This window comes from Scyliorhinus canicula, chromosome 18 (genome assembly GCF_902713615.1).
Source record: "Scyliorhinus canicula chromosome 18, sScyCan1.1, whole genome shotgun sequence".
In the NCBI taxonomy this organism is placed as follows: Eukaryota; Metazoa; Chordata; class Chondrichthyes; order Carcharhiniformes; family Scyliorhinidae; genus Scyliorhinus; species Scyliorhinus canicula.
The window spans coordinates 54,424,934-54,497,022 of record NC_052163.1 but is presented as its reverse complement, the minus strand read 5'-3'; the positions used below and the strand labels follow the sequence as shown (position 1 = coordinate 54,497,022).

Genomic DNA, 72,089 nt, shown 5'->3' with positions numbered 1-72,089 from the left:
GCTTAGTCTGGGATGCCAAAGGAAGTGCCAATCGTACTTGGCCAGAATTAAGGAAGCCGGCCCCTGGCAGTGGGACACAGGCTGCCGTAATAGAGGCCGGGACTGCCACCCGATGTTCTCCCGACTATGAGGAACAGGAATACAACCACCGACCAGAGGAGGCTGCAACAGGCTGCAGAGACTAGGGGAACAGGAGGCTCTGTGAGGATCTACCCACCCCCCCGACCAACCAAGCGTGACCCCCACCCTATGTGACAGTGCTTATTATGTGGAAGAAGACAACAGCACCTACCAGCAGTTACACTGCGTGGCTGCATCAAGAGTGGCACCCATCCGCATCTCTCTGCAAATTAATGGGCACCTAATCTACATGGAGCTCAACACCCTGATGTCTGTTGCCCATACGTTCAACTGCATTTGGCCTTCGATCACTGATCCTGTTGGACTCCAATGCAACGCTGGCCATTTATACAGGGAGAACTACTGGCGATAGGGTGGAGAAAGCCATGGCAGGATCAGTCAGAGTCAGCATGGATTTATGAAGGGGAAATCATGTTTGACAAATCTTTTGGAATTCTTTGAAGGTGTAACGAGTACAGTTGACGGGGCGGGGGGGGGGGGGGGAGCCAGTCGAAGTGGTATATTTGGACTTTCAGAAGGCATTTAACAAAGTTCTGCATATTGTGCAAGATTAAAGTGCATGGGATTGGGGAAGTGTATTGAGGTGGATTGAAAATTGGTTGGCAGAGAGGAAACAAAGAGTAGGAATTAATGGGTCCTTTTCAATTTGGCAGGCAGTAACTAGTGGGGTGCCGCAGGGATCGGTGCTGGGACCCCAGCTATTCACAATATATATTAATGATTTGGATGAGGGAACAAAATGCAACATATCAAAGTTTGCACTTGATACCAAATTAGGTGGGAGAGTGAACTGTGACGAGGATGCCGAGATCGAGAGCATGATCTGAACAGGTTGGGTAAATCAATGGCAGATACAGTATAATTTGGATGAGTGAGGTTATTCACTTAGGAAGCAAAAACAGGAAGGTTGTAAATTGGGAGAGGGGAGTGTGCAGCAGGACCTGGGTGTCCTTGTGCACCAGTCGCTGAAGGTAAAATGCAGGTGCAGCAGGTGGGAAAGAAGGCTAATGGTATGTTGGCCTTCATTGCAAGAGGTTTCGAGTACAGGAGCAGGGATGTGTTGCTGCAATTATACAGGGCCTTGGTGAGGCCTCACTTGGAATATTCTGTGCAGTTTTGGTCTCCTTTTCTGAGGAAGGATGTTCTTGCTCTCGAGGGAGTGCAGCGAAGGTTTACCAGACTAATTCCAGGGATGGCGGGACAGTCATTTGAGGTGAGATTGACTAGGTTAGGATTGTTCTCACTGGAGTTCAGAAGAATGAGGGGGGATCTCATAGAGACTTATAAAATTCTAACAGGACTAGACAGGGTAGATGCAGGGAAGATGTTTCCAATGGTGGGTGTGTCCAGAACCAGGGGTCACAGTCTGAGGATTCAGGATAAACCATTTCGGGCAGAGATGAGGAGACATTTCTTCACCCAAAGAGTGGTGAGCCTGTGGAATTCATTAGCACAGTAAGTCGTTGATGTTAAAACATTGAATATATTCAAGAGCATGCTGGATATACTTCTTGGGATAAATGGGTTCAAAGGTTATGGGGAGAAAGCAGGATTAGGCTATTGAGTTGGATGATCAGCCATGATCATGATAAATGGCGGAGCAAGCTCGAAGTGTCAAAAGGCCTCTTCCTGCTCCTATCTTCTGTGTATCTATGTAAAAGCAGGTACTTCAACTGTTCTGATCGGGTATGGTCAATATTTGCAAATCTTCCTCTGGTGATGATCCACAGGAGTGGTCGGAGCTTTCTGGGCATGACTGGTTACCCCACCTGCGGTTAGATTGGCAGCAGGTCTGCCGCATTCACCCACATGGCCTTGAAGGGGTTCTGTCAAGACTTCCATCAGTATTCCAGATTGTTTGGACATCATCAAAAGGGCTGTGGCCTGAATAAGCACAGACCCGATGGCTATGGCTCAACCGCACTACTTCCGCGCGGATGTGTTCTGTACACCTTAGGACCCATGGTAGATGCTGAATTGGACCAAGTGGAGAATTTGGGCATTATACGCCCGGTGAATTTCTCCGTTGCGCGGCATTGGATATCTCAGTCATGAAACATAGAACATAGAGAAATACAGCACAGAACAGGCCCTTCGGCCCATGATGTTGTGCCGAACTTTTGTCCTAGTTTAATCATAGTGTCCAAAATTCTATGATAATCTAAGGGCAATTTATCATGGCCAATCCACCCAACCTGACGGATTTGTGCACTTACGTGGTGAACTGCAAGATGACCGACAACCGTGTGTCTCGACTGGACCGTTATTCGGTCCCTAGGATTGAGGACCTGTACGCGAAACTCAGCAGCGGTCACATGCTCATGAAACTCGACATGAGTTACGCTCACCTCCATTTGGTCTTGGCCATCGAGTCCAGATACTTCGTAACCGTGAACATGCACCTGGGGCTATATGAACACACGCCTGCCTTTTGGAGTTTTCTCCGCGTGCGCAATATTCCAGTGCACAATGGACAATATCCTGCAAAGCCTATCTCGCATGTCGGTCTCGCTAGACAGGATCCTGATCACGGGCTCATCCAACCAGGAGCACCTGCAAAACCTAGCCGGGTTACTGAGGCATTTTGAGGAAGCCTGCGTCTATCTCCAGCAGGAAAAATGTGTCTTCAATACTGCCAAAGTAATGTACCTTGGCTGCGCGTTATTCATGGTGGAAGAAAAGGTGCAGGCAATTTGGCAGGCTCCCATATCAAGTGGCCCAATAGAACTCCGATCGTTCCTGGGCCTGGTAAATTATTATGGCAAGGGGTGACACTGGGAATGGGTCCGGGAACAGCAGACGGTTTTTGCCAAGGTGAAACAACAGCTCTCCTTATCAAGACTGCTAATCCACGTCAACCCATCATCACCACTCATATTGACCTGCAACACATCTCCATATGGCTCTGTAGTATTCTTTGATTCTGTGTGGGATTAGGTAGGCAAATCAGCACGGGGCAGCACGGTAGCACAAGTGGATAGCACTGTGGCTTCACAGCGCCAGGGTCCCAGATTCCCTGCTGGGTCACTGTCTGTACGGAGTCTGCACGTTCTCCATGTGTCTGCATGAGTTTCTTCCTGGTGCTCCGGTTTCCTTCCACAGTCCAAAGATGTCCAGGTTAGGTGGATTGGCCATGATAAATTGCCCTTAGTGACCAAAAAGGTTAGGAAGAGTTATTGGGTTACGGGGATGGGGTGGAAGTAAGGGCTTTAGTTGGTCGGTGCAGACTCGATTGGCCAAATGGCTTTCTTCTGCACTGTATGTTCTATGTTCTATGTCAGGGTTTTTCATGTGTCAATGTAGACTTGATGGGCCGAAGGGCTTCTTTGGCACTGCAATATTCTGTGATTCTGTGATTCTATGGCATCAGGGCCATGCTAGTCCACACCATGGATGATGGATCTGATCGCCCCATCACCTTTGCCTCATGATTGTTGGTCAACGCAGAGAAGTGATATGCACACATCGGGAAGGAGGGTTTGGCCGTCATGTCTACAGGTATCACTTCACTGTTCTCATGGACACAAATCCCTCCTCAGGCTCTTCAAGGAAGATCAAGAGAATCCCCCCCATTGCTTCTACCCGCATCCAGCGATGGGAACTACTGCTCACAGCATTTAACTATGTTTTGGAACACTGCACCTGGCCCAATATTCCCCACTTTGTCATATTAAGCTGTCTGCCCCTGCCAATCAGGCCACCTACACCAGTGGTGGCCATTGAGGTTAATGCCACCCTCCATTTTATGGACTCATTACCAGTCATGGCATCCCGCATCCGTGGGTGGACCCAGCTACCCCTGAGCTATCCCATGTCCGCCTTATGGTGCAGTATGGGGCTCAGCATCAGGCATTACCGTAGGACTTGAAGGCCTGCATCATAAATATGCAGGAGCTTAGCATAGAAGGTGGGGGTCCTGTGTGATAGTCCGCTGAACGTGGACGTGGCCCGCTCATGATGGACCTCCTCAATGTACACCCTGCATGTCCAAGATGAAAATGTTAGTTCACAGCTATATTCAATGGCCTGGCATTGACATAGACATCGAGCGGGTGGCCCAGTACTGCGTCCAGTGTCAGGCACATTCAAAGTTGCCTTCTGCAGCCCCGCGCCATCTTGGGAATGACCGAGTCATCCATGGTCTTGCCTCCATATAGACTATGCAGGCCCCTTTCAGGGCACAATGTTCCTCATCCTCGTTGATGCCCACTCCAAGGGGATGGAGGTCATCAAGATGCAGGCAAAGAACATAAGAACATAGGAACATAAGAACTAGGAGCAGGAGTAGACCATCTGGCCCCTCGAGCCTGCTCCGCCATTCAATGAGATCGTGGCTGATCTTTTGTGGACTCAGCTCCACATTCCGGCCCGAACACCATAACCTTTAATGCCTTTATTCTTCAAAAAACTATCTATCTTTATCTTAAAAAACATTTAATGAAGGAGCCTCAACTGCTTCACTGGGCAAGGGATTCCATAGATTCACAACCCTTTGGGTGAAGAAGTTCCTCCTAAACTCAGTCCTAAATCTACTTCCCCTTATTTTGAGGCTATGCTCCCTAGTTCTGCTTTCACCCGCCAGTGGAAACAACCTGCCTGCATCTATCCTATCTAATCCCTTCATCATTTTATATATTTCTATAAGATCACCCCCACACCCTTCTAAATTCCAACGAGTACAGCCCCAGTCTACTCAACCTCTCCTCGTAATCCAACCCCTTCAGCCCTGGGATTAACCAAGTGAATCTCCTCTGCACACCCTTCAGCACCAGTACATCTTTTCTCAGGTAAGGAGACCAAAACTGAACACAATACTCCAGGTGTGGCCTCACTAACACCTTATACAGTTGCAGCATAACTTCCTAGTCTTAAACTCCATTCCTCCAGCAATGAAGAACAAAACTCCATTTGCCTTCTTAATCACCTGTTGCACCTGTACACCAACGTTTTGCGACTCATGCACCAGCACACCCAGATCTCCCTGCACAGCAACATGTTTCAATATTTTATCATTTAAATAATAATCCCTTTTGCTGTTATTCCAACCAAAGTGGATATCCTCACATTTGTCAATATTGTATTCCATCTGCCAGACCCGAGCCCATTCACTTAACCTATCCAAATCCCTCTGAAGACTTTCGGTATCCTCTGCACTTTTTGCTTTACCACTCATCTTAGTGTCGTCTGCAAACTTGGACACATTGCACTTGATCCCCAACTCCAAATCATCTATGTAAATTGTGAACAATTGTGGGTCCAACACTGATTCCTGAGGGACACCACTAGCTACTGATTGCCAACCAGACAAACACCCATTAATCCCCACTCTTTGCTTTCTATTAATTAACCAATCCTTTATTCATGCTACTACTTTACCCTTAATGCCATCCATCTTTATCTGATGCAGCAACCTTTTGTGTGGCACCTTGTCAAAAGCTTTCTGGAAATCCAGATATATCACATCCATTGGCTCCCCGTTTTTACCGCACTGGTAATATCCCCCAAAAATTCCACTAAATTAGTTAGGCATGACCTGCCCTTTATGAACCCATGCTGCGCCTGCCCAATGGGACAATTTCCATCCAGCTCCAAAAGGCAGCATGGTGGCCCAGTGGTTAGCACTGCTGCCTCACGGCACCGAGGTCCCAGGTTCCATCTCAGCTCTGGGTCACTGTCCGTGTGGAGTTTGCACATTCTCCCTGTGTTTGCTTGGTTTTCGCACCCACAACCCAAAGATATGCAGGGTAGATGGATTGGCAATGCTAAATTGACCCTTAATTGGGAAAAATTAATTGGGTACTGTAAATTGTAAAAAAAGATGCAGGCAACAACAGCCCAAACCATCATAGAGAAACTTTGGCATATTTTGAGCACGCACAGCATACCCGAGATGCTCGTATCAGTCAATGGTAAGGCGTTTACGAGTGCGGAATGTGTGGTGTTCATGTCTGCCAATGGGATCTGTCACATGAGGACTGCCCCATAACACCCGGCTTCAAATGGATTGGTCGCGCGGGCAGTGATGAAGAAGCAGTGGTGGGAGTCTGTGATCCCGAGGGTAAGCGTTGACGCAGTTGGAAACGCCGTCGCGTTTCTCAACTGCATCAACACGGCCTCAGGATCAGCAATTCTGGCCCCTACAGGGGGCAAGCACGGCACTGGAGCGGTTCACGTCGCTCCAACTGCTGATCCCGGTGTCAAATGGGTGCCGCGGGATCCGCCCATGCGCAGTGGCACGGGTGCCAACTCGTACGTACGCAGTGGCTTCCTTCATCATGCTGGCCCCGTGCAACATGGCGTAGGACTACAGGGGCCGACGCGGAAGAAAGGAGGCCGCCAACCAGAGAGGCCGGCCCGCCGATCGGTGGGCCCCGATCGCGGGCCAGGACACATCGGAGGCCACCATCCAGGGTCGGACTCCCCCCCCACCCACAGGCTACCCGTGACCCTTCTAAGCCAAGTTCCTGCCGGCTGAGAGCAGGTGTGGATGCGCCGGTGGGACTTGGCTTTTTTACAAAGGCCACTCGGCCCACCCCGGGCCGAGAATCGGCGGGCCAGCCGCGTAGAGTGGCCCCGACCGGCGCCGCGCCAAACATCCGGCGTCAATTCCCCGTTCTGCAGAGAATCGCGTGTCGGCATGGCGTGATTCACGCCAGTCTAGGGGATTCTCCGGCCCGGCCCCGGGCTGAGAATCCCGCCCCAGACATCGAGTTCCTGGGAGACGCGGTTAGCCAGGCTCTCATTCAGCTACAGAACAATCCCGCATGCCGCAACAGAAATCGTACCAGCCGAGATGTTGATGGGTCGCTGCCTCTGGATATTGGTGGGAAAGTCCACTGCGCTTAGGACTGAACTGAGGCAGCACAGGCTGCCATAGGACACTGAATAATTTTGCCCAGGAGACACGGTGCACGACTAGCATTTTGGTGATGGAGCCGCTTGTTGACAAAAACGGGACCAGTTTCCTACCAAAATGGACACAGGGCCATGTGTCTAATCGCCACGTGGACCACCTCTGAAGCCGCTTGTCGGATACTGCAGCCGTACCGGTTATTGATTCAGACATCTCAGCTCTGCCCTCTTTGCCACTGCCCCTGCCGCTCATGATTACTGCCTCTGCCGCCCCTAGCTCCGCCGGCTGTTGAGGACCCAGAGTTCATTTTTAAGGACACTGAGATGCCGGATGAGAAACCACCTAGCTCAAACTCAGAAACTGAGATGGATGTTCTGCTGCCGCCACAGGCACCTATGCCGGCCGTCATGGCAACAGCATCAACACCGCCACCACCCAGACTCTCGTCATGTAAACACTGCTCCCCTGTCCGATATACGCCTCCCGCCACTGCCAGGTCTACGCCTGAATGCCTTCTACCAACGAAACGATCAAAAGGCCCTGTGCGCTTACCCAATGATTTGAACGTTGCTACAGACTTACCGGGGAGGGGTGTTATAACCCCAATGGAAATCCTGGGGTCAGGACCATACGGTTTCCCGTGACCTCCCCGGAATATGAACTGCCTTGTTATGCTCTTGGCATAGCATAAGCTGCTTCCTTGATGTTCACTCTGACAAAGGAAGGTTCAGACGTGGAGATAACTTCGACCCGTTTATTGAACCATTTACATTTCTCCTACTCGGATTCACCTCTACTGTTAATCCTTCTATAGCTACTCAGACTGACGAATCAGTCTGCTGCAATCCACATGGTGGGTGTGATGTTGAATCAACCTTATGTCTGTACTCACTGAGTGTCTCCACTGGAAAGAGAAAGATAGTGGGCGGAATTTTCCGCTCCTGGGAAAAATCAGGAGGGCCGTGGTGAACTCGGTCGAGTTTCACGACGTTCTCGGAGGCCGTTCCTGGCCCCCTATTCTCCCCTCCCGGTGGGGCTAGGAGCAGCGCTCTGTAAATCTCGGCCGCGGGGACGTCGCGCCGAGAATGGCGCGGCCGGCGCGCCTAATGACGTCAGCCGCGCATGCGCAGGTTGGCCGGCTACAACCCGCGCATTCGCGGCTGACGTCATCACGCTAACGGCACAAACCCTTGCATGCGCGGTGGCCATCTTTCCCCTCATCCGCCCCGCAAGACCTGGCGGCTTGATCTTGCAGGGCGGCGGAGGGGAAATAGTGCGTTCGATTTGGACGCTGGCCCGACGATCGGTGGCACCGATCGCGGGCCTGTCCCCTCCCGAGCACAGTCCTGGTGCTCTTTCCTTTCTAGGCCACCTACAAGCCCCAAACGGGCTTCTCACTCCCGTTTCACGACGGCAGCGACCAGGTGTGTTTGCCATCGTCGTGAAATGGCCGCGAACGGCTGGCCGCTCGGCCCATCCGGGTCGGAGAATCGCCGTTGCGGTGAGCGGCAATTCTTCCGAGTGGGGGGGGGAGAATCGCGGGGGGGCGAGGGGGACGTGAATTTTGTCGGCGGGGCCCTTCCGCGATTCTCCCGCGATTCTCCCACGCCACGCCCCATGTGTGTTGTGTCCTTTATATATGGGTTGGTGTAATGCCCTCCTGTGGTAGTGTCACCTCTCTGTCTATCGTGAATGCCCATTGGTCGCGTCCTGTCTTACTGACCTATTGGTTGAATGTCTGTGTGTCACTCTCTGGTGCTTCCTCTAGTGTCTAGCTAGTCTACGTGTATTTACATTAACCCCTTGTGTATTTACAGTGATGCATATCACCACATGAAGTTCCCTTTTTTTCGTGTTACAGATTTTCTCTACAGTGTTAAAGAAAATCGAACAAAACCAGGTAGATAAGTGACGCTATGTACAAGTCATGATAACAGTGATCATTAAACAATAAGTCCGAATCAGATGAATGAGTCCAAAACCCATCAATTATCATGGTCGAATGTCTTTCTTGTTGGGTTGGTGAGTTGGTGATTTTGATGGCGGCATGTCCTTGTGAACGCCATCAGTGTCCCTGTGCATAAGGAACCAAGAAGTGGTCAAATCACTTAGTTGTCTGATTTGGAGTCTTTTTGTCTTCCGAAGCTTGTGATAACGATGTTGGATAGCATCTGTCCAGAAAGCCAGGTTGCCTGTTGGTAGTGCAGCACATGTGAATTGGGAAGATGCATCGTCCTACCATGGTATGTCATTGTACTGAGCTGAGCAGTAACAGTGTCCCTCATGGGCAGAGCTGTACCATGTTGTACCAGTCGTAGCTCCATTGGTGTAGGCTTTGTCGCGCTTGCTGTCGATGATGTTGCCTTTGGTACGCGTCGTGTCGTTGTCTTTGATATGGTTTTCATAGGTTGTGATGTTGTGTTAGATGGTTCTGTTGTTGTGTTCGCTGCGCTCAAGGACCACACTCTGTGGATAATACGAGTCCTTCACACAGTTACTCGTGTCAGCATGCTTTGTGGCATCTGCTGTTTTCTTGAGCGTGCCGTCACTGAGTCATGTCCAGCTTACTTAAATCAGCTTTGGCATGTGGTTGCTCCCCATCTGGAGTCTGGTCTGTTTCACCTGAATCAGTTTTGCTTTGTCGATGCTCCCCGTCTGGAGTCATAGCAGGTTCACTGGAGTCAGCTGAGATTTCTTGATGCTCCATGTCTGGAGTCAAAACTTTCAGGAATGCATTTGCTTGTGGAGACGCTCGAGCGAATGAGGTTTGAGGTAACGTGGTGTCACCGGAGTCACCAGTGGTCTCACTGTGATTGTCGAGTGTCTCTGTACACATGAGTTGAGGTCTGTCACATTGCACATCTTGTATGGGAAGTGGGATGCTGTCGTCACTTGTCTCACATACAGTGGATAGGCCTCAGTAGCTTCTTGGTGTTCACTTGGGCTGGATAGACTGTCAAAGTCTTCTTCTTGTGGCTCAAACAATGTGGGTGGACTGTCATATTCACTTTGTTGTTCACTGGAGCGTGGTAGACTGTCATAGTCGTCTTGGTGTTCACTGGAGCATGGTAGACTGTCATAATCTTTCTGCTGTTCACTTGAGCGTGGCAGACTTGCATCATCTGCTGCTGGTTGCTCAGAGGAGATTGCTAGACCCTCATGGTCTTGTTCATGCAAAGACTGCGCTTTGGAGTCTTGCATTGCTTCTATCGTGGAAGCTGTCCATGAGATCGCTGTGGAGGCTTGTGTCACTCGAGTCACTTCTTGTTCATGCAAGGACTGCGCTCTGGAGTCTTGCGTTTCTTCTATCGTGGAGTCTGTCCACAAGCTCACTATGGGGGCTTGTGTCACTGGAGTCACTTCTTGTGTGGAGACGTGCAGTTGTACCGCTGTTGAGTCTTTCATCGCTTCCTGTGTACAGGCTGGAACCGTTCATGGTGCGTGGACCACTCTCTGTGTGGCAGCAGGCCGCTCTCTGTGGGCTTGTACCGCTCTCTGTCTCTTGGTGCCAGGCCACAGCATAATCCTGCACTCACGAGTCGGGATGTCATATATGCTGGGCTGCAGATCCTCAAATCCGAAGAACACATCAGCGTCTGTGTCGGAGTTTTCACTGTAGAACACATCTCGTTGCGGTTCGGATTTGATACTGGGGTCGCCATCTCAAATGATGAAACCTTCGTCTGAGTCGTCGTCTTCTAGGACCATATCATCACTTTTTGTGTCGGAGCTGGCATTGGGCTCGTGATGTCCAAAGAAGAAATCAAGGTCGGAGTCGTAGTATTCAAGGACTGTATCATCTCTTTGGGCGGTGCTAACTGCTTGTTGCAGGGTTCAGCGGAGGTTACTTTCAGCTACTGGTCGAATTTCAGGCATTGTGCTGTCGTTCCAGGTGAAAGAATCAGGTTTTACAGCTTAAATTCTTTTTTTCGTGGTTTGGGACATTTCCCCTTTAAGTGGGCGTGGTCCTGGGCCTCTGACGTCACGAAGCGTGTGACGTAGGTCGTAGGAAGAGATTGGGCATGCTCAGATCGCAGTTCCCTTACTTGGGGCTTTTTCTCAACTGCGCATGTGCAGGACCTTAACAAAGATGGCCTCCGATCAAAATTGTCGTTCTCTGCTCCGGGATTTCGACCTTGTGGTGAGTACTGGCAGCTCTCTTACCGTTTTCTGCTGGTTTGTTTGTGTTTTCCTCACAGTATTCGAATTTGTCCAGGACTGCCTGGAAGTCGCTCCTGTTTTGCCCTTTGGATTTCTTCTGCTCTGGCACCAGCAATGGTGAGCAGAAGCTCTGTGTTTTCAGCATCGGCCATGTCTTGTAGGTTGGCTGCTACCATAAAGATTTCAAACCTTTGCCTGAATGCACGCCAGTTTTCGCGAAGATTGCCGTGGCACTTGAGCCGCTGTGGAACCGGAATCTCGATCATCTTGCCTGGGTGTTGTTGCTGGTTGTCACTGTTTGCTGAGTTGTAACTATATGGATTGAAACAGTCACTCGCTGGTACCATGTCTTGTTATGCTCTTGAAAATGAAATGAAAATCGCTTATTGTACGAGTAGGCTTCAATGAAGTTACTGTGAAAAGCCCCTAGTCACCACATTCTGGCGCCTGTTCGGGGAGGCTGTTACGGGAATCGAACCGTGCTGCTGGCCTGCCTTGGTCTGCTTTCAAAGCCAGCGATTTAGCCCAGTGTGCTAAACAGCCCCTACGCTCTTGGCGTGGCATAAGCTGCTTCCTTGATGTTCACTCTGACAAAGGAAGGTTGAGAGGTGGAGATAACTTCAACACATTTATTGAACTATTTACAATTCTCCTACTCGGATTCACCTCTACTGTTAATCCTTCTATAGCTACTCAGACTGACGAACCAGTCTGCTGCAATCCACGTGGTGGGTGTGATGTTGAATCAACCCTGTGTCTGTGCTCACTGAGTGTCTCCACTGGAAATTGAAAGATCATGTGTGCTGTGTCCTTTATATATGGGTTGGTGTAATGCGTTCCTGTGGTAGTGTCACCTCTGTGTGTATCGTGAATGCCCATTGGTCGTGTCCTATCTTACTGACCTATTGGTTGAATGTCTGTGTGTCATGTCTCTGGTGCTCCCTCTAGTGTCTAGCTAGTCTACGTGTATTGACATTAACCCCTTGTGTATTTACAGTGATGCATATCACCACATGAACTTCCCCTTTAAGAGTGCGGGCTTCTTCTTTACAGGGAGAGACGCAACTGTATAAAAACCCTGACCTGGGTGCAGGTCAGGGTAGGAGACCCTTAGTGGAGTGGAGGAGTTTTAGATTTGCATTGCAATAAAGCTTGTTCATTAATTACTTGTTATCTTCCATGCGTTCTGCTTACCACGGATTCAAAACTTCAATTTTACTGGGACTACTTGATGCTACATTTGGTCAAATCTGCCTTCAGTCACTCACCTCACCTGTAGAATTCACCTCTTTGGTCCATGTTGCACCATGGCAGTAGTGAGATCTGAAGCCATGTTCCCCTGATGGAACCTAAAGTGAGCTTAAATGAGCAGCTTATTGGTGAGTAAACACTACTTGATAGCATTGTCGACAACACCTTTGCTGATCAACAAGACTAGAATGAGGTGAATGTGGTGATATGACTAGGAGGTTTACGGTACCTATCTGCCATTGGTGCAGAACACCTGCTGCCCATTGGCTCAGGCCGGTCATGTGCCTCTTGGCTGGTTGGTTGAGACTAGTCATGTGACTGCTCACTGATTGGTCGGGAGGATAGTAGTCCCGCCTACGAGGCAGGATATAAAAACCCGTAGGACCCGGCAGTCGGCCTTTCTCTGTAAGTCAACTGCCGGGCACACAACTAGTCAATTAAAGCCTAATGTTTGGATCTTCAGCTCGACTCGTGTCCAATTGATGGTACATCAGCCCTCATCAGTAAAAGATCTCAAAATCAATCAATCTCCGCCCGCTGCCACCTCCAGAACCCCTCCATCCAGCTCCCCAAAGCGAACCTATGGTTCCCACATATCGGTGCCCACACCCACGCCCCCTCCAGCCCTTGTGCTGCCACTATTGTCCCCACGACCCTCAGGGCTGCCACTACTACTGGGATTGTGGAGTACCTCGTTGGTGAGAACGGCAGAGGTGCCGTTAACAGTGCCCCCAAACTCGTGTCTTTACATGAGGACACCTCCACCCGTTCCCAAACCGACCCCTCCCCCACTACCCACTTCCTGACCATTGCTATATTCACTGCCCAATAATAATGTATAAAATTTTGAAGAGCCAGAACCAACAACCACCCCCCCCTCCCCCCATGCCCCCGCTCCAGTAACACCTTTTTCACCCACGGGATTTTATCCGCCCAAACAAATCGTGAGATGACTGCATTTACTTTTTTAAAGAACGCCTTTTTCACTGACCTGTACCCACCTCACTAATGACAGCGGGAACGCATCCCACCTCCGAAAAAACCCCTCATCTGTTCTACCAGCCGACTCAAATTCAGCTTGTGCAACTTCTCCCATTCTCATGCCACCTGGATACCTAAATACCAAAAGCTCCCTCCTCCCACCTTGAACGGTATCTCCCCCAATCTCTTCTCCTGCCCCCTCGTGTGAATTGCAAAGACCTCACTCTTGCCCCTATTCAGTTTATACCCTGAAAACCGACCGAATTCCTCTAATATTCCCATAATCCCTCAAATCCTCCCCCAGCAGATCTGAAATGTATAGAAGTAAATCATCCGTGTTCTCCACCCCCAACTCCCCCGTACTATCCCCTGCCAGACTCCCAACGTTCTCAGTGTCATTGCCAACGGCTCTATAGCCAGGGTAAGCAGCAGTAGGGAAAGTGAGCACTCCTGCCTCGTCCCCCGGTGCAGCCTAAAATAATCTGAACTCACCCGATTCGTCCGCACACTTGCCACCAGTGTCTGATACAGCAACTGGACCCAGTCCACAAATCCCTGCCCAAACCCAAACCTCCCCAGGACCTCCCATAGGTATTCCCACTCCACTCGATCAAAGGCCTTCTCTGCATCCATGTCAACCACCACCTCTACCTCTCTAGAGGTATAATAATCACATGAAGTAACCTCCGAATGTTGGCCGCCAGATCCTTCCCTTCACGAACCACGTCTGGTCCTCCCCTATTACCCCAGGCACATAATCCTCGATGCTCATGGCCAAAATCTTAGCCTACTGTTTGGCATCTACAGGGAAATCGGTCTATATGACCCACATTGTTCCAGCCCGTCTACTACTTCCACCAGCCCAATTGGGGCCCCCAGGCCCTCACCAACTCCTCAACCACCTTCAGGAACTCCAACTTCTCTAGAAACTGCTTCATCCTCTTCACCCTGACGGGGGGTTTCGACTCGTACTGCTTGCTATTGAAGTCCCTAAACACCCTATTCACCCCCGCCGGGTCCAAGACCGTATTCCTGCCTGTGTCCTTCACTTTCCCAATCTTCCTCGCTGCCTCCTGCGTCCTCAACTGGTGTGCTAGCATCCTGCTCACCTTCTCCCCATATTTATACACTGCTCCTCTTACCCTTCTCAACTGCCCCACTGCCTTTCCCATAGGTAATAGCCCAAACTCCATCTGCAGCCTCTGCAGCTCCTATATCAGCCCGCCTCTGGGGCCTCCGCATATCTCCTGTCCACCTGCAGGATTTCCTCCACTAGCCTTTCTATCTCCACCCTCTCCGCCTTCTCCCTGTGTGCCTGAATTGAAATAAATCCTCCCTGACCACTGCCTTCAGTGCCTCCCATATCGTACCTGCCAAAACCTCCCCTTATCATTATTCTCCACATATCCCTGGATGGCCTTCCTCACCCGCTCACACACCTCTTTCTCTGTCAATAGTCCCACATCCAGCCTCCATTGTGGGTGCTGGGCCCCCCTTTTGCTCACTCGTAGGTCCACCCAGTGCGGGGCATGGTACACCACTATTGCTGAATACTCAACATCAACCACCCCTGCCAACAACGTCTTATCGAACACAAGAAAGTCTATTTGTGAGTACACCTTGTGCACATGGGAGAAGAATGAAAATTCTTTCGCCCTTGGTCTCCCAAATCTCCATGGCCCCCACCTCCATATGCTTCTTGAACTCCCGGAACTCCTTAGCTGTTGCCAACACCCTCCCTGACCTCGAGCTCGACTGGTCCAGTCTCAGATCCGGAACCGTATTGAAGTCCCCCCCCATAATTAACCGATGAGAGTCTAGGTCAGGGATCCTCCCCAGCATCTGCCTCATAAATTCGACCTCGTCTCAGTTCGGGGCATAAATGTTCACTAACACCACCGACATCCCCTCCAGTTTCCCGCTCACCATAACATACCTCCCCCCAGAGCCGACCACTATATTTCCCACTTCAAACACCACACGCTTATTGATCAAAATCGCTATGTCCTTCGCTTTAGAGTCCAATCCTGAGTGAAATACTTGCCCTATTCATCCCTTCCTCAGTCTAGTCTGGTCCCCCATCTTCAGGTGGGTCTCCGGTAACATGGCCACATCCGCCTTCAACCTTTTTAAATATGCGAACACACGGGCCCTCTTGGTTGGCCCATTCAACCTTTGCACGTTCCATGTGATCAGTCCCTCTTGGGCCAGCCTCCAGCCTGCATCCCACGTCTCCCTAGGCCCACCCTCGGGTGCCCACCATCATCAATCCTCCTCCCATTACCTTTAAGAAGCCCTTCCCCTGTCAGCACGTTTCCCCCCCCCCCCCCCACCAAGTCCCCCAAACAACAACCCCTAGCCCCATCTCCCCACTAACCTCCTGCTCACCCCTACTGCGCTTTCATGAACTAGCCCGCCCAGCTAGGCTGGCAGCCCCCCCCCCATGACGGCTAGCATCCTACCCCCCACTGATCCCTCTCCACCCCGCCCCACGCTAAACCATCCTGCTAGTGCAAACAAAAACAACCCCTCTCCAAGCCCAAGTGAAGAGATCAACCCCCCATCATCCAACAAAGAACAAAAACAAATCTGAAGCCAAACAATGACCCCAAACACAAATTTAACAGAGTGCCAAAACATCTCCTCCAAAGTTCAATGTCCTCCTTCTCCTGCCTGTCCATTGTCTCTGATAAATTCCATCGCCTCCTCCGAAGTCCCGAAATATAGTTCCCAGCCTTCATAAGTCACCTACAAACGTGCCGGGTACAGCATCCCAAACTTCACCCCCTTCTTAAAGAGGGCCGCCTTGACATTATTGAAGCTCACTCTCCTGTTGGCCAGCTCCGCACCAGGTCCTGATATATTCGAAGTGCACTGCCCTGCCAGTTGCAGCGTCTAATCTGCCTGGCCACTTCAAGATCCGCTCCTTGTCCTGGAAACAGTGCAATCGCACCACCATCGCCCTCGGTGGCTCATTCCCCTGGGGCTTCTTCATTTGCGCCCTATGCGCTCGATCCACTTCCAAAGGCCGTGTGAATGTCCCTCTCCCATCAGTTTCTCCAACATCTTCCCCACATACGCGCCGGCGTCAGCTCCCTCACTTCCCTCCTGTAGGCCCACAATCCTAATATTCTGCCTGCGTGACCGGTTCTCCAGGTCTTCGACTTTCTCATGGAGCCGCCTCTTTGATCCCGCATCAGCCCCATCTCCGCTGCTATCAAGCGAGCTGCTCCTCGTGTTCCCCCACCACCTCCTCCATCTTCTGGATCACCTGACCCTGGAACTCCAGCCTCGTCTCCACACAGTAGATCACTTGCTTAATCGAATCCACCACCCTGGCCAGGTCCTCCAGATTCTCCTTACGTTGCTGGGTGAACGTCCTGTTCAGGAAGCCCACCAGCTGCTCTGTTGACCACTGAGCCAGCAGGGCCACAACCTGATCCTCTGCCATCTCTACGTGTGTCGCAGACATCGCACCAGCTTTTGCATTCTGTTCTCATGTTTTGCAACAGCTTCTGTTCCTCAGGTCCATGCACCAGTGGGTCACTCTCTTCTGCTAGCTCTCCTGCACCTTTTTACCTCCTCACATCCACCTGTTAACCGGGGAAACGGTCTGAAAAAACTGTCACGAGCGGGAGCCACCAAATGTGCGACTCACACCATGGTCGACACCGGAAGTCCTGCAATTATCCTTTTGATTACGGAGTAGCGTATGGTGAAAGGAGATTGAAGAATGAAGCCATGTTTTAATTTAAAAAGTGTAAGTTAAAAGGTATTAATAGTTACATTTAAAATATCTTTAACACAGATTTAAATCACATCATTTTAAACAGACCTGCAGCTTTAGGAAAGGATGAACATATTTGCTTTGCAAATATACAGTGGTTCAAAATCTACAAATACTCCTTCGAGGATTATGTTACATTACCCTCCGGAATGTCGATGGTGAAAATATTTGGTCTCGCATTAACATCAGCAGCTAGTGTTTACATTTCCAACTGAAATATAACGCTCCCATAAGCTGAAGTGTCTGGTAACTATGTAACATAATATTTGAATTTAAATAACCCGTGCAGCATATTTATTTATCTTCCCCTGGTTATGCTTCAAAATTATAGATTGAATTATATGATTCATTAATTGGATGCATTTCTGATACGGTTAGATCATCGTGCCATCTTTGACCCAATCAGATTTGATGGATCTCATAGCTGTAGCATCAAAAATAATGTTGCATTGGGGATAATCAGGATGAAAAAATGCAATTGGGATAAAATAAATTACAAAGGGGAATTGATAAGCGCAGCTATCTGAAGGGTTTTCGATATGCAGATTAAAATACCAGTGGGGAAAGCAAGTGTTTACCTTTGTGATTGGGGAAGAGCAATGGGGTATAGAAGAGGTGACTTAAAAGTAGAGAGATAAGAGAATTGGCACTTGTATGCTAAAAGCTGGGTCCACAGGGTGGGTAATATCAAAGGAAAATAATTATATAGCCATAGCACAATAATTGGAGGAAGGGACACAGCAGCAGCTGCCATCACAACTACATCCAGCTGTAGAAAATAGTCTCTCCTGAAAACAAGTTATCGTTAACAGGGTGGCTGGTTAAAATCCAAAACACTAACCGAGAAGACTCCACCTTCGCTAAAATAACCTGCGTATGGTAATTATCTGCTGGAATTAGCTCATGGAGTCATATAATATTGGATGTTGTTTGGGAAAAAGTGGTGTCTCAGAGTTCAGGAAATGTAGGTAGTTGAGAACAAAAAGGTAAGGTCATGTAATACTGACTGTGAATCGCCATAAGCATAGTTAAGTGTACTGTTGTAGTTTATTATCATCCTTGTGTGTTTTTCTTTTAAGTTCATAAATATTCTTTATTAATTGATCACAAAACAACTGGACTATTCTTCCCTGGTTTACATATCTTGTCTAACAGGATATAAATTGAAAATATACAGCACTAAGAATCAGAGTTCCAACTATCCTTCTGAATTTGGGGATACCCTTGCATTTAACATCAGCAGGGTTCTTAATACTGTAAACAGGTTTGTTATGGACCAGGGTTTAGAGAACCCGAAAGTGTATCATGGAGTTCACCTGACCCACAACTTTTAATAGATTATGGTATGGCGAGCACAGGGCCCACTCGATGAGTGTGGTACTTCAGAAATGGACAAGTATTTTTGAAAACAGCAAAACAATATTTGTTCTATGAACTCAAGTTAACCTTTCTGAAACAAACCGTGAACATCTTATCAACCAGTAAATCAAATACACCTCCCAAAGAATACAACACTAAGTAATCTGTAAGCTGTCCTTGTAACACCCAGATGACTTAACAAACCTTCAAACAGAAGCACATCAGGGTTTACATTCATGACTGAGAACATTTATAATTCTGAATTCACCAAATGATCCAGAGATAGTCTTTCATGGCAGATTGCTCAACAATACAGCTGCTTTGACTGACTTCAGCTGCAACACATTGAAAAACGAAACCAAAAAGACACAGAAATACCCAAGCTTTTCTCAAAGTGAAACTAAAAAGCAGAACAAGAGCTCAGCTCCACCCACACTCTGACATCACTGCAGTAACATGAGAAGCCAAACATTTCTTAAAGTGACAATTCTCATTGCGAGTTTTATACATGATATACTTACAAATGTACACACGGAAAGGCAAAAAAACAAAAAAGCAGAGGACGGAAAAAAAAATCCTAATATATAGCAGAAAATGGGTCATTCTCCCCCCCCCCCCCCCCCCCCCATCTTCTCTCCTTTTACATGCAAAACAAAACCGGGTGGAAGTGGTACCTGTGTGGTACCCTTGATGTCACTTGCATCTATTAGTCATTTTTTTGTTATTTTTGCCCATTTGCCTCAGCTTCGACCATCTGTTGTTTCTCCTTCCTATTCTTTCTTTCTTTCATTCACCTTTCTGTAGTTGTTGTGGTTGTTTTTGTCTCCTGCGTTCTACCCCCAGTTTGTATTCCCTCGTCTTTCCTCCCTTCTGGCTCCCCACTGTTGCTCTCCTTCCCTCGTCCTCCCTCCCTCCCCTCCCCAACCCATCTCCCCAACACCCCTTCTCCCCCCACTCCCCTTTCTTCCCAGCTGGGTTTGGCTATTCCCTCTTGCTCTCCACCCCCCTCCCCTCCTGGTCCTCCATACCGTTTGTCTCTTCTATCATGTCTAGGCAACTTTTCCCTGGCTCCTGGCTACTTTTTTATTTGTTTATTTGTTTGTTTGTTGGACACAAACAGGTCCCGGAACAGTCCGGTGAATGACTTCCAGCATCTGAGGAAGCCATCTTTTGACCTTCAGATGGCGCATTTGATTTTCTGCATTTGGAGAAATTCCGATAGGTCAGACAGCCAATCTGCAGCTTTGGGTGGTGCTACTGACCATCAGACAAGCAGGAGTCTATGGTGGGCAAACAGGGAGGAAAAGGCAAGGGCATCCGCCCTCCTCCCCATGAAGCGATCTGGCTGAACTGATACCCCGAAGACCGCCACTTTCACGCATGTCTCCACCCTCATCCCCATCACTTAGGACATTGCCTTGAGGATGGCTGTCCAGTACCCAGCAAGTCTGGGGCAAGACCAGAACATGTGGGCGTGGTTGGCCGGACCTCCTTGGCACCATTCACATCTGTCCTCCACCACCAGGAAGAACGTACTCATTTGAGTTCTTGTCAAGTGGGCTCTATGTACCACTTTTATTTGCGTTAGGTTGAGTCTTGCACACATTGGAGGTGGAGTTGCCCCATGCAGTGCTTCACTCCAGAGTCCCCACCCTATTTCGAGCCCCAGGTCTTCCTCCCATTTCTTCCTTGTTGCATCTAGTAGTGCCGACCCTATCTACCAGTTATTTGTACATGTCGCTACAGTTTCCTTTACCCAGAATGTTTATGTCCAGTAACTTGTCTAGTGGTGTCTGTCGTGGTGGTCATGGGTATGTCCTTGTCTCCTTCTATCAGAAGTTTTTAAGCTCTAGGTATCTGAGTTTATTGCCCTTAGTGAGCTGAAATCTCTCCGTCAGTTCATCCAGTGTTGTGACCCTGTCGTCAGTGTATAGGTCCCTGACTGTCAGTGCCCCCCCACCCCCGGCCTGCATCTACGTTTTAAAGGTGGCGTCAGTGAGTGCTGGCGCAAACTTATAGTTATTACAGACGGGGGTTTGTCGGACATTTCGGTCAGGATGCCCAAGGTCCAGGTGGCAATCGAAGGCATGAATGTCACGCTGCATGCACGGGGGCATCAGGGCACGCACTTCATTAACAAGAAGGGATTCCACTCCCTGAATGATCCGATCATGTGTGACCACCAGCTCCATATCATGCACTTATGTGCCCCTTACCCAGGGAGTGTGCATGACAAGTACATCCTGAGCCACTCAGTGATCCCAGTTGACTTTGAGGACCATCCCAGATTGAAGGGTTTGCTAGTGGGGGACAAGGGATACCTGCTGAGGTCATGGCTGATGACACTGAGACCGAGCCAACCGTGCTGTCAGAGAAGGGGACATCGGCCTGCTAAAAACGTGGTTCTGATGCCTGCACCGCTCTGCCGGTGCCCTGCAGTGTACCCCCAGAGGGTCTACCACTTTGTGGTCGTCTGCTGTGCCCTGCACAATCTGGCACAGATGCTGGGGGGGAATACTGGAGGAGGAGCAGGAGGAGGAGGAGGGAGATGTGGCCTTTTTTGCAGAGGAGGCGACCCAGGAGAACATGTCAGAGGATGGGTCGGTAAATGCAGGGTAGGCAGCAAGGCTCTGAGTTGCAAGAAAGACTAGGGAGGGCCTCATTTATTCCATATTCCTAGGATGAGGCTGTGTCCATCGGTTCAACCCACCCACCTCCAATTTCCCTCCCACCCCCCCCAATCCCACCCCCACCATTTCCTGCTGTTCCCCCCACCATTTCCTTTATTCCCCCCTCATCCACCACCCTCTCCCCTATTTCCCATGCCCTCCCCCACCAAATCATACCCTCCCGACCATCCTGCTCATCACTCCAAGGGTCTGTGTAACATCACTCGAGAATATACGGCACTGTGAGTGGGTCACGATACAAGGCAGGAGAATAATAACTCGCTGCGAGGAAAGCTCTCGTGCTGCTCAGTTTCTGCAAAAGTTTGACTCTTGTCTTTCTGCTGACAGTATGCTGACACATGGGCAGCATGGTAGCACAAGTGGATAGCACTGTGGCTTCACAGCGCCAGGGTCCCAGGTTCAAAACCTCGCTGGGTACCTGTCTGTGCGGAGTCTGCACATTCTCCCCGTGTCTACGCGGGTTTCCTCCGGGTGCTCCTGTTTCTTCCCTAAGAAATAGGACTTGGTTATTTTTACAAACAAAATTTTACTAAAACAAAAGAAAAATAATATTTAAACTTTTAAACTTCAAACTTTACAACATCAGCTTACATCCATATTTTAACCGTAACGCACAATTTCCCATTAAACAGCACAATTTCCCATTAACCAGCATATAAAGTGGACATACAGTTCTCAACTCAACTTAGGCAGGCAGGCACCAATGATACCTGCATTTATGACCTCTCCTAGTAACTTTCCAAATCCTTCTATCCCCATCAGTTCAAACAGGATTTCTTTCTCTCTCTGAGCTCCACCCAACCCCTTAAACAATGGTTCTGTCCTGGGATGTCCAGACGTGAACTCACCATTTCTATTTCAGCTTTTGACTCCCTACTCCCATTTGCACAAAACAAACAGGGCCATACTATGAATGTACAATTAACCTCCAATTTTCAGACAAAAGAGGTCATCAGTGAATCATCCCGGCTGAACAGGAGTTTCCTGTTTATTCCCATTAACAAGTTTAAGTCAGAAAGGGGAAATGTAACTCAGGCCAGGTGCGGGTACATACCTATGATTCAGTGCTAGCAGTTTTACCCTCAGTCTGTTCATTCCTAAATCGCCCACCACATCTTCGATCCCATTTCTGCATCCAATTTCCCAATATCTCGGCACAGTGACACAGTGGGGTGGCACGGTGGTTAGCACTTTTGCCTCACAGCACCATGGGCCTGAGTTCTATTCCGGCCTTGCGTGACTGTGTGAAGTTTGCATTTTCTCCCCGTGTCTGCATGGATTTCCTCCCACAGTCCAAAATGTGCAGGTTAGGCAGATTGGCTCTGCTAAATTTCCCCTTAGTGTCCAAAGATGTGCAGGTTAGGTGGGGTTATGGGGGAGTAAGCCTAGGTGGGATACTCTTTTATTGGGTTGTTGAGGACTCGATGGGCTGAATGGCCTTCTGCTGCACTGTAGGAATTCTATGATTCTATGATTGCCTTATCATAACAGACACATCCCTCAGCCACTGAGACACGATGTTGAGTCCCTCAGCCATGGTCATCTCAGACTGCGCTCTGCCTTGGACACCACCACTCAAGACACAAACGTTGTGCTCTAGGCTTTTCACTGTAGTCACCATCCTAGTAGAGTTTGCCTTGTTGCCACACATTGTCAACACCATCTCCTGCATCTGCAGCCTTTGGGAGTCCTTCAATTGTCATTTCAGTTACTGGAGCATCGCTGACACCCTCTCCTGAATGTCATAGCCATGTACTATTCTCTGCATCAGCTCTGGGAGAACCTTGTCCAGTGTCTTGGCCTTTGTCTGGTACCCAGCTGAGTCCTCCTGCCTCCTTGGATGTTCCTGGTTCCACATGATGTGCATCACCAACTGTGTGGTGCTCACCAGATTGTGCCCCAGATGCCTGTTCACTAATGTTGCCCACTGAGGTGTGTGCCCCTGCACTGATATAAGGGTGAAAGCTGTGATGCATTGATGGTGGTATCCTTGGAGATCTCCTTCGAGGTGTTCTCGTGGGTGGTGAAAGCGGTATGACTCCAGATGGCCCGCCCTCATCAAATGGAAATCCTGCAAGACAAATGACACATGGTCAGTGAGAGGGAAGGATTATTTTGCCTGACATGGACTACGCACTTGAGATAGGTCATCTGGGTGAAGGGAAACGGATCCTCACCTCTCTGGCAAAGGCCAACCTTGCTGTTGGTGACTGCTCTCTCCTCGGGCAGTCCTTCAATTTCCAGGGCCTGTTCCTCATAGAGGGTGTGGACACAAATCTCTGGGAGTCCACTCCCCCATCTTGGCCCTTTCTCATTTCTTATGTACTATCTTCTCCTGCGGGGACATAGAAAGGGTATTTTCAGATGCAACGCTTGATGGTTCAGGGGGTCTATAGCAGGTGGCATGTGTAGGCACTGCATATAGACGTGAAGGGATTGTGCTGGTGGGTGCCAAGGGGTTCTGAGGAACAAGCACAAAGATCAGGGGAGAGTGTAAGGTGTCAGCCAGTGATTTGGAGGATGTGGTTGGGAATTTGGGAGTGGCAGGTAGAACTGATGCCAGGAGAGAGGGAGTAATTTACCCTTGTAGCTCGTTGGAGGTCATTTGTCTTCTTCCTACATTGGATGATGGTCCTCTTTGGCATGCTGCCCGCACTGACAGCCACTGCCATTGCCTCCCAGGTGGCATTGCTGACCCTATTGCTGGTCATCCAACATCCTCAGGGGAACAAAGCTGCCCGCCTCTCATCCACAGCGTTGAGAATCCTTGCGAGGTCAGGATCCACAAACTGAGGCGCAGATATGCACGCAGCCATGCTTGTGGGATGACTGGGAATGAGTGGTGAGGGAGTGCTTAAAGCAGTTCCCCCTTGTTTGCAGCGAGCAGCTGAGGCACGAGTCAGATGAATCGGACAGCAAGGGAGCCAGTAATGTCGATAATCTCGTGGGGGTTCATTTTTCACTAAGTATTGTTGAATATGTGGCGCGATCTCGCCAATGCAGCCGGCGCAAAACATCCCGCCAAACACGCCCAAACCGGACTTTGATTTTTATCCATTTAGTCATGCCCGTGTGGCCATAATTCTAAAATATATGTTAACAAAAAAGGAATGAGTGATCTTACAAACAGCATGTTGTGGATTTCTTAATGATATATGCAGTCTTTGCTTACGAAGGAAGTTCCATCTGGTCAGCACAAGTCTATTTTAAAGATTCAGTAGATGAAGACATTAAAACAGGAATCATATTCAGTTTCATGTACGCAATTAATATGGATACACATGATGAGAACTGGATGGATGGTCACAAATTCATACAGAATTACTGATCCTGCTTCTCTAATTATACCCTGATATTAGAATACCAGTTCAAGCAACCATCAGGTTTTTGTGAACTAAATATAGGGACTCGACCTGCTGTGCCGACAAAAAACACACGCATATATAAGTTGCCCAGGAAATAGAGAAAGCTGCTGGTGTCCAACCATCAGGGTAAGTTTCTCGCTAACTTTCTTATGTTTCTGAATGAAGGTACTGAATAATTTTTTTTTCAGTACAAGAGTGGGCCCCATGAAGTTTTGTAAAATATTTTAATAGAATAAATCAATCGGGGAAATTATCTCAAAATAAGCAAGTGTAATTTGTACATTAAAATCAGATCCAAAAAAGTAGCATTAATTGATGTACTGTGCATTTTGTTCACTAGAATTGCTGCCAAGGATTTTTTCTACCTGGGAAGCATTAAGGTAACGGATATTATAACAACCAAATGTTATACTCAAACTCAAATTTCTTGAAAAGAAAACTAGTCAGTGCCACAGGTTGAGTTTGATCGTGAGCCTTGCAGACAAAAGGACTACAAACTAATTTCAAATTTAATTGATCTTACTGGCACCGAAGAGGCTGTTACCTGTCATTCAAAGCAGCCAGATGACATATATACCGCGCGCGTTCTATGTAAAAATGACTGGGCGCTCGATCATCGTTTCCAAAAGTTTGGAAATCGTTTAACGCAGAATAATTTCGGGCCATTAAAACGTTTAAATCACACTGGCATTCTTGAGATGCCAGGTAAAATAACATTACAGGACTCGTCGAAATTCAGCGGCAGATCAACGCAAATGCTCCGTTTGAAAATGTAAAGGCCTTTTGTCAGTGATATGGGAACACCAGACCGAACATGGCGTTTTTTTCTCCTTCTAAATAAAGCATGAAAATCGGAACAATAGGTTACAGCTACTCCCGAATATGTTAACACACAGCTCACAGGGGTTCTTCACACAGGCGTTTATCGTTTTGAACATATAAATTGTATTTTGCAATTTGTTATCAATCAAATCACACAATCACCAATTATGATCAGGATTTGACGAACTTGCTCTAAAAAATAAAGCATGTTTAGAGAGGATAGCCATTAAATGCAACAACTGCAATAACATGCTAGAAAATTAACTCTATGATTTATTGAAATGATGGAGAAAAACTTAAACAAGGTATTACCCAATCCAGAAATAAATGGTTAGGAATTCACTCCGACAGGCAGTAGTTACATTAGAATAAGTTCAGATGCGGGTGATCTTGCGTTTTGATAAACGAAGGACTTGTATACTCTTGTCGGAATAATGCAACAGAAGATGGTGGTTTTATTATTTATATAAACAAACCTTTCCATTTTAGCAATAAGCCGAAGCCATGGGAGATTCAGAAATGGCAGTGTTTGGAAAGGCGGCGTCCTATTTGCGTAAAAGTGACAAGGAGCGTCTGGAAGCTCAGAACAAACCTTTCGACGCTAAAACCGCTTGTTATGTCACCGACCCGAAAGAATTGTATGTCAAAGGTACAGTCAAGAGCAGAGAGGGTGGCAAAGCCACCGTGGAGACACTGTTGGACAAGAGGGTCAGTTGAAAAATTGAAAATATGTAAATCATTTTGAAACGCTTTACTGTATTCGAGAAGCCACATTTCTTTAACAGTGGTAGGTTTGTGGATTATTTTTCAGACAGTAACTGTCAAAGATGAGGATGTCCTCCCAATGAATCCGCCAAAATTCGATAAAGTCGAGGACATGGTTATGATGACCCACCTGAATGAAGCATCTGTGCTGTTTAACCTCAAAGAGCGTTATGCAGCCTGGATGATCTATGTAAGTACAGGAGCTTCAGGTTGCACAATGATAAAGATAATTGAAGAAACTAAAGATCTTTCATTCCTTCCCCCGACTTCAGACCTACTCTGGGTTGTTCTGTGTCACTGTGAACCCCTACAAGTGGTTGCCAGTGTACGATGCCGAGGTCGTGTCCGGCTACAGAGGCAAGAAGCGTCAGGAAGCACCTCCACACATCTTCTCCATCTCTGACAACGCCTATCAGTTCATGCAAACTGGTGAGTATGGTGGTTTTAATTCGTTTTGTTGGGTGTTCTTTTCATTCTCATTCAAATTCGATATACGGAATAAATTTCGACAAAACTCTATTATCTGAATTGCGAGCGTTGATCGGTGGCACGGGAGCACAGTGGTTAGCACTGTTGCTTCACAGCGACAGGGTCCCAGGTTCGATTCCGGCTTGGGTCACTGTGCGGAGTCTGCACGTTCTCCCCATGTCTGGGTAGGTTTCCTCCAGGTGAAGGAGGACGTCCTCCCACAAAGACATGCTTATTAAGTGAATTGGACATTCTGAACTCTCCCTTCATGTACCCAGACAGGTGTTGGAATGTGACGGCTAGGGGCTTTTCACAGAAACTTCAGTTAATGTAAGCCTACTTGTGCTAATAATAAAGATTATCATTATTACGTTCATCTTATTTACAGATCGTGAAAACCAGTCCATTTTGATCACGTAAGTGTTGCTGCTTTAACATATTCCTGTAGTGGTTGGTTGTTAACTACTGCAATTGGAATTGATCACAGTCTATTTTTCAAAATGTATTTTATTACAAACATGTATCAAAACAGGTTACAACAAATAAATACTTCCCAACAATCAACTATACAGTCTGTACGGAATTGTCCCCTTTTTCACCCTCTCCCCTGTGACGAACAGCCCCTCAAACACGGTCACAAACATCCCCCACCTTTTCTCAAAGCCCCCTGCTGAGCCCCTTAACTTATACTTATCTTCTCTAACCGCAGGAAGTCATACAGGTCACCCAACCATGCCGCTAGCCCCGGCGGCGATGCCTACTCCAGCAAAATTCGGCACCGTGCAATCAGAGAGGTGAAGGCCACGACACGGCCTTCCTCCTCTCCATGAGCTCCGGCGTCTCTGAAACCCCAAATATAGCCACCAAAGCGTCCGGGCCCACCTCCTCCTCCACTACCCTGGCTAGGACCGTGAACATTACGGCCCAGAATCTTCCCAATTTTTCGCAACCCCAAAATATGTGCGTGTGATTCGTTGGCCCCGACCATACCTCTCGTACTCATCTGCTACCCCTGAAAGAACACACTCATTCTCGCCCAAGTCATATGCACCCTGTGCACCACCTTAAACTGTATCAGGCTCAGCCTTGCACAAGAGGAGGTCCCGTTTACCCTTCGCAGTGCCTCACTCCATACCCCCCAATTGATCTCCTCTCCCAATTCCGCTTCCCATTTCTCCTTGACCTTCATCACCGGCTCACCTCCCTGCTCCCCCAGCCACTTGTATATATCCACAATTCTTCCCACCCCTTTCACATCCGAAAGCAGCAGTTGCTCCAACAGGGTGTATCCCAGCAAGCGAGGGAACCTCCTCCACACCTTTCACGCAAAGTCCTTAACCTGCAGAAACCTGGGGCTGGATTCTCCATTTTTGGGACTATGTCCCCACGCTGTCGTGGAGCTCGCAGCTCCATCTGCTGGTGAGGCACCCGCACTTCCAGGTCAGAGGCCACGCATGTGCACAGCGGCGGCCTCCAGCAGCCGTGCCATGCTCCATGGCGGATTCAGCCCATGGACCTGGACTGCCGAAATAGTGCCCTGCATCGGCTGCTCGCCCACACTGGATTGCCCACACACATAGCCCCTAGTCCAAAATGAAGCTCCCCTGCCCTCCGATCGGCCCTTCCCCGACTGCCGGCCCTGGACTGAGTCCACAGCCGCCACGCGAGGTTCCCAAACGGCAGGACCAGATTAGAACCACGCCGTCGGTAATTCAGCCAGTCGGGGACGGAGAATAGTGGGGCGGGCCTCAGGCAATGGCCTGAGGCGATGGATACTCAGCGCGGCGTACTCCCTGAGTACACCACTTTTTGAGGGGTGGAGAATAGCGGAACTGGCGCCAGTCCCGTTTCTCCGCCTCGCCACCGAACGCAATTTCGGTGTTGGGGTGCAGAGAATCCAGCCTATAAACTGACACCCCCTCAGCAGCTCTACCCTCTCCCCTAGTTTCTCCAGACTGGTGAACCCTTCCTCCAAAAACAAATCCCTCACCTTGACCCGCCCCACTTCTCTCCACCTCCTGTATACACTATCCCCCCACCCCAGCTCAAACCCATGACTCTCAGTAGCACCGACATCCCTTCCACCCTAAAATGACTCCTCAACTGATTCCATATCTTCACTGTGGATTGCACCAGCGGGCTCCCTGAATACCTACTCTGAGCCATTGGCAACGCTGCCATCACCATAGCCCTGAAATTAGACCCCTTACAAGATTCCTCCTCCATCGAAACCCACTCTAACCCTTCTCCTTCTCACCACTGCCACACCTTGTCCACATTCGCTGCCCAATAATGAAGCAAGTTCGGCAACGCCAACCCCCCCTTGCTACCTCTGCCTCTGTAGCAGGGTCCTCCCCACCCTTGGCACCTTCCCCACCCATACAAAGCCCGAGATGAATGTGTCCACTTTCCTTTGGTACAAAGATCAGGAGAGCTTGAAAGATAAACAAAAACCTCGGCAGAATATTCATTTTCACCACTTGGACCCTTCCCGCCAACGTTAAGTGCAGTGTATCCCACCTTCTAAAATCCTCCCTGGCCTCCTCCACCAGCTTCGTTAAGTTCCACTTATGGAGCCCCATCCATTCCCTCGCTACCTGAATCACCAAATACCTAAACCGATCCTTCGCCACCGTAAATGACATCCCGCATAAATTAGCCCGCTGTCCCAGCTCATTCACTGGGAATACCTCACTTTTCTCTACATTCAGTTTGTGCCCTGAGAACCCGCCAAACCTCCCCAGCAGGCCAATAATCCTTCCCTACTCTCCAACGGATCCAAAACACAGAGCAAGAGGTCATTGGCAGAGAGCGACACCCGATGCTCACTCTTTCCTCTCATGATCCCCCGCCACTCTGCCGACCCCCTGAGAGCCATCGGCAACGGCTCCATGGCCAGCGCTGGCCGGAAACAGCTACAGCGGACATTCCTGCCTCATACCCCTGTGTAAGTCAAAGCTTTGTGAGCTCATATCATTCGCCCTCGCCCTTGGTGCCACATACAGCAACCGAACCCAAGCCACATATCTCGGCCCAAACCCAAACCGTCCCAAAACCTCGAACAAGTACCTCCACTCCACCCAATCGAATGTCTTCTCCGTGTCCATGGACACCACCACCTCAGGTACCAGAGCCCCCTACAGATTCATCGTCATGTTCATATTACGCGCGATCTGCCTGCCCTTCACAAAGCCTGTTTGATCTTCTGCAACCACCCCCGGGACACGGTCCTCCATCCACCCTACCAACAACATAGCCAATACTTTCACATCCATGTTCAATCGTGATATGGGTCTATACGACCCACATTCCACCGGATCCTTCATTTTTTTGGGATTAGTGTAATTACTGCCTGCATCATCATCTCCAGCAACTCCCCCTTCTCCAGTGCTTCATTAAATCCCCCCCCACAGATGTGGTGCCAGGTCCATCAGGGATTCCTTAAAAAATTCCACCACGTACCCATCAGGCCCAGGAGTCTTCCCCGACTTCATACCCCGATACTATCCAGCACCTCCCTCAGTCCCAGGGACTCCTCCAACGCCTGCCTCTTTGCTTCCCACACCTGGGGAAATTCCAGCTCATCCAGAAACTGCCCCATGTCCCCATCCTCTCCCCCCGGGTCCACCTCGTAAATTCCCTGGTAGCACTGACTAGACGTCTCGTTTATCTTACCCGGCTCCGACACCACATCCCCAGCCCCAGTCTGCATCTTCAATATTTCCCTGGATGCAGCCTGCTTCCGCAGCTGGTGCGCCAGCATGTGGCTCACCTTCTCCCCATACTCATATTGCACCCCTCTTGCCCTATGCAGTTGCCCTACCGCCCTCCATGTTGGTCAGCCTGTCAAACTACCCCTGCAACTTTTTCCTCCTTGCCAATCCCTCCTCGATGGGCACCCTCGAATATTCCCTGTCCACCTCCACAATTTTGCTCACTGGATGGTAATGTTCCTCCCTCCTTTCCCTATCCGCATGAGCCTAAAATAAATTAATTTCCCCCCGGACCACTGCCTTTAGTACTTTCCAAAAATTGGCTGCCGACATCTACCATTCTGCTTCAACTCCACATACTCCTTAATTGTTGCCCTCACATTATCACATAAACCTCCATCCACCAACAACCCCGAGTCATACCTCCACCCAACCTCTGCTCTCGTCCCAATCTAAACCGAATCTCCAGCCAGTGTGGCGCATGGTCCGAGATAACTATCCCCGCATACTCTGCCCCCTCCACCCCTACCAAAATCTCCCGACTCACTACAAAGTAATCAATCCTCAAATACACCTTATGGACATGTGAAAAGAAGGAATACTCCCTTTGCCCTGGGTTCTGTAAACGCCATGGGTCCACCATACCCATCCTCTCCATAAACCACGCCCCCCCCGCTCCCTCGCCATTCTCGACCTGGGGCTCGACCTATCCACCCTCGGCTCTAGGACACATTTAAAATCACCTCCCATGATCAACTGGTGGGCGGCCTAATCCAAGATTGCTGTCAGCAACCCCCTCATAAAACCCACATCATCCCAATTTGGGGCATACACATTTACCAACACCACCGGTGCCCCTTCCATTACCCCAGTCACAATCACATATCTCCCACCCGGATCCCTCGCCTCCTTCGCACTCAGAAATCCAATTTTTTTGCTCATTAAAATTACCACTTCCCTCGATTTAAAAGCAAATCCCGATTGAAAAACCTGCCGACCCACCCCTTCCTTAACCAAATCTGGTCCTTCACATGGACCTGCATCTCCTGCGGAAAGACCACCCCGCTTTCAAGCTCCTGAGGTGGGCAAATACCCGTGAACTTTTAGCCGGCTCATTTGGTCCCTGGACGTTGCACGTTACCAGCCTTACCGGAGGTTTACGCCTCCAATCCCCTCTACCGTCCGTCATCTTCCCTACTTAACTCCCACCCCCTTAATTCCACCCTATACCTAGCCCATCCCAGATGGAGCTTCCTCCGCTCATGACTATATCATCTCTCACCCCCTGCCACGTCGCAACAACCTCCCCCCTTCTCTCCCCTTTTCCCTCCCTTCCCCCCCTACCCCCGACCACCCCTCATGGCCTTCTCCCCCATCACCTCACTTCCGTTCACCAGCATCACCTACTAGCGTGGCTGCCTCTGCCCAAAGACACCTCCCAATGACCTCCTCTTCCCTCACCCCACACCACGCCTCAGCTCAAGGAGGAAGGCTCCCTGCTCCCCCACCCAAGCAAGGACTTCTTTTGAACTCCAGGCAGCCTTCTCCAAAAGCAAACAAACATGTTAAACACAAACAGTCCCATAAAACAGGAAGGGGAGATGGGAACATCCATCCCCACATAAACTCTTCACACTTCCAACACCTTACAATCGCAACATTAAACAGCAACCCCTCCCCCCCCCCCCGCAAAAAAGACGGAAATCCCCCAATCCCTACCCCACTTCAAACATGCTCCCAACCATTACAAAGCGTCAGCACACCAGTTCCCAAGCATTGTTCGCTCAGTTCTCCCCCAGTTTATGCTCCTTAATGAAGTCTTTAGCCACTTCTGGGGTCTCAAAATAATACTCCCGGCCTCCGAACGTTACCCATAATTTTGCCGGGTCAAGCACCCCAAACTTGATCTGCCGCCAGTACAGCATCACCTTGGCCTTGTTGAAACCTATCCGCAGCTTTGCCAACTCAGCTCCAATGTCCTGATAAATTCGGACGTTATTTGCCTCCCAGTCGCAGGTAAGCTTCTCTCTGGCCCATCGCAGAATCTTCTCTTTCTCCACAAAGTTGTGGAGTCTCACGATCACCGTCCACTGAGGCTCACCAGCTCTAGGCTTCTGCCTCAGAGACCTATGCGCTCGGCCCACGTCAGACGCCTTATCCAGCAACCCTTCTGTCACCAGCCCCGCCAGCATCTTCGAGACTTACCTCCTGGCACTCACACCTTCCACTCCTTCAGGCAGGCCCACTATTCACCGGTTCTGCCTTTTCGAGGCATTCTGCTGTTCCTCCATATTTGCCCTCAATGCTTTATACAGGTCCCCTAGGATCCTCACCTCCGCCTCCAAAGCCACCACATGATCGCTGTGGTCTGAGATTACTCCTTTGATCTCCCGAATCTGTGACCCCTGCACCTCCAAACACCTCTCCACCCATTCCAGAGAACTCTTCAGGGGTGCCACAGCTCCTTCGATGACCTTTGAGCGATCCTCATGCATTTCCTTCCCCTGCCAGCGGAATAAGTCTTTAATAAATGGCATCAGCTCCTCCATCTGCGGTCTTCCAGCTTGCATCAGCCCTTCCCCCACCTGCATGCTTACAGTGGCTGCTGCAGCAAAGACTCCCTCCAACTTTTCAACCAACTCCCATTGTTTTCTGCTGTGTCTAATGGCCAGCAGACATACCACTCCCGGGGGAAACTATTCCTCCAACATTCACCTACGCCTTTTCATCAAAATTCCCCTCAGTATCGGGGAAAAAGAGCTCTTTTCTGTGCTTTTAAGCAGGAGCTGCCCTGTGTGTGACCACTCACTCCATGGTCACAATCGGAAGTCCCACAGTCTTTTTAAATCGCTTTATTATTCCGCTAATTCTCGATTTCTTAATTTGTTTTTACTCTTGCCCTGTCCAGCGGAGAATCTGGTGCCGGAAAGACTGTGAACACGAAACGTGTCATCCAGTACTTTGCATCAGTTGCAACTGTAGGTGGCGACTCCAAGAAGAAAGACCATGGGAAGGTAAAAACAACATTAATACTGTAAAATTCTCCAATTTCTGGTTGTTTGGCTCCAATTCATTCCTTAACTTGGTAAATGCTCCAACTCCGGATAACCAAAAGTATTTTTGCAGGGCTCCCTGGAGGATCAAATCATCCAGGCCAACCCTTTGCTGGAAGCCTTTGGTAACGCCAAGACCGTGAGAAATGACAACTCGTCTCGCTTTGTAAGTTTCTTGCACTTTTCCTGCAGTTCCACATTCCCTTGTGTTCACAACAATTATTCAAAATCAAGTACAACAAAATTAATGATTCAATAATCAATTTGTGCACCTCTTGTGAAATTATGCTTCGAATCTCTGATTTGAATAATCTTTACATTCCAGGGTAAATTCATCAGGATTCACTTTGGCGCCACTGGAAAACTGGCTTCTGCAGATATTGAAACTTGTAAGTTCTGCTGAACTTATTTGTAAACATCAGTCAATTTTGGACATGCACACTGGTTCTTCAGTGACTCTATATTTGTGTGCATACATTCTCTCTAGATCTACTGGAAAAATCCAGAGTAACATTCCAGCTGAAAGCGGAGAGGAGTTACCACATTTTCTACCAGATGATGACCAACCACAAACCAGAAATTGTTGGTAAGGATGGAAGGTTTGGCAAGTTGCTCCCTTCATTTCTTTTTCTTTGCTGAGGTCAAAATGCAATATACCTTAATCTCATCCTATTAATAGATCGATTGAAGTGAAATCTTGTATTCCCTTCTGATTTATTCATGCTTTTTGTCAACTTTCTCTGATATACATTTTATAAATGCATCCACTTGTGTGTCAGTATAGTGAAGACCAATCAAATGTCGAATTGAAACTGAATTTGACAAATGGCCTAAATGGAAGAGGGAAAGCCTGACTGTAAAATTGGGTGATTCAGAACAATCATTCAGTTTATCACAATTCCACTGTCAAAATGTTTGTTTTGCTGTCTGCAGAGTCTTGTCTCATTACCACAAACCCGTACGATTATCAATTTATCAGCCAGGGTGAGATTTCTGTCAAAAGTATCGATGATACGGAAGAATTGGTGGCAACTGATGTGAGTATCAATTGTCATATTTTTAGTTGTATTTTCCTATCCAAGCTCACACCTCCTACAGTATGTAAAAATTCAGATCGTCAGAGCCAATTCCTCCGCGTGCAGGACGAAGATGACATGGAAAATAAGTCAATGAGGACAATGTAGTGTTTATCAGAATTTAAATAAAAATGCCGATATTTTGAGGTAAGATATGTCACAATGAGATTTTAAAGTAAATTTCCATTTTTTTTCCACAACTAAGTAGATGAAACTATTTTCAACCGTTTGGAACTGTTTTCAGTTATAAAAAGTAATTTTTTTTTGTTGGATTCTAAATCTGTTGTTTGGGTTTAAAGACAGCCATCGATATCCTGGGCTTCACCGCTGATGAGAAATGGGGCATCTACAAATTCACTGGTTCAGTAATGCACTTTGGGAACATGAAATTCAAGCAAAAGCAACGTGAGGAACAGGCAGAGCCAGATGGCACAGAAGGTAACAGTTTCAAATATCTCATATCACTGCAGTATTTACTAAAGTTTATATATTCAGGAACATTTTGCCATCTATCAAATATATAGGGGGGAACCTCACCAAAAAATGGTGAGAGTCCGGGCACAAAAAATAGAGTACATCTACTGGAATCTTGAGCCTTAGAAAGAAAAGTGAGTGGGCATAGTTGACGCCATCACTCTGTCGAAGCGGGTTGTCTAAGAGCCAGGAACCGGCTTCAAACAGATCAACGAGCAGCCAAACAGAACCCAAGCCACATCTCAGAAGCATTGGGCTCTCCCCCACCCCCACAAAAAGTCATCGGTGGTAGCTTTCACCCTCAATATCTGCTCCCCCATAAGCAGACATTTCCACACCTTGCCCGATCCCCCTTGGGGTTCCTGCCTTGGCACTGTTCCCGACACAGATTGGGAGCCTGGCAATGCCAACCTGGCAATGGCAACCTATGCTGGGGCAATGCCAGGGCAATTCCCGGGCATGTCCTCCTATCTCCCTGGGTGGCTATACTTGCCTCTGCACCCTTAGAGAGAGCCCCTCGACTGCCCTATGTCTGGTGTTAGTGTGCCCTTTTTGCATCACGCCGCCACATGCTCAAGATTCCACAGCGGGAAGGGGGGGGGGGGGGAGTGTTTGCTAATGACATGCTATTAAAATGCAGTTCCTGGGATTGCGTCATGCCATTCGTACTCGTCCATTGGTGAGGAAAAGGGGTGTAATATTCCAAAAGCAAATCACGCCGGAGAGAATCACATTTTTTGCTTTCTCCGGATTTTGAGCCACGCCGACTTTGTCAAGGACGAAAAAGAGGACTTAATATCACTCCCAAAGTTTATTTCAATTTGCAATCTCATACTTTGACTGATGAAATGAAATGAAAATCACTTATTGTCACAAGTAGGCTTCAAATTAAGTTACTGTGAAAAGCCCCTAGTCGCCACATTCCGGCGCCAGTTCGGGGAGGCTGATACGGGAATTGAACCGTGCTGCAGGCCTGCCTTGGTCTGCTTTCAAAGCCAGCGATTTAGCACTGTGCTAAACCAGCCCCATGCTGATCTGGTTCGCTGGTCCTCCCGCGTATCTAGCGCACTTGTCCTCTATCCCAAAGAATTTGCTCATCCGAGTCACCGTCATGTGGGCCCGGTGAACGACCTTAAACTGAATCAGGCTGAGCCTGGCACATGTTGCGGTTGAGTTTACCCTACTCAGGGCTTCCGCCCATACCCCGTCCTCCAACTCCCTGCCGAGTTCCTCCTCCCATTTGAGTTTCAGCTCCTCCGTCTGGGCCCACAGACCGACTCGGAGATCCGCTACAATGCCGCCTATACAGCGACCACGGATGTGATCGAGTGGTGCTTCAACCCCCTGAAGGTGCGGTTCAGGTGCCTGGACCGCTCTGAAGGGGCTCTCTAGTATGATGCTGAGAGGATCACCCTCATTGTGGCAGCTTGCTGCATCCTCCACAACATTGCACAGCAGAGGGGCGATGTGTTGGAGGAGAGGGATGAGCGGCCGGCCTCCGACGACGAGGGGAATGCGGGGGAGAGTGAGGGCGGGCAGGACATGGGGCCCAGGCAGGCACGGGAGGCCTGGTGGTTTCCCAGAAGGTACAGCAGGAGTGGAGGCTGCCTGCTGTGATTCCTGCCCTGCGACCTGGATGGGCCTAGTCCCTGCTCGCATGTCCCAGGTGGCGTGGTGCCACCCTGTTCTGCCCGCTGCCCGCCAGATGTGTCAGGGTGGTCTGAGGTGCTGCGGTGCTCTGGCACCTCCCCTGCGGGAGTCACCGACACGGGCCCCACCACCACCTCCTCCCTCGGGGTGCTCAATGTCCCCTGGGCAACTCCATGGGACAGGGGTGCAAGTGGATCTAACCCCTGAGGCTCTCCCGCCACCTGACACTGCCAGTCCTGGAGGGTCTGCACGCTCGCAGTCATGGCGCACAGGTTGTGGACTATCTTTGGGACTGCTCCACATCACGCTGCGATTGTGCCACCACATTGGGGTTGTGTCACATCAGCCAGTGGCTGCGCCATCTCCCACGGGACTGGGCCACCTCCCTCTGTGACGAGGGGGGTGGGTAGAGCACAGGGTCTCTCTCTATATGGATGACCTGCTCCTGTACGTGTCGGACCCACTGGCCGGGATGGAAAATATACTGGAAACATTGAGGAAGTTTGGCCGGTTCTCAGGGTACAAATTAAATATGGCCAAGAGTGAGATGTTTGTAGTGCAGGCAAGGGGCCAGGAGAATAGGCTGAAGGAGCTGCCATTTAGGCTGGTTGGGGAAAGTTTCCGGTACTTGGGGATACAGGTGGCATGGGACTGGGGCAGGTTACATAAATTAAATTTGACTAGAGTGGTGGAACAAATGAAGAGGGAATTTCGGAGATGGGATGCACTCCCGCTATCACTTGCGGGGAGGGTGCAGACAGTAAAGATGACAATCCTCCCTAGATTCCTGTTCATTTTTCAGTGCCTCCCGATCTTTATCCCACGGTCCTTTTTCAAAAGGGCCGGCAAAATCATCATGAGCTTTGTCTGGGTGGGAAAATCCCCGCGGGTGAGGAAGGCGATGCTTGAAAGGAGCCGCAGCGAGGGGGGACTGGCATTGCCGAATCTGATCAACTACTACTGGGTGGCTAACATAGCCATGATAAGGAAATGGATGGTGGGTACGGGGTCTATCTGGGAGCGGGTGGAGGCGGCTTCGTGCAGGGGCACCAGTTTGGCAGCCCTGGTCACGGCTCCCCTACTGCTTGCGCTGGCAAGGTCCTCCACGAGACCAGTAGAGGGGGCGGCCCTGCGGATTTGGGGCCAGTGGAGGAAGCATGTAGGGGAGGTGGGTGCGTCGGTCTGAGCTCCAATTTGTGATAACCATCGATTCGCCCCCGGGAGCATGGCGGCGGGCGGGGGTGAGGAGGGTGGGCGATATATTCCTGGAGGGGAACATTGCGAGTTTGAGGGAGTTGGAGGAGAAAGCTGGGCTGGAAAGAGGAAATGACTTTAGCTACTTACAGGTGCGAGACTTTGTACGCAGACAGGTCCCATCCTTCCCACGCCTCCTGCCAACAGGGATTCAGGACATAATAGTCTCTAGATGAGAAGGAGGAGAGGGTAGAGTCTTCTTGGATATTTACAAGGGGCTCATGAAAGGGGAAGAGTCCCAGACGGAGGAGCTGAAACTCAAATGGGAGGAGGAACTCGGCAGGGAGTTGGAGGACGGGGTATGGGCGGAAGCCCTGAGTAGGGTAAACTCAACCGCAACATGTGCCAGGCTCAGCCTGATTCAGTTTAAGGTCGTTCACCGGGCCCACATGACGGTGACTTGGAAGAGCAAATTCTTTGGGATAGAGGACAAGTGCGCTAGATACGCGGGAGGACCAGCGAACCACGTTCACATGTTTTGGGCATGCCCTAAGCTTAAAGGGTACTGGGAGGGATTTGAAAAAATGAAAATCGCTTATTGTCACAGGTAGGCTTCAAATGAAAAGCTCCTAGTCACCACATTCCGGCACCTGTTCGGGGTGGCTGGTACGGGAATTGAACCGTGCTGCTGGCCTGCCTTGGTCTGGTTTCAAAGCCAGCGATTTAGCCCTGTGCTAAACCAGCCCCTTTTGCAGGGTCTTGTCCCAGGTGAAAACGAGGGTGGTGATGCGTCCAGAGGTGGCAATTTTCGGGGTTTCGGAAGACCCGGGATTCCAGGAGGAGAAAGAGGCCGATGTTCTGGCTTTTGCTTCCCTGATAGCCCGACGACGAATACTGCTGGCATGGAGGGACTCAAAACCCACGAAGACCGAACTATGGCTTTCGGACATGTCAAGTTTTCTGGGTATGGAAAAAAATCAAGTTCGCCTTGAGGGGATCTGTACTGGGGCTCGCCCGAAGGTGGCAACCATTCATCGTGGGAGAGTGAACGTCAGCAGTGGGGCGGGGGGGGGGGGGGGGGGGTGCGGGCAGGGGAGGGAGGAGATCAGAGTAGAGTACATAGAACATAGAACAGTACAGCACAGAACAGGCCCTTCAGCCCTCAATGTTGTGCCGAGCCATGATCACCCTACTCAAACCCACGTATCCACCCTATACCCGTAACCCAACAACCCCCCCCCTTAACCTTACTTTTATTAGGACACTACGGGCAATTTAGCATGGCCAATCCACCTAACCCGCACATCTTTGGACTGTGGGAGGAAACCGGAGCACCCGGAGGAAACCCACGCACACAGGGGGAGGACGTGCAGACTCCACACAGACAGTGACCCAGCCGGGAATCGAACCTGGGACCCTGGAGCTGTGAAGCATTTATGCTAACCACCATGCTACCCTGCTACAGGCGGGCAGTGTCGATTGGAGATGAGCGGATATGTGCATTATGGTTTGTTTCAAGTGCTGGTTTTCCATTGATGTTTGCACATTTCTGTAATCTGTAACTGTTTATGATGCCAAAAAATACCTCAATAAAATTGTTTGTTAAAAAATACACTTAGGGCGGGATTCTCCGATTGCTGACACTAAAATCGCGTTCGGCAATCAGCTGGAGAATCCCTTTTTACGCCGGAATTGGGGACGGTGCTGTTTTTCGGATGCTCCGCCCCCTCAAAAACGGCAGCACATCGTTTGGGTGGCCTCAGGATGTCACCAGATGCCACCCCAATGCTCTGCCCCCGTGCGCCGACTTCCTGACAGCGTTGGTCATGTGTCCTCTCAACTTTCATAATCCTGGCGTGGTGGCTGCGGACTGTGTCCAGCGGCGGCAGTCGGGGAGGGGAGCTGTTCTCCTGGCAGTGAGGGCTTCGGCGGGGGCTGGGGGAACGGATGGGGCGTGGTCCAGGGGTGGCAAGGGGGTTTACAGGGAAGCAGTTTATGGAAGACCGTGTCCACATGCGGCCGGCGCCACACGCATATGTGGCCACTGACCCGGCCATTCCACACTGGTGTGGGGGCTTTTTGTTGGTAAGACCAGACGTATCCACGGGACACAGTCACAGAATTGGGAAATCCAGCCCTTAGTTTCAGAAATGGAGAATCCCGCCCCTGTTGTTTCTGTATGCTGAAGGTTTTGAGATGTCACCTGATGCTTGTCCGGTGGTTTAATCGGCTTCCATATAATATTTGGGTAACAAGAAAAAAAATCAGTAGGTTCCATTGGAAAATATGGGTGAATCATGACAGCCCATAATTTGGCTGATTCCTGAATAATGGCAGAGGAATAATTTTCATAAATCATAAATACTCTGCATAACAAGAAACATAATTAAAAAAAAACCTTTTGGTATAAAGCCTGACATACTGTGATATAAACATATGCAAGTACTATCCTTCACAGAATCACAGAATACTGCAGTGCAGAAGAGGCCCTTCGGACTTAACCATCTAAGCAATTTAGCCATAGCCCACAAAGGAACATAGGTATATCTCTCCATTAACAAGAGTGAGACTATTGGTTATACATAGTTTGAGGCTACTACTCCACAAGTGTTGACAAGGTGAAAAGGCAGGCCTGCACGAAGTATCGCAGGTGGTATGGGAATTGAACCCATGCTGTCGACATCATTCTGCATCTAACCACGTAGCCAACCAGCTTAAGTCTCATATAAGAAAGGAATAACATAACATTCCCTGTTTGATACAGGAACAACATTTTGCATTAGCCAATTTGATATCTGCACAGCAGTATTGCCTTCATATACTGTATTGAAAATATGCACATGTTGACCTAAAGATCACTAGTTGTGTATTGCGTCTCCCTCAAAGAGTATGGGGTTCTATAGCAGCAAACACTTTCACATGATCTGGTCTGGAGTTACAGATAGCAGAAGCTCAAAATATCCTTCCGGGCTGACCAGGAATCTCTCCCATGGTTACTGCCTGTCATGGTGTGTGTTGAAAGGATTTGCAGGTTGATACTCAGCCTGTTTGCCCACATTATGAATGCACCTTTCTTGGCTGTCGAGTCCTGTGGCGGGGATTGAACCCAGAGCATCGGACCCAGAGGCAGGAGTGCTAACCATTTTGCCATAAGATCTCCCAGCAGTGACATAAGACATCTTAACAAACAAAATACAATTTTATTTCTCAATATTCATTGCAGAGTAGCATTATAAATTTAAATTTATATGTTATAAAATATACTGGATTGTCTTTTCTATTTTTTTAGATGCCGACAAGGTTGCTTACCTGACAGGACTCAACTCTGCAGATTTGCTGAAGGCATTATGTTATCCAAGAGTGAAGGTTGGCAATGAATTTGTGACCAAAGGTCAAACTGTTCGACAGGTATACTTTCCATTTAGTATACTAAAATAACATATGTGTAGACATTAATACATTTGATTTGGGCTGCTGCTTTTGCTAAAATGTACATTGTGTTCTTTCAGGTCTACAACTCAGTTGGTGCCCTTGCCAAATCAATTTTTGAGAAAATGTTCTTGTGGATGGTTATCCGTATCAATCAGCAATTGGACACGAAACAGGCCAGACAGTTCTTCATTGGTGTGCTGGATATTGCTGGGTTCGAAATTTTTGATGTAAGAATCAGAAACATAAATATCAACAAAATAAATTATTGAAACTTTACAGCATGAAAAAACACAACCTAACAAATAAATAAAACATTATTTTTCTCTATATATTCAGTACAACAGTTTGGAACAGTTATGTATCAACTTCACCAATGAGAAACTGCAGCAGTTCTTCAACCACCACATGTTTGTTCTGGAACAAGAGGAGTACAAGAAGGAAGGAATTGAATGGGAATTCATTGACTTTGGTATGGATCTGGCTGCTTGCATTGAACTCATTGAAAAGGTCAGTAATATCATGTAAGGCACGAACGAGAACTGAAATACGTTTATATAGGCACCATTTTATTAGTTGAAGTGTCTCTGTGTCAACAATCTTTGTCATTTCTATAGCCTATGGGTATCTTCTCAATCCTGGAAGAGGAGTGCATGTTCCCCAAGGCCTCAGACACTTCCTTCAAGAATAAGCTGTATGATCAACATCTTGGTAAGTCAAACAACTTCCAGAAACCCAAGCCTGTCAAAGGAAAGGCTGAAGCTCACTTCGCACTGATGCATTATGCTGGCACTGTGGATTACAATGTAACTGGCTGGCTGGACAAGAACAAGGATCCGTTGAATGAAACTGTAATTGGACTCTTCCAGAAATCATCAATAAAACTACTGGCTCTTCTCTACGCAGTATCGGCTGAAGGTAAATTTCTAATACACTTAAATATTGATATTGCTTTTCGTTCACATTGTATCTCCCATTTCCTTATCAGCTTAGAACAAACTAATTTGTTGCTTCGTTGTAGCTGAAGCCGCCAGCAAGAAAGGTGGAAAAAAGAAGGGCGGTTCCTTCCAGACTGTATCTGCTCTGTTTAGGGTATGATTTTCTCTGATGTTCATATTTACTCCCGTGTCTGCATGGGTCTCACCCCCACAAACATAAGGTGTGCAGAGTAGGTGGATTGGCCACGCTAAATTGCCCCTTAATTGGAAAAAAGAATTGGGCCCTTTAAATTTAAAAAAAGGGCACACATATTTACAGTATATAGTGAACCAAATTTTAATTTACAGTACATAGGTAACTACATTTTAATAAATTTGAGTCAGGTGGAAAATACTGTGTCAAATATGATCAATAAGTCTGGCAGCAATCTTGTATTATTGTTACAAATACCACGGGACAAAGCAGGTGATCAAATTACTTTTTTGTTCACCTCTCAGGAAAACTTAGGCAAGCTGATGGCTAATCTGAGAACCACACATCCACACTTTGTGCGTTGTTTAATTCCCAATGAGACAAAGACACCAGGCAAGTGTGATTCCCTGCCTATACACTAACTAATAGATGCAGCCATTTGTTTTCAGCTTTTTGGGTCATGACAAAATTGTTGTGCTACATTTTAATCATTCCGTTGCATTCATCAGGTGCTATGGAGAACTCCCTAGTCATACACCAACTGAGGTGTAATGGTGTGCTTGAAGGCATCAGAATCTGCAGAAAGGGATTTCCAAGCAGAATCATTTATGGTGACTTCAAGCAAAGGTAACAGTTCTTAAAAGTAGATCATACATTTTCTATTCTCTGGAATTGTGGATATTTGCAATTTTAATGCGAAGAAGTAATAACGTGCCTCAACTTCAAATACAACAGATACAGGATTCTTAACGCAAGTGCCATTCCCGAAGGCCAGTTCATTGATAGCAAGAAGGCTTCTGAAAAGCTACTGGGATCCATTGATGTAGATCATACACAGTACAAATTTGGACACACAAAGGTAGTTATTTTTAAAATCCAAGTTTCTCATTGTGAAATAACAGGCTGATGAACTTGCAACTAAAGCTTTGATTTTATTATTGGGAAGCATACAAGTTGCCTTATTGTTCATGCATGATTATGGGGTTAGATATATGGAGCTTCTCTGAACCAACTACAAACCGTTCCATTTCGGGATGAACCGTTTACGCACAATGTAAATGTTACACAAACTTCCTCGCATCAATTCAACAATGTAATCCAAATTGAATCACAATTTTAAAATTTATTATATTTTGTGCATTGATGATGAACACTTACTGAAATTTATTTCAGGTGTTCTTCAAGGCTGGTCTCTTGGGTACACTTGAAGAGATGAGAGATGAAAAGTTGGCACAACTTGTGACCCGTACCCAGGCTGTTTGTCGTGGATTCCTAATGAGGGTTGAATTTAAGAAAATGATGGAAAGGAGGTAAACATCATCACATTTGAACATCAAAAAAGTAAATTTGTCAGTAAAAAACCTTTTATACAATACTATACAAGTTTCATCTGACACAAAATCTATAGAATGATGGTTATGAACTGTGTTCCTCTGTATAACTGTATTCTTCAGGGAAGCACTGTACACTCTACAGTACAACATCCGTGCATTCACAAACGTCAAACACTGGCCATGGATGCAATTGTATTTCAAGATCAAACCTCTTCTGAAGAGTGCGGAAACTGAGAAGGAAATGGCAAACATGAAAGATGAGTTTGAGAAAACTAAGGAAGCACTTGCCAAATCTGAAGCACGAAGGAAGGAATTAGAAGAGAAAATGGTGGCTATTGTACAGGAAAAGAATGATCTTGAACTCCAAGTCCAATCGGTATCAATGTTTACAATTTTATTATCGTAAATTTCTATATAACATTAAAAAAAAAGCCTGATATAATTAACTGTTAAACTTTTGTACAGGAAGGTGAAACTCTGGCAGATGCAGAAGAAAGATGTGAGGGATTGATTAAGAATAAAATTCAACTGGAGGCAAAAGTGAAAGAAGCTAATGAAAGATTAGAAGATGAAGAAGAGATAAATGCTGAACTCACAGCTAAGAAGAGAAAACTGGAGGATGAGTGTTCAGAACTGAAGAAAGATATTGATGACTTGGAGCTCACTTTAGCCAAAGTTGAAAAAGAAAAACATGCCACTGAGAACAAGGTATATATCGGTGATTTTTAAAATTTATAGTACATCTATGACACAGAGCAGAATGTTCATATCTGATTACATTTTATGAAATTTTCTCTGTGCTTTATTTTTGCTGAACACAGGTTAAAAACCTCACTGAAGAGATGGCTTCTCTTGATGAAAGCATTGCTAAAGTAACTAAGGAAAAGAAAGCTCTCCAAGAGGCCCATCAGCAGACACTAGATGATCTTCAGGCAGAGGAAGACAAAGTCAACACTCTGACCAAAACAAAGACTAAGCTGGAGCAACAAGTTGATGATGTAAGTCTTCTTAAACCCAAGGTCAAATCGATTTGAGGATACAATCATTGAGCCAAATTTTGATCAAATATGTTTCTTTTTCTTTAAAGCTTGAAGGTTCCCTAGAACAGGAGAAGAAACTTCGCATGGATCTTGAACGCTCTAAGAGAAAGCTTGAAGGTGACTTGAAATTGTCACAAGAAACCATAATGGATTTAGAAAATGATAAGCAGCAAGTGGATGAGAAGCTCAAAAAGTCAGTATTTATCTTATTTTTTGCTCAACTTCCTTTGTATATTTTTAATACTTGTTCTGTTGAGAATAAAATGGAACTCATTATTAAAGTCATTAGATCTTCAATCAGAAGATATTTATGAACTCAACCATTTGCGATACATTGTGTTGTACCTTTCCTCATGTAACTGTTCAAACCAGAGTACTCTTCATAGAAAGTAATTTGATAATAATTAAGGATGCATCATATATATTCCCTAGTCTCAGCACGTTAGTGAAAACAGATATCTGCTGAAATTGGCATGATCTTATGAAACATCAGTCACTGAACTATTATGTGTTGGCGAGTGTCACTGTTCAAACAAGTGGGTTCTTCATTAGAAGTATGTTGTTAAATCAAGAATGAAGATCGCATTTTAAATAGTCCCTATTCTCAGCCTGTCAGTGAAAATAGTTTTCTGCTCTGAGTTCATACATAACACAGAAATTTGTAATTGAGTGATTTAGTTCAATTTTTCATTCATTATTAAAGGAAGGAATTTGAGATCAGCCAACTTCTAAGCAAAGTTGAAGATGAGCAGGCTTTGGCTTCACAACTACAGAAAAAGATCAAAGAATTACAGGTGATTTGAACATACAGTACAATGTGTGTATGAACTAATGTTACTTATTCTGAAATTATAATCAATGCATATTCATCTTAAGGCTCGTATTGAAGAGCTGGAAGAAGAAATTGAAGCCGAACGTGCGTCTCGTGCCAAGGCTGAGAAGCAGAGAGCTGATCTTTCCCGAGAACTTGAAGAGATCAGTGAGCGACTAGAAGAAGCTGGTGGTGCAACTGCAGCACAAATTGAAATGAACAAGAAACGAGAAGCAGAATTTCAGAAGATGCGCCGCGATCTGGAAGAATCTACCCTCCAGCATGAAGCCACGGCTGCTGCTCTTCGTAAGAAGCAGGCTGATAGTGTCGCAGAGCTTGGGGAACAAATTGACAACCTGCAACGTGTGAAACAGAAACTTGAGAAGGAAAAGAGTGAGTTCAAGATGGAAATTGATGACCTTGCGAGCAATATGGAATCTGTGTCCAAAAACAAGGTATGGTTCTTAATGTTGCAAAATCTTACTCTTTCCTATAATTATGCTTAATAATTGTTGTCTATTTGGTTTCATATCTTTTGAACGTTCTGCATATTGGCTTTAGGCAAACCTTGAGAAAGTGGCCCGGACTCTTGAGGACCAGGTCAGTGAACTGAAGACCAAACATGATGAGCATCAGCGTTTGATCAACGATTTATCAACTCACAAAGCACGTCTTGGAACAGAAAATGGTATTTATCAGTTGCATAACCAATAATTTTTGGTGTTGAGAAAATACAACATAATTATTTAATTTGTTTGCTTGGAATCTCTTCTGATTTGCAGGTGAACTGAGCCGCCAGTTGGAGGAGAAAGAATCCTTGGTATCTCAGCTAACAAGAGGGAAACAAGGATACACACAACAGATTGAGGAGCTCAAGAGACAGCTGGAGGAAGAAATAAAGGTACCAGAATAATTTAAATAATTAACTCAAATTAGCTTTAAGAAAATATCATATAATTAATTAAAATAATCCAATTGGCAACATTATAAAATGTTGCATTTTGGAACTTGATTCTCTAGTAATTGACATCAGATGCTATGAATATAAATAGCAATGTTTCTAATCGTGGTGTCAAGGAGCAACGTATCACGATTTATTAACGCAGTAATTGGATTGGATTGGATTGTTTATTGTCACTTGTACCAAAGTATTTTTATGCGAGCAGCTCAACAGATCATTAAGTACATGGAAAGAAAAGGGAATAAAATAAAATACATAATAGGGCAACACAAGGTATACAATGTAACTACATAAGCATAATGATCCCAGGTATATTAACTATTATTTCATCATCCAATTTGGTAATTATTTCAGGCTAAGGGTGCCTTGGCACATGCTCTGCAATCAGCCCGCCATGACTGTGATTTGCTCCGTGAGCAATATGAAGAGGAAGTGGAGGCAAAGGCTGAGCTCCAACGTGGCATGTCCAAGGCCAACAGCGAAGTCGCTCAGTGGAGAACAAAATATGAAACTGATGCAATTCAGCGCACAGAGGAACTGGAGGAGGCCAAGTATGTTATAATGAATGTGAGTTTGTATTCTGACAGAAGTCCGTTTCAGATAGGATTATTACAACACCTTTGGTTTTGTACATTTCAGGAAAAAGCTTGCTCAGCGTCTACAGGATGCAGAAGAGCACATTGAGGCTGTGAACTCCAAATGTGCTTCACTGGAAAAGACAAAACAGAGATTGCTAAATGAAGTGGAGGATCTTATGATAGATGTGGAGAGGGCAAACTCAGCAGCAGCAGCTCTTGACAAGAAACAGAAGAACTTTGATAAGGTAAAACATGTTGTGGCCTGGTTTGTGCGAGATTTTAAAGACTTGTAATAATAATTCCATATTACTATATAATAGTAATTTCAGCTGTGTTTTCATGAAATTAATTTGCTATGGATGACATGAGTGGCAGCATTACTGTTTTAGAATTAGAATAATGTTTTAATGGACAAAAGCCATTCAAGTACTCAACTATCAAGATTTAGGTTTCAGAATTTTCTCTCCTTGAAAAGACTGTGGACTCATGGTCAACTGTTATTTTCAAGTTTATAATAGATGGACTGTTGTTGGGTAAAGTTATCAAAGAATATGGATATAAGTGTGGGGATGGGGTAAGTGAAGTTGAGGTACTCATAGAACATAGAACAGTACAGCACAGAACAGTCCCTTCGGCCCTCAATGTTGTGCCGAGCCATGATCACCCTACTCAAACCCACGTATCCACCCTATACCCATAACCCAACAACCCCCCCCATAACCTTACTTTTATTAGGACACTTTGGGCAATTTAGCATGGCCAATCCACCTAACCCGCACATCTTTGGACTGTGGGAGGAAACCGGAGCACCCGGAGGAAACCCACGCACACAGGGGGAGGACGTGCAGACTCCACACAGACAGTGACCCAGCCGGGAATCGAACCTGGGACCCTGGAGCTGTGAAGCATTTATGCTAACCACCATGCTACCCTATAATGATTTTCGGCCATGATCTTTTTTCTTTAATTTACAGTACCCAATTCTTTTCTTTCCAATTTAGAGGCAATTTAGCGTGGCCAATCCACCCGCCCTCCACATCCTTTTGGGTTGTGAGGGTGAGATCCACGCAGACACGGTGAGAATGTGCAAACTCCACATAGACAGTGACCCGGGGCTCAGGATCGAACCTGAGTCCTCGGCGCTGTGAGGTAGCAGTGCTTACCACTGCACTACCGTGCCGACCATAGCAGCGATGATCAAATAAATGAGGTTGAAAAGCCAACTCCACTTTCAATGTTTGAAAATAAATGTATACTGTCAGTAAATGACGTCTCCTCAGTATTTTTGAAGTTATTACTCAACATTTCTAATACCACAAGATGACACTATTCTATTCCCTGCACTATTCTAATAAAATATAGCCATTTGGATGCAGACCTTTGTTCTATTTAAACATGCATGCATCAAGTTTTTTGTGACAGGCAGAATATAGTTATAGGCCTGGATTAGGACATGCAGGATAGAAAATTTGGAGAGGCAGGCAAAATCCACTAATTTTGGGAAGTTGGTTTGGAAACACGCAGCCGATGAGTCATGTGGCAGAATTTAACATGACCCTATTGGCACGTTTATAGGCGGAAGGTAGCCATAAATCTTCTCAGATGGCCTTCCCACCCCTTCTGACATCTCTGCAGTCTTGCGCTGGTGAGACCTAGGCTGCCCTGCCTGCCCTTTCTCCAAATGAGGCTTCTAAGTTATATAGAACATAGAACATATTAGTGATCACTTAAGAGCCTTTTCTCTGGCAGCATACATTTTCAGGCGAATGGGAAGAGTTCAGGAGCAAGGGGGAAGTCCCAAAGGAACGCTATTCATTCCTTGGGCCAGAGGGGACTGGCTTCTGCAACTCCTCCCTAACTCCTTAACCTCTCCACCAACACCCCTATTCCTCTTTCGGCCTTATCTCCTCACCACATCCTGCAACCTTCAAAACATACCTGGTCCTGGACTCCTGGGGTCGCTGCAGCTACTGATGCAGCAGAGACTACAGACTGCCAGCCAATCAGATTGACCAGCATATTGCTGAAGCAGGACTTTCTCCTGGTTAAGGGGCAGAAGTCCAGCCACTATCCAATTAACATTTACTGGAGCGTGAAATGCTGCGGGACAGGCAGTATCAGCAGGGATGTGTTCTCCACTGACTCTTTGGATAGCCAGAAGGCAAATACTGCCATTCTAAAATTCCTAGCCAGCAAGTCAGTTAAGATATTGAAAGAAGCCATTAATATGAGTTGCCTGCATCCCAACTATCATCTCACATCCGCATTGATACACAATTGCAGCTGAATATTTAATTTACAACTTTTGTAATTGTACATTATAGATCCTAGCAGATTGGAAACAGAAATTTGAAGAAGGCCAGGCTGAACTGGAAGCAGTTCAGAAGGAGTCCCGCAGTATGAGTACTGAGCTCTTCAAGATGAAGAATGCATACGAGGAGTCTCTGGATCAACTTGAAACTCTTAAACGAGAAAATAAGAATCTGCAACGTAATTGTTAAACCTTTCTTATCATCTAAACATTTGATAATGTTAATATTATTAAATTGTAATGTGTTTTCCTTAGTTTTAAAATGTATGGTAAAATGTTATTTTATGTAGCATTATCCCACCCCCATATCTCTTTTTTAATCTTAATTTCATCCTCCTAAAATATGCATTATCTTCTTTTTTTTCACAAACCAGAGGAGATCTCTGATCTGACTGAGCATCTGTCTGAAAGCAGCAAGGCCCTGCATGAGATAGAAAAGGCAAAGAAGATTGCTGAGCAGGAGAAGAGTGAAATTCAGGCAGCACTGGAGGAAGCAGAGGTAAAACTAATAATTATTTTAGTAGAATACATTAAAAGTCGAAAATTAGAATAATAGTATTTTCCAGATAGGATAACAGAGCTGTAACAATTGTCTGGTGCATTGAAAAGAAAAATGAAAAAACAAGCAGCATTAAAGCAGCATTTAAATTGATTAAAAAGACCTAAACATCATCAGTCCTAAATGGACTAAGTGGCAAATATCGAGTAATTAACGGATGATCTTTCCAAAGCATGGTTTTCTTTACCTTGGCATAACAGAAAAATCATTGAATTTCTATATGATTGTTTATAACTTGTCAGTATAGCTTTAAGCCGTGTCAATGGATTGCTACGTTTGCATGATAGAATGATAAGCTTTTATAACTCAGAAGTTGCAATTCTTCTTTTGGCCTATTACACTTTGATTTGTAATCCAAGAAGTGGAGGTAGATGGTTATGAAGCTCAAATGTTTTCTTGCTACTTACACTAAATATATGTTCAGGTATCCAATTGTTTATTACATTCTGAAAATATCTTAGTGATTTACACGATAAATTACATTTTGAACTGCAGCAATTGATTTTGTAAATAAAAGTAGTAGTCACTCAAAACCAATAACACTGTGAAAACAATAATGGGACAAATAACCAGGTATCAATTAGATGCTGGCATTTGTGTTGCACAAATACTGGTCTCATAACTGGACCGTGAAAGAAAATTGACTACTTGGCCTCAACTCTCACATCATGGGCTGGATTCTCTGTTCCTGAGTCTAAGTACCAACGCCAAAGGAGGATCCGTGGAGTTCCACTCAGAAAGATCAGCACCATACCTGCACGAATTCCGCTGCTGGTGAGGGGCTAGGACCAGCGCCGCGTTGAACACCAGCAGAACACATGAAAAGCGGTGCAGGATCGCAGGGTCCGTGATGGACACACGCAGGCTGACAAATTGGAATTGCGCGTAGACTATACACCCCCCCCACACACACACAAATCCCCCACACACACACACCAATCGTGGGGGAAAAGACGTCACTGATGTGCTGGACCGTCCATACAGCTGATGGGTTGGCTGGGGCCAGAGGGCACCCAGCGGTGTGCCATGGGAGTGTCACCTATACGTCCCAGGGCACCAGGCTGAGAGCAGGTTGTCAGCGGCATGCGTAGCCGCATAGCTGCCCTGCCAGCTGCAGTAATGGTGTTGCGTCTCCGTCCGCCCTGACCCCACAGCCCACCCCCTGGCCACCCCCCTCTACTCCCCCAGCCCTGGCAGAAGCCCCTCAGCAAGCAGCACGACTGTCAGCAAAGTATGGAAGTGCTGGACACTGTCCATATTCCCTCTCTTTCTCTCTCCGCAGCCACCATGCCAGGTTCATGATTGTTGAGAGAACAAATGGATCGCACCATCCGGAACTCGGCCCATCGGAGGTGGAGCATCACGGGTGGGCCTGCGAATGAAATGCGAACTATGCCCAATCGCATGCCTCAATTTCGATGTCGACCAACAGAGAATCCCATTTTTGTATGAAGGCTTAGAATTTCCTTGTCATCTGGATTCCCACGGAATTTGTAGATGTGGAATTTATATCTCCAAGAAAAGACAAGCACAGTAAACAAAAATTTAATTTATCTTTTTTATTCCTTTTGCAGGCTTCTCTGGAACATGAAGAGAGCAAGATCCTCCGTATTCAGTTAGAATTGAATCAAATCAAATCTGAAGTTGACAGGAAAATTGCAGAGAAAGATGAGGAAATCGACCAGCAGAAGAGGAATCATCAGAGAGCTGTAGACACTCTGCAGAGCTCCTTGGAGGCTGAAATCAGGAGCAGAAATGATGCTTTAAGAATCAAAAAGAAAATGGAAAATGATCTGAATGAAATGGAGATTCAGTTGGGACATGCGAACCGTCAGGCTTCTGAAGCTCAGAAACATCTCAGAAACCTGCAGGGTCAATTAAAGGTCTGTTTAATAGAGCATTTCTCTTTGATTTAGATTTATTTTTTGAAATGGTTTTAATATTGTATCATTAATCAATTATGTAACCATAATGACATTTTCTCTTGACTTAACCTGTTGGTAAAGAAATTATTGTAGGATTAATAATTGGTTATCAGTTTCAAACATTTAAATTTCAGTCACAAAGCTAATTCCATTTTATTCTGATGCTGCATGAATATTACATCTCCTGACAAAATATTTCTCCCGTTTAAATAGGATACCCAGTTACAGTTGGACGATGCTGTCAGAAGCCAGGAAGACCTGAAGGAGCAATTGGCCATGGTTGAGCGCAGAAGTGGCTTGCAGCAGGCTGAGATTGAAGAAATGAGAGCAGCACTGGAACAGACAGATAGATCTCGCAAAATTGCTGAACAAGAGCTTGTTGATGTCACCGAGAGAGTACAATTGCTGCATTCACAGGTTTGTGCAGACACGAATGTAAACTTGGATGAAACAGATTTGCAGGCTATATCTCCAAAGAAGCTGTGAGAGGTTGCGGGGTGAGGACAAAAGTAGCTACAGGACTCCCTTGGTTTGTTGGTAGAATTCCTCGCTGAGCTGAATGGCAGAAACTCTTAAACATTTTTAAGCTTGGTTTCATGGTCAGCAGCCAGCCAAATTGATAGTCTCGGCTGCTGGTAGAAGCATGGACCAGCAGCAGGTCCCTTGGAGGAAGCTCCAACAATGGTGGGGAGAAGTATGGATCGGGAAGGTGCAGAAGCCCGTAATGCGGAAGAAGAAGTCAGCAGTCAGGAAGATGCACAGGCCAGTAACCTGGGCCATGATGGCAATCACGTCTGTGATCATGAGGGCTTCTGAGTGGCAAGTAAATATGCCTGGGGAAGCTGAACGCTTCCTTAAAAGGAAGGGGAACATTCCTGCTCCTTCTGGCCCATAAAGGAATGCCAAAGTTGACACTTATGAAGCCAGCATCTCCTGCCACCTTCACAATGCTGAGGTTCTCACTTCTGAGAAAGCCAAGCAGCAACGATAGATTTTAAATCAGGCTGACTTTTGACCACCGTGAGGTTAATATCGAGACAGCAGCCTTTTTGTTTTTGCAGTTTACAAATCCTACGAACATGTTATTATAAATTGACTTTTCATGTAGAACACAAGTCTCATCAATACCAAAAAGAAGCTGGATGCTGACCTGAATCATCTTCAAACTGAAATGGAGGAAACAATTCAGGAATCAAGGAATGCCGAAGAAAAAGCAAAGAAGGCTATCACAGATGTAAGCCACAAGTTAACTTAATTATATGTTCATATTTTCACAAATGGTAATTTGTCGCACTCAATTACTTTGTTGGTACTATTTCAAGTTTGAGCTTGAATAATGATTTGTCCCATTATCTCACGGTTGTAAGGCTGCCATGATGGCTGAAGAGCTGAAGAAGGAACAGGATACTAGTGCTCACCTTGAACGAATGAAGAAGAACCTCGAGGTGACGGTGAAGGACCTGCAGCATCGCCTGGAAGAAGCTGAGCAGCTCGCAATGAAAGGAGGAAAGAAACAGCTCCAGAAACTAGAGGCTAGGGTAAGTGACACAATTGTGTTATTATATGCTGCTTGCTAAGGTTTATGATTATGTTGAATCCTTAACGGGTTATTTTGGTGAAAGGCAGAAATCAGGCATTAAGTGGGTGCCGTATTAAACAGCCATGCTTTTTTTATTGCAGTAATTTGACCTTGCCTGGAGATGGTAACAGAGGTTGAGCACTTGGATCTTGATCAGAATCAATTTTCATGTTGCAATATTGGTCAACACTATACACGTACTTACACTGAAAGTGTGGAGTGGGCTGGCTGATACACAGTGGCAGGTTTTAGGATACCTCATTGACTGAACATGAGGGATCAAAGGTTCTGAAGTAAAGCATTGACGTTCCTGGTGGAGGAGGTCCAGAGAAATTATGATGTACTGTACCTTTAGGATGTGAAACATTCCACATCACCCTACTGTCCCTCCCTCTCTTGTAGCAGCTTCTGCTGCTCTGCCTGACTCATCTCCTTCCTCCATTCTTCCTGAAAACTGCAAGGGGGAAGCTCCCTTCCTCCTGGTGACTCTTAAGGTGTTCAATTAAGTAGAGCACTAAATCTCTCTTGGTGAAGTCCTCAAAACATTTCCAGAATAAAAGTAGAACTGTCAAAGACCATCCCTCATTGTGTTTCATAAGTCAAATCTCCAACAAGAAGCGAACTGCGAAATTTGAATATGTGTTTTATACAGCATTTGGAATCCTCATCATAGTTTGTTTACTCCAATTAGCTGAATGTTGTTAATTTATGTGTGAGCCACCAAAATGCAGTATAGGCCTTTTAATGAATGCTAACAGACATTTTAATAGGCAATGAGCGGATAAATGATTCCAGGGCGGTGACTCTTACCATATGGTACACGTTGGCCGTGATGCATTGCGCTCAGACAGGAGAGTTTTAACCGACTTCAGTAAGCTCACCTGGGGTCTACCAGCCTCGCCAGGGAGGCCCCAGCCGGGCGCCATTCAGTACTGATCCGCACAACCAGTGCATTGGATAAAATAGTCCACTTTGAGCCATGATAATTTAAAAGGCAATATGAAATTTGTATAGATGTAAATTAATTAATGCCGTTTGGTGACTGGTTTAGGTGCGTGAGTTGGAAAATGAACTGGAAGCTGAGCAGAAACGAGGTGCTGATGCCATCAAAGGTGTTCGCAAATATGAAAGAAGAGTCAAGGAACTGACTTATCAGGTATTTACAAGCTCATTATTTGGAATGACACACCATTGTGCTAACCAGCAGTGATTATTATTATTTTCAAATTTCAATATAACTGTTGCCTTTTTTTCATTATTTACAGTCCGAGGAAGACAGGAAAAATGTTCTTAGACTGCAGGACTTAGTTGACAAGCTGCAGATGAAAGTTAAGGCTTACAAGAGGCAATGTGAGGACACTGTAAGTAATTGAGGACTATAGTTGCGTTTTTTCAACAAATACTTCCAGAAAATTATTTCGTAAAACTCATCTTTTAATTTTAAATATATGAGATGTTTTTCTATATTAGCAGTCATGAAACCTACACTAAAGGAAATTCAGAATAATCAACAACTTGTGCAAACAGATAAGGGGCCGGATTGTCCGACGGCATGATCACCGTTTCACCGTCAGCGCATTCACGCCTGCGGATTTCCTAGTGGCATGGGGGTGTCCAGAACAGGAAACCCCATTGGCCGGCTGGTGGAACGGAGAATCTCGCCCATGGTCGTTTAGTTTTTGAGGCAACTTCTTCCAACAGATTTATATATTCCACCTTGCTCAAAGAGACTATATTTACAGCTACTCATAATTTAGTTTTGGAATTCAGAATTAAAAGTTCAAAATCGCTGTCACTATTAACTAAATTCTCACATACATCAACATTTTCTGGAAATGATCGTCACAAATTAGACTCAGTGGCAATGGAGGTATAAAATGACTTGGGCTGTACTGCAAGCCCATTTGACACCCGTACTGGGAAGGGGGACAATGTTGTTGTGTCCCAAGTGCCAAGCAAGCACCAGTAGCATCAGGAATAGTGATGCTGAGGGTAGCACGGTGGCGCACTGGCTAGCACTGCTGCCTCACGGCACCGAGGTCCCAGGTTCGATCCCGGCTCTGGGTAACTGTCTGTGTGGAGTTTGCACATTCTCCCTGTGTTTGTGTGGGTTTTGCCCCCACAACCGAAAGATTTTTTTATAAGTGTTTTTTATTGGGTTTTTGAACAAGGTATAATTACCGTTATGTACACAGAATAAGAAACATATATATATATATATATATATACACCTATCTAGAAGAGAAGGGCACACCCTAACATACCAAGGAGAAGGAAATGGTACATAGTAAAAAAAAACAATAAAAAATGAAATAGAATAACTGGTAGGGTATTGTGCACCAGCTCGACAGCGGCAGCTCTGTACACCTGGCAAAATTATTTATACCACGTAAGTAGGCGACTGTTTGCGGGGGGGGGGGGGGGGGGGGGGGGGAGGGGGGGGGCGGGGATTGGGGAGGCAAATATACATTTGGGTGCCGGAGAGATAATTACAGTGGCTGTGTTTCGTGTTTTTGTCGCCTGCTTCTCGCGGACGGATCTCGCTGCCGTCCCGCGCTCGCCTCCGCTTCTGATGCTCCTCCCATCCTCCGTCTCTATTTTCTTCGTTCCCCGCTCCTGGAGATGTCATGCACGTGTTGGTATCCCATGCCTTCCTTCCGGCTCCCATTTCCCCGTCTTCACCCCTCTCCCCTCCCACCTCGCTGGTTCTCCACTCTTGATCCCCCCCTCCTCCATGGTTCGCCTTTCTTTCCTCTGGTTTAGCTGTCTACCCCTCCCTCCCCCGGCCCCGCCCCGTGGTTCACCTTTCTTTCCTCAGGTTTAGCTGCCTCCCCCGCCCGCCCCCCCCCCCCCCCCCCCCCCCCCCCCCCCGCCCACCGTGGTTCACCTTACTTTCCTCAGGTTTAGCTGTCTCACCCCCCCCCCCCCCCCCCCCACCCTTCCTCCCTCCCTCCCAGTCTATCTCTCCCTTTGATGCCTTGGCTACTTTCCCCTGATTCTTGACTAATTTCCCCTGATTCTTGGCTGCCTGGCTATTCTTCCTCTTGTTCGTTGGCCACAAACAAGTCCCGGAACAGTCGCATGAATGGCTCCCATGTTCTGTGGAAGCCGTCGTCTGACCCTCGGATGGCGAATTTGATTTTCACCATTTGGAGAGATTCCGAGAGGACGGACAGCCAGTCTGCAGCTCTGGGTGGTGCTGCTGACCGCCAGCCACAGAGGATTCTACGGCGGGCGATCAGGGAGGCAAAGGCAAGGGCGTCCGCCCTCCTCCCCAGGAATAGATCTGGCTGGTCCGAGACCCCGAAGACCGCCACTTTCGGGCATGGCTCCACCCTCACCCCCACCACTTTGGACATAGCCTCGAAGAAGGCTGTCCAGTACTCCACAAGTCTGGGGCAAGACCAGAACATGTGGCCGTGGTTGGCAGGGCCTACATGGCACCGTTCACATCTATCCTCCACCTCCAGGAAGAACCTACTCATACGGGTTCTTGTTAAGTGGGCTCTATGTACCAATTTTAGCTGCGTCAGGCTGAGCCTTGCGCACGTGGTGGTGGAGTTGACCCTATGCAGTGCTTCGCTCCAGAGTCCCCACCCTATCTCAATCCCCAGGTCCTCCTCCCATTTCTTTCTTGTTGCGTCCAGTACGGTGTCGGCCCTTTCTGTCAGTTGGTCATACATGTCACTACAGTTTCCCTTGTCTAGTATGCTTGAGTCCAGTAGTTCTTCCAGTGGTGTCTGTCATGGCGGTTGTGGATAGGTCCTTGTCTCCTTTCGTAGGAAGTTTTTAAGCTGCAGATACCTTAGCTCGTTCCCCCTGGCTAGCTCAAATTTCTCTGTCAGTTCGTCCAGTGTTGCGATCCTGCCATCCGTGTATAGGTCCCTGACTGTCAGTGTCCCTCCGTCCTGCCTCCACCTTTTGAAGGTGGCATCAGTCAGTGCTGGTGTGAACCTATGGTTGTTGCAGGTGGGAGCTTTGTCCGACATTTTGGTCAGGCCAAATTGCTGCCGCAGTTGGTTCCAGGATTGGAGGGTGGCTGTCACCACTGGGCTGCTGGAGTGTTTTTTGGGTGGGGATGGGATTGCTGCCGTGGTGAGGGCCCGGAGGGAGGTCCCCACGCAGGAGGCCTCCTCCGCGTGCACCCACTCGGCCTCTGCTTCCTTGATCCATCCCCTTATTCGCTCGGCTGTCGCCGCCCAGTGGTAGAATTGTAGTTTTGGGAGGGCTAGCCCCCTCCCTGGATTTTGTTTTTTGTAGGACCTTCTTTGGGATCCTAGCATTCCCCCCCCCCCATACGAACGCCATGATTAATTTGTCCAGCTCTTTGAAAAAGGCCTTGGGGATGTAGATCGGAATGGATCTAAACAGGAAGAGGAACCTGGGCAGTACGTTCATTTTGATTGTCTGGACTCTCCCCACGAGGGAGAGTGGGAGTGTGTTCCATCTTTGCAGGTCCTTTTTTACTTCCTCCGTCAGACTGGTGAGGTTCCGTTTGTGGATCCCTTTCCAGTCATGGGCTATTTGGATCCCCAGGTAGCGGAGTTTGTGGCGGACTTGTTTAAACGGCATGCCTTTTAGTGCTGCCCCCCCCCCCCCCCCCCCACACACACTTGCGGGTGTACTGGGAAGAACTCGCTTTTGCTCATGTTGAGTTTGTAGCCCGAGAAGGCTCCAAACTCTTTCAGGAGCACAATGATTCCGTCCATGCTGCTCTGTGGGTCCGAAATGTAGAGGAGCAGGTCATCTGCATAGAGTGAGACTGTGTGCTCTCTGCCTCCCCTTCAGATCCCCCTCCAGCCTTTTGCTGCTCTGAGCGCGATTGCTAGTGGTTCGATCGCTAGGGCGAACAGCAGCAGGGACAGTGGGCATTCTTGTCTGGTGCCCCTGTGCAGTTGGAAGTATTGGGAGTTGGTATTGTTGGTCCATACGCTCGCCTTGGGAGCATTGTATAGGAGCTTTACCCAGGAGGTGAACCCTGTTCCAAGCCCGAACCGCTCCAGTACCTCTATGAGGTATTTCCATTCGACTCTGTCGAAGGCCTTTTCTGCGTCTAGGGAGACGATCACCTCTTGTGTTCTATCCCCGGAGGGGGTCATTATCACGTTCAGCAGTCGCCTGATGTTTGAGGTAAGCTGTCTACCTTTGACAAAGCCCGTCTGGTCCTCTGTGACCACCTCAGGTACAGTCTCCTAGCCTTTTGGCTAGGATTTTGGCCAGTATTTTGGCGTCTGCGTTCAGCAGCAAGATGGGTCTGTATGACCCACATTCCGTTGGGTCTTTGTCTTTCTTAGGTATCAGCGAGATTGAGGCCTGTGCTAGCGTGGGTGGCAGTTGTGCCCCTAGCTAGCGAGTTTGTGAACATCTCCCGCAGGTGCGGGACCAGCGCTGTCGCGAATTTCTTGTAGAAGTCTGCCGGGAATCCGTCTAGTCCCTGCGCCTTCCCCGCCTGCATGGAGCTAATGCTGTCCATGATCTCTCCCAGTGCTCGTGGTGCTTCCAAGCCCTGTTTTCTGCCCTCCCCACACAACTAGAATGTCCAGTCCATCAAGGAACTGTTTCATCCCAGACTCCCACCTTGGGGGATCTGAGGTGTACAGCTCTTGGTAGAAGGCCTTGAAGGTTTTGTTAATCTTTTCTGGATCTGTTTCTAACGTGCCTCTGGTACCCCTGATTTGTGCAATTTCTCTGGGCTGCCTGCTTTCTCAGCTGGTGTGCCAACAGGCGTCTGGCTTTGTCTCCGTGTTCGTACAGGGTCCCACGCGCCTGGCGGAGTTGGTGCATTGCTTGCCTGGTGGAGAGCAGGTCAAAGTTCCTTTGTAGCTCTTTCCTCTCCGCCAGGAGCTCTACGGTCGGGGCCTCGGAGTATTTACGGTCAACCTCCAGTATGGAGTCGACCAGTTGCTGCCTAGCCACCTTTTCCTCCCTATCTCTCCGCGCTTTGAAAGCGATGATTTCCCCTCTCCAGGGCCATGACCTGTCATGTCAGTCGCTGCTTTCTCCAGCTCCTTAATGGTCGCCTCCTGGGCTTCCAGTTTCTCCCTTGGGCATCCAATTTCTCCTCAAGTCTGGCCAGGGCCTGCTGCACCCCTGTCATGGCCCTGGCCACTGCTGCCTGCACTACGGCCTCTATGTCTGCCTTCACCTCCGCCTTGTTTACCTGCTGATATTCACTCAGCGCCTCGGTAAAGGCTGCCTTCCAGTTCCAGCTCCCCCCTGGCCCTGGGGGAGAGTGCACCTGCCTGTCCAGCTCTTTTTGATGCGGCGATACCTCCGTTCTGTCGTTTCGTGTGCTGATTCGCTCGTCTGAACTGGCATCGCCCTTTGCCCCGTCTGCCTTTGGCACCCCTTCTCCCTCTGCTTTGGCTCCCTTCTGGCATATTTTCTCCCCTTCTTTTATTCTCCCCTTGTTTTTCTTTACCCCCCTTTTCCGCACCCTATTTTTTTTGTTTCTTCCCTTTTTCTTCTCTCCTCCCTTCTTTCCTTTACCGCTTTATTTTTTTCTCTTTTATAAAACTCTTCTCAGGTGGGTTTGTTTTGGGTGAGAAAAAAAGAGTGCAAAAAGAAAAAGTATATATATTTCTTTTCCCCCCCTCCCCTCTGTTTAAAAGTTTTCTTTTGAGAGTTTTGTTTTTGCAAAAGTTCTTTTTCCTTCCTTTTCCCTCACTCACCCAGGGTCGAGAGAGAGAGAGAGAGAGGTTTATTTGTTCCTGCCTCGTGGTGGTCACTGCCAGCAGTGGGGGGGGGGGGGGGTTGGGTCGGTCCCCGCTGCTGTACCCGCTGCTCTGTCCGGGCCGCCGCTCGTCGCACACCGCACTCTCCCGGTGGGGGTGGTTGGGTCGCTGGTCGCTCCTCCATTCCCTCCTCTTCGCAGGCTTGGCCCCGCTGCCGCTCCGATCCTGGCCTGTGCTCTGGTGCCGTGGGGGGGGGGGGGGGGGGGGGGGGGGGAGGTGGACCTGCCGCTGCTGCCACCGCTGCTGCCACCGCCGCTGCCACCGCCGCTGCGGATCGCTCCGCCGCTGAGGTTCTCCCTTCCACCAATTTCGCGGGGGTTTGACTCTTCCCCTTCTCCCCTCCTCCCACTATGGAGATCCCCCGAAAGAAGGCCCCGACCTCGTTGCCCTGCGGGAGCCCCTTTCTTTGCGACCGCTCTGCTCGCCAACCGGAAATCTCCTCCCCCACAACCCAAATATGTGCAGGGTAGATGGATTGGCCATGTTAAATTGCCCCTTAATTGGGCACTCTGGTTGAGCTCAGTGGGCTAGACAGCTGGTTTGTAATGCAGGACAAGGCCAGCAGCATGGGCTCAATTCCCATACCAGCTTCCCGAACAGGCGCTGGAATGTGGCGACGAGGAGCTTTTCACAGTAACTTCATACTTGTGACAATAAAAGATTATTATTATTATTATTATTATTAAATCTTGAGAAGAAAAAAGGAATAGTGATGCCAATTAGCCATTCCAGATTTGACTGGACCAGGCACAGAGGAAGTACAAATTGCACCCCCCACACCCAAAGCAGATGTAGACCAATTTTTGTCCAAATGTAGCCAAAATGAATTCTAAATACTGGCTGACCATCTTATAATAACTTAATTATACTCAAGTGCTTTAAGACACATCACAGAACTTTTGAATCTGGCATTCAGAATGCAAACCACATATAACAGCTCTTCCATTAATGTTCCTCTTTAACTCTCACCTATTATGGACTTGACAAATCTGTTATTTTCCATTGGCGTTGTCAGTTTTAGAAGATTTGCACATGGTTCCTTAAATCCCTTCATAAAATCAAAATACACTATATTCACTGGGCATATCCACAAAATTTTTAAATAATTAAAAAATCTAATGAGGTAGAAATTAGCTTCAGGGCAATATTGGTATCACCCTGCATTATATCAAGTAGTTAGCTGCATGTCGAGTCTCCCGTCGACTGCTGGGTGAATACCAGAGGTGGTGGGATGAGGTTTTTAAGTGGGCATTGATTACCTATCTAAGGTCCTGAATTGGCAGAGTTGTGGGAAGGCCACCCATTAGTTACAACCACCCACCCACCTCATCAAATACACTCTCACCACAAAATGTGTCATGGAGGATGGCATTTAACTCCACCCATAGTGACATTTGGCTAAAGTCAAAAACCATCTGAACAATTTAGACGTCTACTATCCTAGCGGCAGTTCACATTCACTCACGGTCAACATTCTAGTTTGTAACCTGATAATTTCTTCAATTATATTCCCTTTAGGAGGAACAGGCCAATATTCACCTGTCCAAGTTCAGGAAGGTGCAGCATGAACTGGAGGAAGCTGAGGAACGTGCTGACATTGCAGAGTCTCAAGTCAACAAACTTAGAAGTAAAAGCCGTGACATAAGTGCTAAGGTACATGAGATATAACTGATTTTTGAAACTGAATAAATAATGGAGTTTAATAAATAACAAATAATTCAGAAGCAGTCTCTTCATTTGTACGGATTTAATGATTTGCATTTTTTTTTCCAATTAGGCTGTTGCTGAGGAGTAGATGACAATTTGACATGGTCCAGAGAAGAAAACCACAGAATGTGTGTTTCTTTGTAACAATAGTTTTATAAAGATAGTTCTATCTGTCAGAATAAAAGTGCAACTCTGAAAAATCTTTCTGCATCATCATAAATTTGTTTACTTTCTTAATGAACATCCAAGGAACAAAAGTGCTGCACAGAAAAACTCCAATTAATTTACATTGTCAACAAAAGTTTGATCTGACAATGAAAGGAGAAACTATTAGAACATGTAATTATTGTCAATAGGAATTTGTCATATCTTTCGGATCACATTGAGATTATTGGATTATAATTTCATAAAAATAATTCCAGAGGATATAGGACACAGAGGGAGGTCATTAGGCCCAACCAGTCTATGTCCATGCTTATGCTCCATTTGAGCTTCATCCCATCTTTTCTCATGTAAATCTATCAGCATGACCATCTATTCTCTAGCCTCCCAAAAGCGTGTCTAGCCTCCTCATGAATGCATCTATACTATTTATATCAACCATTCCAAGTGGTTATGAATTTCACATTCTCACTATTTTCTGGCTGAAGAAGCTTCTTTTGAATTCCCAGTTGGTTTTCTTGGTGACTATTTTGCAGGACAGGCGCCGGAATGTGGCGACTAGGGACTTTTCACAGTAACTTCATTGAAGCCTACTCGTGACAATAAGCGATTTTCATTTCATTTTCATTTCATTTCATTTCATTTTCAAGTGTTAATTTTCTCTTTGCATCCACTCTGTGAAAACCTTTCATTATTTTAAAGTCCTTGTTTAGACCACCCACCAGCCTTATTTTTTCAAAAGAAAAAAGACCTAGCCTATTCCATCTTATCATGGGGATATCCTTGTATATTTTGTCCATTGGTTGGCGTCATACTTTGAACAAAGGAAGGTGGTGGTGGCTGTTGGAGGTCAATCATCTCACTCATGGGACATCATTGCACAAGTTGTTCCTCAGGATAGTGATATAGCCCAACCATTGTCAGCTGCATCATCAATAACTTACCCTTCATCGTAAGGTCAGAAGTGGGCATGTTTACTGATGATTGCACCATGTTCAGCATCATTTGCGACTCCTCAGATACTGAAGCAGTTCATGCTCATTTGCAGCAGAACTGGACAATATTCAGGATTGGACTGATAAGTGGCAAATGACATGTGCACCACTCAAGTGCCAGACAATGATCATTTCCAACAAGAGAGAATCTTAATATCTCCCTTTGATATTCAAGGACATTACCATTGCTGCATTTCTCACTATCAACATTCTGGAGATTACCATTGACCAGAAATTGAAGTGGACCAGCCAAATTAATACCATGGCTGCATAAGCAGGTCAGAAACTGGGATTTCTGTGGTGCGTAACTCACCTCCTGAGTCACTTAGGCCTGTCCAATACTTACAAGGCACAAGTTAGGACTGTGACAGAATACTCTTCCCTTGCTTGGATGAGTGCAGATCCGACAACACTCAAGAAACTCGACACCAGGAGAAAGCAACCTGCTTGATTGATAGCCTATTCATCACCTGCAGCATTCACTCTCTCCACAACTGACACACTGTGGCAGCAGTACATGTCACCTACAAGATGCATTGCAGCTACTCACCAAGACTCCTTCAACAGCACCTTCAAATTCTATCTTCCCCTGGCTTGTCAATGGCATTTTCCATTGAAGTCACCCCAAGCCGCTGTGAAACCCGCTGGCGGGGGTGCGCTCCCGGCGGAAAAAGTGAATCACACAACCGGAGAATTTCGGCCACTGTGGTAGCATTGTGTGCCATGTAAATGATGCATGGCACCAATTCAGCAAGTCTCCTTCAACAGCACCTTCCAAACAACCTCCATCAGATTCCTGGGGAATTGGTATTGGTTCTGGGGAGGTGAGACCAGTACAAACTGGACAGGTTACAACTTGTCAGGACCGGGACTAATGCCCTTGGGGGTGCATTTGCAGAGTGGTCGAGGAGGGTTCAAACTAAAAAGGCAGGGGGTTGGGAATCTGTGCAAAGAGTCAGAGGAGGAGAAAACAAGGACAAAAACAAAAGATAGAAAGTGGAATTAGTAAAGTTATAGACAGAGAAACCAAGGGCCAGATTCAAACAAGGTCAAAAGCGGCACAAGTAATGTTAAAAAGACAAGTTTAAAGGCTTTGTGCCTTAACATGCAAAGCATTGACAACAAAACCGATGAACTAATCACGCAAACAGATGTAAATGGGTTTGATATAATCGAATTATGGAGACATGGCTGCATGGTGACCAGGGAGGGGAACTAAACATCCAGCGCCATTCAGTATTTCAGAAAGAAGGACAAAAAGGAAAAGGCAGTGAAGTTGCAGTGTTGGTTAAAGAGGAAATTAACACAATAGTGAGGAAGGATATTAGCTCCAACAATGTGGAATCTGTATGGGTAGAGCTGAGAAACACCAAAAGGCATTGTATAAATATTTTTCTTTAAATTTAGAGTACTCAATAATTTTTCCCAATTAAGGGGCAATTTAGCGTGGCCAATCAACCTAACCTGCACAACTTTGGGTTGTGGGGACTAAGCCAACGCAAACACAGGGAGAATGGGACAGTGACCCAGAGCCAGGATCGAACCTGGGACCTCGGTGCCGCGAGGCAACAGGGCTAACCTACTGCGCCACTGTGCTGCCCTTTGGGGGAATTGTATATTGACCTCCAAACTGTAGTGGTGATGTTCGAAATGGCATTAAACTGGAAATTAGAGAGGTATGCGATAATGGAACATCTGTAATTATGGGTGGTTTTAATCTACATCAGGGGCGGGATTCTCCGACCCCCCACCGGGTCGGAGAATCGCCCGTGGTCGGCGTCAATCCCGCCCCTGCCATGTCCCGAATTCTCCGCCACCCGGGATTTGGTGGGGGGGGGGGGGGGGGGAAATCGCGCCGCGCCGGTCGGCGGGCCCCCCGCGGCGGTCATCGGCCCCCCCCGCGGCGATTCTCCGGCCCGCAATGGGCCGAAGTCCCGCCGCTGACGAGCCTCTCCCACCGGCGTGGATTAAACCACCTACCTTACCAGCGAGAGCAGGCGGCGCGGGCGGGCTCCGGGGTTCTGGGGGGGGGGGGCGATCTAACCCCGGGGGGTGCCCCCGTGGTGGCCTGGCCCGCGATCGGGGCCACTGATCGGCAGGCGGGCACTGTGCCGTGGGGGCACTCATTTTCTTCCGCCTTCGCCATGGTCTTCACCATAGCAGAGGCGGAAGAGACCCCCTCCCCTGTGCATGCGCCGGTATGACGTCAGCAGCCGCTGACACTCCGGCGCATGCACGGACTTACGCGTCCTTTCAGCCCCAGCTGGCGTGGCGGCAAAGGCCATTCACGCCAGCTGCAGGAGTGGGAACTACTCCGGCGCGGGCCTAGCCCCTCAATGTGAGTGCTTGGCCCCTTTGGGCCTCCCGACACCAGAGTGGTTCACGCCACTCCAACACGCCGGGACACCCCGCCCCGCCGGGTAGGGGAGTATCCCGGCCATAGATTGGGCAAATCAATTTAGTCATTATTCCATAGAGCAGGAATTCTTGGGGTGCATACGGAATGTTTTTTTGGACCAATACATTGAGGAACCAACGAGAAAACAGGTTACCCTAGACTGGGTAATGTGTACTGAGAACAGAATCATTGGTATTCTAGTTGTGCAAGACCCCTTGCGAATGAGTGACCATAATATGATAGAATTTGTAATCAAGGTGGAGAGTGAAGCAGTTGTTTCTGAGACTAGTGTCCTGAATCTAAATAAGGGAAACTATGATGGTATAAGGCCATGATCGATTGGGAAATGTTACTTAAAAAAAATTTTTTAATTTATTTTTCCAATTAAGGGGCAATTTAGCGTGGCCAATCCACCTACCCTGCACATCTTTGGTTTGTGGGGGCGAAACCCATGCAAAAATGGGGAGGATGTGCAAACTCCACACAGACAGTGACCCAGAACCGGGATCGAACCTGGGACCTCAGTGATGCGAGGCAGCAGTGCTAATCACTGCACCGCTGTGCTGCCCAGGAAATGTTACTTGAAGGAATGAGTATAGTTTTATTCATAGTTTTATTCATATAGGTGCTAGTTGAATACATATAGCTAAAGAAGCAAAATATTAAAGTGTTTTGACTGTGGGAACTCAGTCATTGTCTCATATAATGAATTAACCATTGTATTCCAGTGTATTCAGCACTAAGAACTATTGTTCTCTGTCTAATCAACTAATCAATTCTTAAGGTCTCCGTCAAGCTATGAGACATTGCAAAATATGAGAAAACATATCCAGTACTTTTCCTAAGACTGCACACATACATGCTAAGCTAGTTTTGATAGGCACCAGTCCAATGTTTGATTAACAAATCATCCTCTAAGTAACAGACATTTATTTGAACAAACCAGGAGGTCTCAGCTGAGAATTAGAAGCCAATGAATGTAAATGAGGGGTTAAACCAGAGTTAATAATTCCCTTAAAAGTAGGACCTTGTTGTCGAAGTCCTTGGGCGAGATTCTCCGCAAATGCGGAGAGTCGTAAAGGCTGCCGTGAAACCGGCCGTGTTTCACGGCAGCCTTCACGCCCGTTCCCGGGACCCGATTCTCCCCCCCCATCGGGGCTAGGAGCGGGACCCCGGGAATCACGGCGTCGCGGCCTTAACGACTGCCATTAAGGCCGCGTGCCAAGATGACGCGCGGCCGGCTCCAACCCGCGCATGCGCGGGTGACGTCATCATGCCATTGACTGAACCCGAGCATGCGCGGTTCCGCATTTCTCCACCGCCGCCCGACAAGATGTGGCGGCTTGATCTTGTTGGGCGGCAGAGGGGAAATAGTGCGTCCATTTTGGACGCAGGCCCGCGATCGGTGGGCACGGATCGCGGGCCTGTCCACTCCCGAGCACAACGGTGGTGCTCCCGCCCCAAACGGGTCTCTGGATGCCCCAAACGGGCATCCAGCGCCCGTTTTTACGACGGCAGCGAGCAGGTGTGTTTGCTGCCGTGAAAAAACAGGAGTAAAGGCCCGGCCGCTCGGGTCATGGGCTGCGGAGAATCGCTGCTCGCCGTAAAAAAAGGCGAGCGGCGATTCGTGACGTGGGTCGGGCGAGGGGGGGGGGGGGAGAATAGCGGGAGGGCGTGAAAAATGTCGGGAGGTCCTCCCGCTATTTTCCCAACCGGCATGGGCAGTGGAGAATCGCGCCCCACGTTCCTTGAATCATCTACCTGTTTGTTTGTGTTTAAAGTGTTTTATTTTGTGCTTAATACTTTTTGCCATGTGATTGACTTTTTTATGTATTGTTTGATATTGTGTTGCTAAGTTTGTGTTCAGTTCTTATTCAAGTGTATACCAGTGAGTAATTAGCAATAAAGTTGTATTTTTGACACCTCCCACCAACCGGACTACCGATTCTTATTAGAAGGTAAAATATGAGTCCCAACAGAATGACTGTGGATAGGCAAAGGCAAACATTCTAGGAGCGCATGGGGGAACTGTAACAATTATCTATTCCTGCCTGACACAAAGGTAACACAGGAAAGGTGATCAATCCATGGCTTACAAGGGAAATTAGAGATAGTATTCAATCCAAGGAAGAAGCGCAAAAATTGGCCAAGAAAACAACAGGTCTGAGGATTGGGAGCAGTTCAGAATTCAGCAAAGATGGACCAAGAATGGGAAAATAGAACACGAGAGTAAGCTTGCATGGAACATAAATACTGACTGTAAAGGTTTCTATAGGTACATGAAGAGTAAAAGATTGGTGAAGACAAATGTAGGTTTGTTACAGTCATAAGTTCATAAGATATAGGAGCAGAATTAGACCATTCCTTCTATCGAGTCTGCTCTGACATTCTATCATGGCTGATGTTTTTCTCATCTGTTACCTATAATGCTACAGACCAAGAGCTGGATTGCAAAATAAGCCAGAGCATCTCCTCCTTAGAACACATGACCTAGGAACAGGAGTAGGCAATTTAGCCTCCCGACTCTAAACACCTTCAATGTGATCATGGTTGATCCCATCATGGCCTCAACTCCATTATCCTGCCCACACTCCATAATCCACTGGCAATTAAAAATCTGTTTAACTCCTCCTTAAATTTACTCACCGTCCCTGCATCCACCGCACTCTGAAGTAGCAAATTCCACAAATTCACAATCCTTTGGGATAAGTAGTTTCTCCTCAATCCTGGTTTAAATTTTCTACCTCTTATTCTAAGATTATGACCTCTCATTTTAGAATGCCGCACAAGAGGAAGTATCTGCTCCACATCTACTTTATTCATACCTTTTAGCATCTTGTATACCTCGATTGGTCTCCCTTCATTCTTCTAAACTCTGGAGAGTGCTGACCTAAACTATTCAATCTCTCCTCATACTACAAACCCCTCATCTCTAGAATCAATCTAGTGAACCGCCTCTGAACTGCCTCCAAAGCCACTACATCTTTCCTCAAATAAGAGGACCAAAACTGTCCACAATACTCCAGGTGCGGTCTTATCAATGCCTTGCATAGTTGCAACACTTCCTCACCTTTATACTCAATTCCTTTTGCCAACTTTCCATTTGCTTCCCTTATTATTTACTACACCTGCATGCTCATACACAAGGACACCCAGATCCCTCTGCATTGGAGCACCCCAAAATCTCCCCATATTTACATAGGTTTCCTTGAATTTTTCCGACTAAAATGCATGACTTCACACTTATCCATGTTAAACTCCATCTGTCACCTTTTGGCCCACTCTCCTAGCCTATCTTTATTTATTTGTAAGGCTCTTATTTACTCAGTGCAACATACTGTCCCACCTATTTTGTGTCACCTGTGAATTTGGCTATCGAACCTTCTATCCCTGATCCAAATTGTTAATATGGATTGTAAATAGCTGGGGCCCAAGAACCAAACCCTGTGCCACCCCACTAGTTACATCTTGCGATCCAGAAAAAAGACCGATTTATCCTGACGCTGTCTCCTGTCCATCAGCCAGCCTTCTATTCAAGTTAATAAATTACCCCTAATCCCATGTGATCTCACCTTGTAAATTAACCTTCTGTGCAGCACCTTATCAAACGCCTTCCGGAAGTCCGGATATACTTCATTTACAGGACCCAATTATCCATTTTGCTTGTTACATCTTCCAAGAACTCCAGCAAATTAGTCAAACATTAGTCAATTAGCCTTCTTAAAACCATGCTGACTCTGATGGATAGCGTTAGGCTTTCCAAATATCCTGATATTACTTCCTTGATATTGGTTCTAACAATTTTCCAACAACAGATGTTAAACTAATTTGTCTGTAATTTCCCACATTCTGCCTCCCTCCTTTTTGAAAAAGGGCGTTACATTAGCATTTTTCCATTTCACTGGAACCTTTCCTATGTCTAGGGAATTTTGGAATATTATAACCGATGGATCAAATATCTCTGCTGCCACTTCCTTTAACATATGTAAAAGATAATGGGAGGAATGTCATTTGAAACATGGTTCTAATGATAACCCAAAAGGAACATGAGAAAAAGTGAAGGAGAATGCAAAAAGATCTTATAAATGTAATAAAATGCTTAAAAATGATAAAGGGAAGTTAAAGCAGAAGTTCCTCAAAGGGTTAACAGCAGCCAAAAGTTTTAGACTGCAGACAAGTTATTATCACACAGGCTTTGAGATAACACCTCAAAACAACTCATGCTGTAACCCGATACCTTTCTTTCAAGTCAGAGAAATTCTAGCAAAGTTATGGGAGTGATTCTCCGAGCCCCACGCCGGGCCGGAGAATCGCCACAACCGTGCCATGACGCCCCCATGCCGGGCGTGATTCTCTGAGGTAGGGAGAATCGGCGCCATTTGCGCTGGCGCGTTTGACGTGGCGCCAGCCGCGGGGCGCTGGAATCGGCGGGGCCGCCGATTCTCCAGCCTGCATGTGCCGAGCGGCCACGCGGATATGACAGAGTCCCACCGACGCCATTCACCCCTGGTCGCTGCCGGCGGGAAATCTGCACCAAGGGTCGGGGGGGGAGGGGGCGGCCTGTGTGGGGGGGGGAGGGGTCTCTGACCCGGGGGGAGGGGCCTCCAATGCTGTCTGGCCCGCGATCGGGGCCCACCAATCGACAGGCTGGCCTCTCCCCCCCCGGGCCTACTTTCCTGCGCGGCCGGCCCCTGAACACTGACGCCATGTTGAATCGGGGCCGGTGCGCGTAAGAAGTCCCCCGCGCATGCGCAGGTTGGCGCAGCCCAACTGCGCATGCACGAGTTGGCACGGCGCCGATTTGGAGCCGGGAAGGGAAGCTGGAGCAGCATCAACCGCTCCAGCACCGTGCTGGCCCCCTGTGGGGGCCAGAATCGGTCGTCCCTGTGCCCGTTTCGCGCCGTTGTGAAAGGCGGCGGCGTTCACGACGGCGCGAACACTTGGGCTCAATTTGGGAGAATCGCCCCCAAGTTTTAAGTTTTTACATGAAGGGAACAAGTTCTCCACCCTTTGATAGAAGTTAATTATTTTAGCAAGCTATTAACTGGACTTGCCAGAATCTTAAGTTTGAATTACTTCAAATAATGTTTATTTGTGAATAAAAGAAACTTAATGACACCAGTTGAAAGTGGAAATCTGGAGATGACAGTTGACTTTGCTACGGTGCATTTCACCGCAGCCAACTGCTTCTTCCCAAAAAGCAGCCAACACTTGTGTAAAATTGTAAAATGGGAAGAATGTCATTTGAAATATTTGAAAGGAATATGAGAAAATGTAATGCTTAAAAATGATAAGGGATTTAAAGGCTGAAATACAAAATAATTAGCAGGAAGCTTCCCTGCCAGTGTTCTCTTTAAGTTAAAATCTGACAGGCTAAGGTCATGTTAACATTCAAGCATTATCATGTTAGACACTGCAGCAACCAGATGTATTAAAGTCTGACAAGCCAAGGTTATGGTTTACACCAAAGCATTCTCATGTTAACACCACAGCGCCCTCATGTTAACAGTACAGCATCATCATGTTTAGCACCACAGCAACCAGATGTAATCAGTAAGGCTTCTAGATGGGTAATAAATACCCTGAATCGCCGGTTGCCAGCATTAGCTTTTGCAGCTACTTCGGTGCATGGGGACAGCCATACTGAGGGGCTGAACATCGAATCAAAACTACTGAGAATACCCACAGATAAGAAGAGAAATTGCCAAGGGGGCTATGATGGTCTGATCAACTAGAACAGGACTCCAGAAGCAAGATATTTTACTTGTTGTAAAAACAGTGATTTTATCTTTTGAAATAAAATAATGTAAATTAAAAATTTACTCTAACCTTAAATAGTGATTATTACAAAATAGTCAAAGTCTGTTTTCCTATACCTCAGCAAAGCAGGACCCAGGATCAAAGCTACTGAGTGGTAAGTAGATAAATCTTCTTTGTAGATTTAGGTTACACTGAGAATAACTTGAAATTTAAGTCTGCAAAGGAGTCAAGGAGTGAAAATCCTTGTGCACTATTTAAGGAATCTTTTTGACCCTTTTTGGTTTAGGGGGAAATTTTGAAGAAAAGTGGTGATAAAAATACACACCCGCGAATGTAGGCCATCAGGCTCTGGGGACTTGTCTGCCCTCAATCCCAAGAGTTTCTTGAGTACCGTTTCCCTATTGATGCTGATTGTTCCAAATTCTACCCTTTCCAGTACCTCTGAATTGCCTGTTCCTATAGGAATGATATTCGTATCCTCCACCGTGAAAACTGAGGCAAAGTATTGATTCAGCATCTTTGCTATTTCTGTGTTCCCCACTATTAACTCACCAGTTTCATCTTCTAAGGAACTAACATTCACCTTTGGGAATTTCTTCTCTTTTATGCACCCATAGAAGCTTTTGCTTTCCTTTCTGTTATTCTGCGCTTGGGTTTTAAAAAAAATTTATCTGAGCTCTTTTTATCATTTTTTTAGCATCTCTGCATTTATGTTTGAAAGTTTCCTAATCTTTCAGCCTGCAATGGGCCTTTGCAATATGATATACCTTAGATTTTGTCTTTATAATGTCCTTGACCTCCTTGTTTAACCATGGATTTTTTAAACCCCCCTTATCATCTTTCTTCCTCACTGGGATATATGTTGTGAGGAA

At 47.2% G+C, this 72,089-nt stretch overlaps 1 protein-coding gene across 1 annotated transcript; it reads left to right on the top strand.

Moving 5' to 3' along the window:
- Positions 1-24,623: 24,623 nt before the first annotated feature.
- Positions 24,624-62,104, top strand: LOC119953770 (myosin-4). The gene is made up of 41 exons (XM_038778386.1): positions 24,624-24,714; positions 24,929-24,968; positions 25,900-26,118; positions 26,222-26,365; positions 26,448-26,604; positions 27,032-27,059; positions 33,265-33,370; positions 33,483-33,575; positions 33,735-33,798; positions 33,897-33,995; positions 34,343-34,446; positions 34,785-34,923; positions 41,093-41,211; positions 41,313-41,462; positions 41,572-41,742; positions 41,850-42,150; positions 42,254-42,324; positions 42,669-42,756; positions 42,873-42,990; positions 43,099-43,222; positions 43,537-43,673; positions 43,818-44,073; positions 44,163-44,405; positions 44,519-44,695; positions 44,785-44,930; positions 45,441-45,531; positions 45,614-46,003; positions 46,110-46,236; positions 46,331-46,449; positions 46,864-47,060; positions 47,149-47,332; positions 49,412-49,577; positions 49,773-49,897; positions 51,532-51,840; positions 52,096-52,299; positions 52,991-53,116; positions 53,250-53,420; positions 54,513-54,617; positions 54,727-54,822; positions 61,714-61,848; positions 61,973-62,104. Exons 3-41 carry the CDS (start codon positions 25,915-25,917, stop codon positions 61,988-61,990), a joined length of 5,802 nt encoding a protein of 1,933 aa, XP_038634314.1. The 5' UTR covers positions 24,624-24,714; positions 24,929-24,968; positions 25,900-25,914; the 3' UTR covers positions 61,991-62,104.
- Positions 62,105-72,089: the final 9,985 nt, after the last annotated feature.

Bases quoted from the DNA above. Each gene is read 5' to 3' on its own strand.
- LOC119953770 (XM_038778386.1), top strand. From the start codon at position 25,915: ATGGGAGATTCAGAAATGGCAGTGTTTGGAAAGGCGGCGTCCTATTTG. The intron at 41,743-41,849 runs GTCAGTAATATC...TCATTTCTATAG, and splicing joins GCATTGAACTCATTGAAAAG to CCTATGGGTATCTTCTCAAT. The intron at 44,074-44,162 runs GTATCAATGTTT...ACTTTTGTACAG, and splicing joins TTGAACTCCAAGTCCAATCG to GAAGGTGAAACTCTGGCAGA.